Genomic DNA, 72089 nt, shown 5'->3' with positions numbered 1-72089 from the left:
TACGCATGACAGGATGTGATGCTTGCTTTACGTTGCAAGCAAGTTTTAGGCCAACACATGCAAATAGGCTCACCTCTGACATACACAGAGAGGAGGGTAGGTCCCTCCCCTCCTTGATAAGATGCATGATCTGTATCTACCCTGTAACGAGCATGAATGTAATGCGTGCACACACCCAGTCTGGGCGTTTCCCCCACCAGTCTTCAGTATAAAAACCTGTGCCTCACAAGGCAATTCAGCTCTGACTTGGGCGGTTGCTGGGGGAATTGCTACTGGTGGGGGGCTTGCACTTTGTAAATAACTACTGTATATATGTATAGCACTCTTTGAAAAAGCCGTAGGGTGAAACATGTTAGAGTTCCATATTGCAGCACTTTTGTAAATAGCACCTCACATCCACTCTGCAATCTCTCCAGTGTTTTCACTTTGCAGCATATACCATACTACTAAGGGGCTCCCTATGCAGGTTATCAAGCCTGCATCTGAGCTTACCTTTTGTATATTCTGTATAGTGTAGTAGGTTTACATGCGACCTCTATGTGGAATAGCTACACCACAATCATTTTTGTGGGGGATTAGCAAAGACCTCCACATTATATATTGGTCTCTGCACTTATGAGAAGTGTTCTAACCTACTGAGGAGTAACCTGATACGCTTGTTCCCTCCTCTTGAGCAAATAGCTCTTTTAGATATTAAGCGACTTATCTGTGCTTTCTAGTACCTATAGGGCCTGTCCCCCTTGACTTAGTGTTTGTTATATATTTCCTGGTACAAAATTTTCTCGGTCTGTGTTTGTGATTTCTAAAATTGCCAGTGCTAAAAAAAAAAAAAAAAAAAAAAACCTTCATAGGGCTTAATTCACTAAACCATGATAACTCAAATATCGCACCTTATCAAAGATATCACACCTTATCAAAGTTAACACACCTTATCAGAGTAGCATAGCGAGCACTACGAAACCGCAGGGGCTCAGGGCAGGACGTGTGCCATTGCCAATTAGCAGGCATAAGTTCATAGCGCTCGCTATGCTACTCTGATAAGGCATGTTAACTTTGATAAGGTGTGATATTTGAGTTATCACGGTTTAGTGAATCAAGCACATAGTGTGAACGAGCCCTCACTGGTCTGTGGTTGTACTGCACCTTACTTAGCAAGCTGCAGTGCATTATGGGTTAATGGATAGCATTAAGTTTTTCATCAATTTGAGCTACATTAGCTCTTCTATGGAACCAAGCGGACTAACCTTTACTTCTAACATGCATCAAAGACCCTCGGAGCCCATTGGTTCACTGCTTGTCTATCCTGGACCACTTTTAGACAATATTAACCGCTGCAAATAGGGAACAAACCTAAAAACCTGTTGTCTTGGAGCCTCTCTGATAGAGTCTTCCAGCCATTACAGTTCCACTCTTATCAAAGTCACTCAGATCCTTACACTTGGCCATTTTGCCTGCTTCCAGCACATTCCTTCAAAATCTGACTGTTTACCTGTCCCATTATATATACCCTTTCCTTATCAGGTGCTATAGTAATAAGGTTATCACTGCTATTCACTTCACCTGTCAGTAGTTTAAATGTTGTGGCTGAACAGTGTACAGTACAACTAAAGCTATGTACAACGTACAACTGCCTCAGCTGGTAGTCAGTCCATCCAAAGAAAGCAAGATTCGTGGGCACAACATCACATGTAGCAGTTTTATTTGCACCAGCCATGTAAAAAGAGCAGGCAGCAATATTGCCTGTGTTCCATCAAACTATGTAGCAATACATCACCATATCGATGACCCACACACATGAACCCCGGCGGCATCTAACAATTGTTTCACACCGACAGTGCTTGATCACTGATGCAAAGACTCCATGGCGGGGGAAAGTATCACACACGCCAAGGAGAGGGGGGCGTGTTGAAATAACACTTGGATCATTGAGAAAAAGAAACAAGTTCCATCAGGCATTTAACTCGTACGTCATTGCGTAACCCGCCCCTAACATGTGATACAGGAAATAAAACCCAGTGTTTGATGTGTAATGGTGTGGATCAGCCTCGGAAGAAGCACTGCCGTGCGAAATGGCTGTTAGGCTGTTTTTTGCCCTGCACCCACCACCACCACCACCCTCTGATATGGTAGGACATCTATCTTATGCAGAAATATTGACTTTGTCATCTTAGCACAAGTTGTTTGCTTATGACTTATGCACCTACCTACGAACATAAGTAATTCACATACTGTGATCCATATCACCTTTGAATCTCAAATAAATACAAATCAACTGCAGTGCCTGATGGAACTTGTTTCTTTTTCTCAATGCTCCATGTTTTGTACATCTGTCATTAGCATCATGAGCACTAAGTCTTCCTAAATAAGGTGGTGTCTGGATGTTTGATACCTCCCGCCTCCAGTGAAAGGACTGCATATCTTATAGTGCCGGTAGACTGCACACTCTCTGAATTTAAATAACACTTGGACAGAAACACCCTTTCCTACTTAAGTGTGCACACCGCCGCCTCCAACCAATGACTGCTCCTCCTGGTCATCTGGACGCAACTGACTTCACGTCTGGAGTAATGCCATGGAAACGGGTGAAAAGAGCCAGTGTGTCAGCGCATTCCCGTGCGGGAATACAGGAGACTGTGCAAGACATTGAGCACTGTCACTATCGGAACTAGTGCAAACAGGGGGCGGACAAACTAGGAAAATGGAGTGAGCTACCAAGTTCAGAAAGGAAACACTGCCAGAGCAGGTAGACAGGTCATGAATTTAACGAACTATTATAACAGATATATAGATGCAAGAAATAACAATACAGGCAACTAAGCCCCACCCTAAAAGAAGATCAACATGAAAGAACAATATTTACAATCAGAGCCCCCAGTACCTCGAGTCAAACCCATAATAGCCCAAATACTCCATATCATTTTTCAAAAAATACACTTACCGGTAGTTCATTTTTGCCATTAAACCCTTACGGGCCCACAGCATCTGTTTTTGAGATCCAATAGGATTCTCATTGGGACAATAGTTTATCTCTGTCACCTCCTCTTGTGGGAGTCCTGATAGCAATCAGTCCCACCATTCTTAGATGGCAAGGTTTGCCGCCATGGACATCCCTAAAGTGCTCAACAAGTCTAGGGACAACCCCTTCCCCCTTTCCAATAAATCTCAGATGTTCAACTAAACGTTCCCTCATCGGGCGTATAGTCTCCAATATAAAAATAGGAAAAGGGACACAGGAAAACATAGACCACAAACTCAGTTCTGCAAGTGATGCAATCTCTAATCTGAAAATGTACTGCTACCAATCTAACATTTTTGGTTCTTACAATATGGTTACAAGTTGGAAAATGTCCACATTAGACACATCCCTTTATTCTCTGACCTCCCAACCAAGTTCTAGGTTGGGGACTTATAAACTCACTATTATTCAAAATGGATCCTATAGTCGAGCCTCTACAAAAAGACAACAAACAGGACCTAAACTTTTTGTCTTGCTCAAGAATGTGCCAGTTTCTAGGAATGATTTCCTGTATTTTGTCAGTCATGGCCGAAAAATCAAAAACAAAGGTAAAATTGTCATTCAATTGTTTTTGTTTCCCTATTAGGAGATCTGATCTATCCATGCCCCTCACTTTATCCAAAGCCAGGTCTAGGTTACGACTGTCATAACCTCTATTTTGAAAACGGTTGTACATCTCTGTTGCCTGACATTCAAAATCCTCATCCCTTCAATTATTTCTCTGCAAACGTAAAAATTGACTATATGGAATGGCAGTCTTTACATGGGGTGGGTGATAACTGGAACTGTGCACAACTGAGTTCGTGGCAGTGCCTTTCCTTTGGCCTGGAGTAATCAGGGCTCCATTTCGAACTTCAATCTTTAGTTCTAGGAATGCAATCTGGGTACCTCCCCACTCGCCTGTGAACAAAATATTCATATTGTCCTGATCCAAATACTCTAAAAACGATTCAAAACAGTCCCTGGTGGACCTCCAGATCACTAGCACATTGTCCACATACCTGTACCATGCCCTCAAGTCACATTTATAGGGATTTCTTTCCCCATAGATGTATTCCGCCTCCCATTTTGCAAGAAAGATGGTGTGGCTGAACAGTGTACAGTACAACTAAAGCTACATACACAATAACAACTGCCTCAGCCGATAATCACTCATGTGTATGGTAGGCCCCAACTGCCACCCCACAAATGATAGGCCCAGTGGGTCAACTCCTTTGTGCATGCGGCTCCCCCACCCACCTGGTGAGGACATGCACATGCCGCTTCATCGTCCTGCCACCAGCTCGCATAGTAACAGAGTGCATTGTCAGCTGTACAGCTGCCTTTACGCCTGGGCAGCCCGGCCCAGCGATGTCCTCCAAGGGGATCGGGTTTCGGGTCCCAATCACTGACAGGATGACATCAGTTTTAAAGTGAACTAGAGCTGTTAAAAAATAAAGATTTGATACTCGCCCACAGCTTGGCTAAGTCCCACGCTGTCCTCCTGTGGTCTGCCGTTCAGCCGTGGTTAGCCCCGGTAACTGGCTATGTCGCATCAGTCCGGGTCTACTACGCATGTGTGGGAGGTCATGCGCAAAGGAACCAGACTGGACCCGACTGAGCCTATTACCGGGGCTGATCGCGGCTGAACGGCAGCCCACAGGAGGATGGCGTGGGATTCAGATGGGTGCTGCAGGAGGAAGCTGCGGGTGCGTATCAAATCTTTATTTTTTAAGGCTCTTTAACATTAGGGCAGATTTTCTGCGTTTCAACGCAAAGGGTAAAGTTTGCGTTACCCAAGGTGAAAGGAAAGTCCAGAGACTTTCATTTTAGCTTTCACATATAACACAGCCTTTTTGTGCGTTGCGTTACACTGCACCCAGGCGCAGTTTTTCGGCCAACGCTAGCTTTATGCGTTACAATGTTAGTCAATGTAAAACGCACACTATGCGCGTTTTTAATCCGTTAACGCAGGCAATCAATCCCAGAATGCAACAGAGGAACAATGTAGAAAGTTGAAAACTAAAAGAAAAAAAAATTACCTGCGTTTTTCTATGTGCTGTAACGCATTGAAAATGGATTAAAAACGCACACTCACTGCAGTGCAACGCATATCAAAACGCATTAAAACGCATACAACAAAACGTATGCTTTGAGCGTTCTCCAACGCAAGCTCTGATGTGAAAGAGCCCTTATTACAGCTCTGGTTTACTTTAAGCCATACCACATAAACATTCTTGCTTTTCATATTTATCACCACACAGAGACCTGTCAGAAATGAACATTTAAAAGAATCCAAATCGCCATTAGAAACTTCTATGAAAATTAAAGTGGAAGCCCTCCATAGATAAAAAATAACATTGATATATCAGAACTCATATAATGCAATATTATTAAAGTGTTTGTGTACTTCCATGTAAGTGTGCTGAAATTAAAATTAGAATTTGACCAATTTTGCAATAATTGATATTTCTTTCATTTAAAGCGGAATGTAACCCTGCATTTCAACTTTGTTCTAAAACATTATTTACAGCATATTATATGCAACCAGCATTTTTTTTACTAGACCAGCATTGGAAGGGTTAAACACAGAGGTTTAAAGTTCATTGGAGAGATATGCAAAAGTTCAGATAGATACATTTAACTACATAGAATGTAACAAGTGATAAATGTTACACACTCTTTGGCCGTCCTCCAGCTCCTTCTCAGTCAGAGAGAGTGAGTCACATGCCACACTTAGATACATTTATGTAAACAAAATGTATCTATGTCAGCTTCGGATGTGTCTGCAGTTCTGTCTAGGAACTTTAAAGCGCTGTGTAACCCTTCCAATGCTGGTCTAGTAAAAAAAAAAAAGCTGGTTGCATATAATATACTGTAAATAATGTTTTAGAGCAAAGTTGAAATGCAGGGTTATATTCCGCTTTAAAGTTAGGAAAAATCAGAACTTCTGTCTAGAGTTCTAGATGATAGTGTGGCTGTACATTTCTAAAAAGATACTCTAAAAGGGTACCTGTGAGTCAAGGATCCAAATTAGATACTTAGCTCAGCAGAGGGAATCCTCTGATCCAGAGACTTTCCTCTACTGAGGTAAGTATCTAACTTTACTCCCCCCCCCCCCCCCCCCCCGGTTCACTTTAAATTTGCCTGTCACAAGCTCTCTACTGACCGGACCGCTTAGTGTCTCCCAATCTTCTTCAGCCCACAGGCCATCCAAACTTGTGGATGCAATCGATGTGCTGGAGTAGCTGGAATTTGCCACACAGAGAGGCAAGGTGGAGTTGGGTGAACGCATAAACGAATTGCTACACACAACTGTACAGGTAAGCCGCCACCACCTTCAATTATAAGTTACCATTCTGTATTGTTTTACCTTGACAAAGGGGACCCCACGGGGCCCCGAAACGAGTCGTCGGTTTATGGAGTGGACTTGTGTCACGTTGGTTGAATAAACCTTGATTTTGGATCACGTGAGTGTGCGGACCTTCCCGATTTTTTTGCTTATAGTCTTCAATGGTCCAGCACCTCCACAGTGGTGTGCGATTCTCCCTTGGATTATTCAATTATAAGGGAAAGGGTCCCTTCTTACTATTCTAAGCTTGCGGAAAAAATGGTTATCACAATCCAATTTTAGTAAACAATACTGTTCTCTGGGTAGCGTCTTTCCAGAAAGCAAGGTTCGTTCTGCAGTACTCAATACAGGTAAATAGCCGTCAAATTACTTTTTTCGCTTTATTAAAAATATACAATAAAATTAATATCTACAGAAACAAAACTGTTATACGTAACAAATATGAAAATGGCAGCAAACAGTAGTAAAATAACAGGGAGAAAATGGGGAAACATTCTTCGGTTTTGGAAGAAGTCTGAGTCTAGTTTGTGAAAATACATTTGTGAAAAATATCGTTTGTGAAAGTCCTTAGCGAAAGATCTTGTATTTGGAAATCCCAGCTTAGTAAGCTATCTCCATGGGACTCCGTTAGAAGTTGTCCAAGTCCTGCCTCCTACTTCAGGCTGACCCACACAGCATGCTGGCAGTTTTGGAGGGAAAAAGTTGGTCATGATTGTAATATTCATTCATATTTCGGACATCGCTCATCACCCACATACAATAATAGCATATTCATGATCCATGAAAAGGCTACAACATTTTCATACCAAACATCATTTTCCTAGCATGCAATATTAACCTAATATTTTATAACCAGTGTTTGTCTGTATTTTACCCAGTCATGAAAGGATATCCACAGGAGCACAGATTCCTCTTTGTGCTGGCCATTTGCTCTCCACTTAGGTGCGGAGGCCAGTTTTGAACATTCTCAAAAAATTCAGAAAACATATGCTTTCAGAAGTCTTGAGACATACGAATGGGTTTCTAAGAGCATTTTCCCTGGTATGCAGAGTGCAGATGAGAAAAAAAAACACACACACAGTAATTGTAGAAAAAGGCTTTGTCCCTGGCCTGAAAACAAAGTGCCCCTACACAACCAATCTCAGATTGGATTACAGTTGACAAGCTGTGTACAATGGCTATTGTGATACTCACTATTCTGCCATGACAATGCCAACTATTGCAAATGATGCCTCCACCAGCAAAAAGGATGTAATTGATTAGATTTTTATGATCGAATTGTCCAGAAAACCTTTTCAGTATGTGGAGAAAATCATTATGAAACGATTCTATGGTCAATTGGAGTACATAATTTTGTTGATTAGATTGTAGGGTTCATGTATTGGGCACCTCTGCCGCGCCCTCCAATGGCTGCTGACTGGTCAGTGATCAAAGTGATTAGTGCTGAAAAACTATGCATGATCGCTATTGCAATTTTTTGCCACAGGAACCAGTATTCCACCTCAGCTTGTCTTTCCCCTGTCTCCTCTCTATAGGACACCACGTGCTGTCCAGAAGATAGCCATGAAGTGTGTTCACCTGTTATGGTCACAAAGGAAGATTTGGGGCAACCAGTACTGCAGGTGTGTACTACTGGTCCTCGCCTACACTGAGGGTGAAAGGGTCAGCACTGTTCATATTACCCGTTCTTCTCTGTAAAGATGACAGCGATAAACGTTATTGTTGGGCAGAATTCCTGAATTATTTTTATCTTGTACATGAATTGTTTCTTTTTCTATGCTAGCCTTATATGTCTTCTGTAGTGCTCATGCATTGAATGGCTGCATTCCACGATAAGAAAGAGGCATTTATGTGTTCAGGTAGCATTATTTACTTAACATTCACTGCTGACACTTGTTATGTGGGCAGAATTGCACTTGTTACACTCAGGAGATATGCAGTATTAACGGCTGTTCAAGGTTTGCAGTAAAAACTCTGCGGTAAGTAATGTAAATAGAGCTTGTGACATTTCAATGAACTGACTAAGTAAACTATTTACCACATCCAAGATGTCATTTACCAAAGATACCAAAAGTGGTGCTTCCATGGCAGCATCTCAAATGAAGGAACAGAGTCAGAAACAGTCAAACTTAGTGTTGAATCCCACAAAAATGGTAAATACTTCATGCAGTACAGTCTAATGGATGCTGACCAATCTCTTCAAAAGAGCATGGGATGTGCACCCAAAAGATATGTGTGGAATAGTCTTGTGAGGGAAACTCGCTGACTACTTTTGGTTGCAAAACTGTTTCTGAGTTCAGATACACCTTAATGTACACCTGAAATGGGACAAATGATTTTTACCTTCCTGGGGGTTCTTCCAGAAACTCATAGGGCTTGATTCACAAAAGAGTGCTAACTGTTAGCACGGCCGTTTTCGCACGAATTTTCGCATTGTGCGCGATCGCGATTTTCCACGCGAATCGATATAGTTTTGCGCGCAAACACGATTTTTTGCGCAAAAACGATATCGATTTGGCACGGAAATTTGCGTTTCCGCGCGAAAATTTGCGATCGCGCGCAATGCGAAAATTCGCATGAAAACGGCCGTGCTAACAGCACTCTTTTGTGAATCAAGCCCATAGTCTTTGAGGCCTCTCAGTGTCTTTGGGGTCTCCCCCATAGAGCCGCTGTCTCCCATCAGAAAAACGTTGGACCTGGCTTGACTACTGCGCATGGCAGTCCTGTCCGCAAGCATCCATCTTGTCTGCGCAAGAATGGTTAATTCTTGAACCAGGCACGTGCTGAACATTTACAGCAATGGGAGTGCATTTGATGGAGTTGATGGAGGCACCCAAACGGAATTACACATTAGCAATGCACACAAATAACTACAATACCCACCTCCCCCACCTGAACTCCCCCCACCCCCCCAAGTTACTATTCTCCCCTCATCTGCTGGTGCCAAGGGTGATGTTATCAAAAGAGAAGCTTAGAAATTTAGAAGCTTGATTACTTGGTTATGTCCACTCTTCTGCTCTGTCCAGGTCATAACATCTACTATGGAGTAAAAGAGATTCATCTTTTTCCAGGGAGCCTTGGTCCTGCACACTAAAATTTGTAATCTGGTGGACACACAGATTTGTTATATATAATTATAGGTTCATCTTCTTTTTGGAAGGAGACATCTGCCTAAACATGTTATATGGAGCACATGAATCATGATAAATACATTTTATTTATGAGGGAACATGCTCACTAAACCCATTTGAGCATTATGCTGGCTAAACATATTTGGTGGACGTGCTGCCTAATTTTCTAATTTTGTAGATATGTTGCCTATTTCTGGGACTTGCCAGCCTTGTCATGGTATTTGATGGACATGCTGTATAAATGTGGTTAAAAACAGGCGGTTTAATTATGCTGTTTTTTTTATTGGGGGAGGGGGGGGGGGGTCTTATTTAGGAATACGGTGCCATAATCACAAAAGTTTGGTAAAGTTTCATACGCCAAGTACATAGCATGCATTGCACAATTAGCAAGACACAGAACATTTATATTAAACTTTTCTCTTTATTATGTCAAAAAGTTGGGAGGTATTTCTTAAAGTGTAACTGTCTGTCATAAAATAAAAAATCAATAATAAGGATGCTAACCAGGCAATCCAAAAGATAAAAATCACTATTAGCCAATATTTCTCATGCTGAGACAATGCACTTTCTATTGCAGAGCTGGGTGGGAGTGCCGGAAGACTGGGAGGAGGGCGGGCAATGCATACATAATCAGGCAGAGGAGAGTAAGGAAGGAAATGACATCAGGATTGGCTTCAAGAATCCTAAGAAGGATTTTCTCTTTTTTTTATTATAGAAAAATCACTAAAATCAAAACGTGGACAGTGCAATACATATGTTATGTAAGTAAAGCAAGTATTTATCTACTTATATATGTGTTGTTGTTTTTTTCTGAGATAGTATGGCTGATGGCTCCTCTTTAACTAGTACACTATCCAGCCACTGGATGGTGCTTACAGTGATCATTTATATGCTAAAGGACATTGCTGTTTTTAATAACATACTGTATATATCATGCACCTATTGACAACTATTCTGATGTCACAGATGACTTGTTATATTTGTAGTATATGTGCTTTTGCCTTACATTTTTGTGCGTAATAACCTTTTGAAGTCTGCTATACCTTTCTTATATATTCACAGTCATAAGATATCCTTTCAAGGGTCTCCCTCATCAGGTTTGAAGTTATGTTTTCATTTCCTGTCTTCCGACATAATATGCAAAAAAAAACCCATCAAAGAAGCACAAAGAAAACATCTTATGGAAACCTAAGAATATTTTTTTCCCTCTTCGTATTTATCTAACAAAGGATGGTATTTAGAACATTATGAGGTCTACATTTTATAAGCCAATAAGTAATGCTTAAAGCACAATAGCCTATAGCAGGCCATCATCAACTGTTACATTTGACCTTCTCAAAGAAGACCTCTACACTGTATTTGTAGAACACTATATTCAACAGAAATATTTCTGCCTCACTCAATCACTCCTCTGGCTAAAATGAATCTTTTCAAAGGGCTTGTTCACACTATGAGCATTTGCTTATTTTTTTAAGCACTGGCAATTTTTGAAATCGCACTAAAAGCGTTTGTGCAATGTTTTCCTATGAAACTATGCACATATGAACGTTTTGATTTGTTTCCAATCGCAAACGCTCTACCTGTACCATTTTCTTAGCATTTTAGCTTCAATGGATGGTATAGGAAAAGCGCAAAACACTTGAAAAAGCGCTTACAGCTGTGATTTTGTAAGCATTTTTTTGTCTGTGTCAATTTAAATGTGAAGTATTCCCGGGTCAGCCTGCACTTCCTGTTTGGTTAGAAGGAGAAGTAAAATTAAAACTGCATCATGAGTCGCCGGAGTTGTTTCACAACTAAGGATTTGATCACTAAAGTTCAGGGGCATCCCGAATTTTATGATAAAAAGCACCCTAGGTTTAAAGATACACCCAGGAATAATCTGGTGTGGGCTGATATTGCTGCTGAGTTTGCTGAGAACATTTGGGATGATTTGTCTGAAAGAGATAAAGCTGAAAAAAGTAAGTGCCTTCTTATGCTCACACTAATCTTTGCTTTTCCTACATCATTGTGTTATTTTAGTATTTCAACCAGTGGCGTAGCTAAGAAGCTGTGGGCCCCAGTGAAAGTTTTAAATACATAACAATTGATACGACACACCAAAACCAATGAAGGACAACCACAGTGTCAGAAAGGTGCAAGAAAGGGATGGACAACAGTGTATTAATGATCACTACTATTCAAAGCATGTATAGAAGTGATTATTACCAGCACAGGACCAATAAAGAGCTACGGTAATACTGTGGTTGAGGGTGGGCCCCCTCTAGCCTAAAGCTGGCCATACACTGGCCCGATTTGCCGCCGTTTCGACAGCAGATTTGATCACTGGGATCGAATCTGCTGCCAATCGTTCCCGCAGCACGCCGAATTTCGATCCATTTCGTCCGATCCCGTCGATCGCTCTGTGCGGAAAATTACCGTCAATCGCCCGCGGGTAGGGAGCACGTCGCTAGCGGCGTTCGAGTGCCCGACGACCGACGCAATAGAGCCCGCATACATTACCTGCTCCGCCGGTGCGAATCCAGTCCCCCGGTCACCGATGCTCTGTCTGCGCTCTGGTCTCCAGGTCCGGCATGCCTCACTTCTTCTAGCCCGGCAGGAAGTTTAAACAATAAAGTAAACAAGGATCCTTATCTTACCCCATTTAGATGGTCTGTTTGTATTAAGGCATCTTAATGATGTATTTATGCTTGAAAAAAATATCTGTTTTCCCTTTTGATGTTGCATGTATATAAGCTGTCTGTACCACCAGCTTGCAAACTAACAGGATGTAAACCTGACGAAGGCTGCAAGGCCGAAAGCTTGTTTATTCTTATTCATTTGTAGTTAGCCAATAAATGGTATCATCCTGATTTAAAACTTCTTGCTTTTACTGATGGCTAACACGGTACAATACCCTACTGCTACTACTATGCTTGAAGATACCACAATGTACCGCACTTTCCTGGAACTAAAGAAAGACCTGAAGAAACTTGCACAACTGGACAGCGACATCTTTTTCTTGACTACATGCAAAAAGGAAAAACTTATACCTCAAGGACTAAGGATACAGAATCCCACCCTGCATACATACAATAGCAGGTTTGCAGAAGAAATCTGCAGGAGGAGCTCGGAGAGAATACGGAATAACCTTTTAAGAGTCTGCTATAACCGTAAGAGGATTACAAAGGATGAGATACAGAGCCTGAAACTGTCTCTGAATGATGACCACACTGGATATACATGGGATCAACTACAGACCTTCTATGGGAAACTACAGAGATTCCTAATTAACAACAAAAAGAAAAAACTTCAGAGACTTAGAATTAAGAGTGGACGCCTGGATGCACAAGCAGCAGAAAAAGAGCAACCCACAGGTGTAATGAATCTTTCCTCTTATCAGGCTACTGAAGCTGAAATGTCAGTACTCTCCAAAGGCCTGTCATTCTGCCCTGCGAGACCCATAGACAGGATTGCACTCTGTGGAGATATGTAGGAATTTTTCAGAAAGCTGCGACTCAAGGAACACTACCATGATAAGGAAGCCTGTGATACAATGGATAATGGACCAAAACGCACCAGATCTAAAAAGAAAAAAAGATGGACCCCCAAAGTAGGAAAAAACCCGGCCCTGGATAAATACATAAACAAATTCAGACGCAGAATCTCTGACAGGATCCTGAGTAAAAGAAAGACACTGGCCCAGAACGTAACACCACAGGAGCGACAGGCCATCAGATCCCTTAAGGAGAATAAGGACATTATTATTAAACCAGCGGATAAAGGTGGTGCCATAGTCATAATGAACACCAGTGACTACATCCAGGAGGCACAAAGACAATTATCCAATACCGCTCACTATGCCAAATTACAGGGGGACCCCACAAAAGGCTACAGGATAGCACTTAATAGGATGGTTAACAGATTGCCTGCAAACATCAGACTACATGTAAGGACCCTTATCCCTGAAGAGCCTAGAACAGCCTGCTTTTACATGCTTCCCAAGATCCACAAAGAGGGAAACCCAGGCAGGCCCATAATCTCAGGGAGCAGAACTCTTACACAGAACATCTCAGGGTGGCTGGAAAACATCTTGAAACCTCTTGTCTGTAAAAGACCCAGCTACTTACAGGATACCACCCACCTCCTGAACAAACTGTCAGCCATCGGCCCAGTACCTGAGGGAACCATACTGGCCACGATGGACGTGGAGTCCCTGTACACGAACATTCCCCATGATGATGGTATTGCGGCCTGCCGTAAATATCTTCAGGGTCAGGGCATACCTGTAAAACCTATTACTGGACTGATCAAATTCATTCTCACTCATAATTATTTCACTTTTGGACAGGACCTCTATTTACAGCAGATGGGCGTGGCAATGGGTTCGCGATTCGCTCCACAGTATGCAAATCTATTCATGGCCAAAATCGAAGAGGAATACCTCAATGCATGTGGCATAAAACCCTTGGCCTACTTCCGCTTCATTGATGATATTTTAATCATCTGGTCCGCAAGTGAGGATGATCTTCTCCAGTTCCACAGGAACTTCAATGCCTTCCATCCTACAATCAAATTGAAACGTACCTACTCTCACACAGAGATTAACTTTCTGGAAACCACCATATACATCAGGGGTAACAACATACAAACCTCTGTGTATCGCAAACCTACAGACCGTCCCACATACCTAAGATATGACAGTTTTCATCCCAAGCACATTAAGAACTCTATAATTTACAGCCAAGCTGTAAGGTACAACCGGATTTGTTCTGACAGGATGGACAGAGACAAGCACCTGGATCACCTTAAGAACACTTTCATTAAACAAGGTTACAGTCCTCCCATGGCTGAGGCCCAAATCAGGAAAGCCAGCAACATCCCCAGGACTGAACTCCTGAAATATAAGCAAAACCAGAAAGAGGAACGTGTCCCTTTGGTTGTCACCTACAACCCACACCTGGAAATCTTAAGGAGGATTGCTAAGGAACTTCATCCCATTTTACACAAGGATCACAGACTGAGAACGATATTCCCTAAACCTCCACTCTTGTCATATCGGCAACCACACAATCTAAAACAGATGATTGTCAGGAGCTCTTTGAATAGGCCTCAACAAAACGGAACATCACCCTGCCGACAAAAAATATGTGGGACCTGCAGACACATTTACTCCACTGACAGGGTAACGATACCAGGTTCACAACAGGAGTACAGAGTACAAGGTAAATTTTCTTGTGGGTCCACCAATCTGGTATATCTGATCATGTGTGCTAAATGCCCCAATGTTATGTACGTGGGAGAAACTGGACAAACTCTGCGCAAACGTATGAATGGACACAGGCACACTATTAATGATACCAAATCTGGACTCCCAGTTGCTACACACTTTCGGTCCAACGGACACAGCATGGATGATCTTCGTGTCACTGCTCTGAAGGGTGGCTTCAAAACGTCAAATGACCGATTAATAGCAGAAACAAAATTTATAAATTGTTTCAAAGCTGTGCAGAAGGGGTTGAATAAGGACAACAACTTTCTATATTGGTATGAGATTGATGATATATGAACTGTCTCTGCCACCCTAGCTGAACTTGTGAACTAAGAATTTACGATACCTCTGGGTCAATCCTAATACCAGGTCTGTGAGCAATAAAGTAAACAAGGATCCTTATCTTACCCCATTTAGATGGTCTGTTTGTATTAAGGCATCTTAATGATGTATTTATGCTTGAAAAAAATATCTGTTTTCCCTTTTGATGTTGCATGTATATAAGCTGTCTGTACCACCAGCTTGCAAACTAACAGGATGTAAACCTGACGAAGGCTGCAAGGCCGAAAGCTTGTTTATTCTTATTCATTTGTAGTTAGCCAATAAATGGTATCATCCTGATTTAAAACTTCTTGCTTAAACAATAGAGCGCCCTCTACTGTTTAAACTTCCTGCCGGGCTAGAAGAAGTGAGGCATGCCGGACCTGGAAACCGGAGCGCAGACAGAGCAGCGGTGACCGGGGGACTGGAGTCGCGCCGGCAGAGCAGGTAAAGTATGCGGGGGCGGGCGGGGGGAGCGGCGGCGGCAGCAGCACCACCACCACAACAGATTACAGATTGTGAACGGTTTCAGGCTGAAATCGGTTCACAATCTGTTTGCAGTAAAGGTAGCCATACGATCCCTCTCTGATCAGATTCGATCAGAGAGGGATCTATCTGTTAGTCGAATCTGATGGCAAATCGACCAGTGTATGGCTACCTTAAGGGCCCCAATGTGGTCGCAACCTCTGCAACCCCTATTGCTACACCACTGATTTCAACTCTGTAATGCTACTGTTATATTGAAGAAGGCAATACTAGTATTCATATAACATTCTTATCTTGCAAATTAGGCCTCATCCTAGTTATAAAAACACACACGTGTGCCCTGTAATCCTGTGTTTTTTGTACAACAACATGTAATATGAGCAAAATGTTTCTCTTTTTCAGGGTCTCTATGTATAGATTTTTTCATAGTGTTCAAATGTATGAAATATATTTGATTAAAATAAATAATATATAATTCTCCAATAATCGCACAGCAATATAATAGCAAGCAAAAACACACAAGATAAAGGCATTGATATTTACAATGGTTGCGCACCCTGTGGTGTTTGAAAATAGTGTTCCATCTGCTCTCACAGAGCTAGAGCAGTATTGGTTCCTCACAACATTGAGCCACCGACGTTTCTAAATGTGGGAGGGACCACATCCTCATCAACCATGTGCCCTTCCATTGTTCACACATAGTTATGTAATATGCAGGTTGCCTTTACCACAATCACTGCATTAGTGGGTAACATCTTCTTATTACCCATCTATACATCTTCTTTTTTTGGAGTGTTGAACATTATATGTCTTCACATATATATGAATGAGTGCGAGGCAATATGTATAGTAAAATTTACTAAACAAAAAAATAACACTGTAGTCATCTATCATATATATTTGCTATATATATTTTTTTTGCCCTTTTTTGACAGTACAGAGGATAATCTACCCCATGATGATGCTACAGAAAGCATTGAGACAGATTTGGACATTAGTGAGCCTTCGTCTGTGGAAACCAGTGCTACATCTGTGCAAGATTGTGATGAGAACACACCAATGCACTCACCAGACAGTCAAAGTACAAGTTTTACGCCACTTTGTACACGAAATGTCACATATAGATACAGAAAAAATGTAACTTTAAGAAGAGCAAGGCGAGGAATATCTTGTGCTGAGTATGACTTAAAACATATTGCTTCCATTGAAAAGGCAGCAACACACATGGAAAAAAGAGATAAGGAAATAGCTGAGTTGAAAGAGCCATGTACTCAGTTTTACATGAGTTTACTACCTTCTTTACAAAAAGTACCACCAGAAAGGCAATTGGCAGCAAAACATGCCTTAATAGACACATTAGAGAAATTTGTGTCACAAGAAGTAGCTACTCTATCACACGACCTATACTATTATGATCATGGACACATGCCTCAACCTCCTGCTCCATATAGACCTCCACTACATCAACCATACGATGGTCAACAGATGTATGATCAGCCTAACTACTCATATCCACCAATGCAGCATGCTACTCAGAGGCCTTGTAACACATACTATCCTCATATGCCACCACCTATGAACACAACGCCTTCCAGTCCACAAAACAGCTCTCCAGAAAGTCCAGTTTTTACTGACTTAAATGGCCAACAAAGTGACAAAAGCAGACCAGAGGAAAATTCAACTGTCAGTGAAGCTACAAGCATGTCACGGTTACTTTTTTACATGACATGTAATACTATTTTTAACCAGTTCTAACATATGTTTAACATAGTGTGTTTAATTTCTAAAAAATAATTACCTTAAGGTTACCAGAAGCAGTTGAGTAGGACATATTGCCAATCGGAAAGAAGTATCTCTTCTTAGAAGGTGTACATAACCTTTCCAGGAGATGGTAAAAACTATGGAAATAAAAATTTATGTTAAATTGTGAAAGATTTATGACCCACGTTTGCACTACCAGTAATTTGTTTTAAAATGAATAATTATTGTTGGAAATCTTAATTTTTATATTGTTATTAAGTTGAATTTTGGATTCATTTTGGGCCATACTAAAAAAGGCCACAAACTTTAAAAAATGTTATCCAAAAAGCCTCTACACATTTTTTATGATAACTTTTAACAATAACATGTGCTTATATTTGAAATTCAAAAAATACTTTGACTATGCTATTACACTTGGGTGCAGTGGGCACAAATGTCTTACCTATTGCTGTTGCTAATGTCATTGGGTTAAAGTATGTTTAAATTGAAGCCTACAAACACATCTCAGTATAGTTGTCTTTTAATTTGACAAATTATGACATCAGCAAGCTATGCTACACACTATTGATTACAGAAAGATAAACTTACCTGGATATAGACATCCTGGTGTAAGCAAAACATTTCTCAGGATGAGTCCGCAAATCTTGATTTATAGACTGGAATTGGCCCTTCCAATCCCAGCTGATTCAGGGGATGCACCCAGTACCGTAAAGGCCTGGACCTTCTCCTCATGAAAGCACACGCAGCAAACATCACCCAACTCAGGAACCATCGTTATCTCCTCTCAACAAACCCACAAAGCATTGCAGGGACTACTCCCCTTATATATCCTGGGTGGAACACTCATTAAACAATTAATTAAAATAATTTGTATTAATTAGGTAAAGGGCTCTTTAAATCAGGCCTAAAACACTCCAAAATTGCAAATCGCAAAACAAGTGCTTAAAAAACGCTGACACAAAATCGTAAAAATTTCTCAGAAAATGCCAGGAATCCCTTGACAAAATCGCTCACAAAAGTGTTCAGCGCTTGCGATTTATAATGTGAACCAGGCCTAATAGTTGTATTTCCCCTCATGTGAATATGGAGAGAACCATATCAAAATCCACAATTCTAGAATACTTTTAGATCTTGAAACCCAAAGATATGTTAAGGTGCCCATACACGGTACAATCAATTCTTTTGATTTTCCCGTTTATTCAACCAAAACAGAAGAATAGAGAAGAAATCAAAAAGATTAATTTTTCAATTGAGAAATTAATTCAGTTTTTTTTTCCTATAAAAAAATTGATCAGATACGTTAGAAAAATATGGTTGATATGGTTGATGTCAAATTATATAGTGTATGGTAGGTTGTATGGAAAAAATCTATTAGATCAAAATTGAAAGTAATGTTTCAAAGAATGGAAACTTTATATACAGGGCCGGAGCTACCATAGGAAAACATGGGCAAATGCCCCAGGGCCCCAGAGCCTGTAGGGGCCCCAAGTTGTCCCTCCCCATCTTAACTGTTGCTCCCCAGGGACTCTGCAGAGTCTGTTAAGTTGGGAGGTGATTGGGGGAGGGTCAGCAGCCAGCTCAGGGGCCCAGGAGGGAAATTTGGCTGCAACAAAGGGCCTCTAATGATGCTTTTTGATTGGGGAGATGGGGTCTGTTGGGGGGCCCCCAGGCTAATTTTGCCCTAGGGCCCAATTACTTGAACCGGCCCTGTTTATATATATATATATATTGAAAAAAAAACAGTAAAGGAAAGGAAAGTTTAGAGGAAAACATTAGATTAGATTATTTCAAGCAAACACAAGCCGACCTTTGGGGTTAGGATGCTGCAAATACAGCTCTGTGCTCTCCTCCAAGAGCACAGAGCGCTGATTGGCATAGAGGGGGCAGGGGAGATGCGGGTAGTAGTCAGTGGACAGTGAGAAGGCTCTGATAGGTGGGGAAGGAACATTATATAGGAGTTCCTTTCCTGCAAGTTACACCTCTTCCCCATTCATTAGCCGGCAGAGCTCTAGCAGGACACTGGGGGCAATGAGAGCCACGAGGAGGGCACACAGAGGCATGTCCTTTAAATGTAAACATGCCTCTGTGTCTCTTTTTTACATTTAAATCCGCATTGGGTGCACTTTTTAAAGGGACTCCGAGCAGTGCAGGGCGGCAGTTTATATATCATTGGAAAGAGGAGAAAGAGAGCTTTAAAATGATATGCATCTTTCCACAGTTTCTGCACTGCTCGGAGTCCCTTTAAGGTGAGAGGTTGTGGAGCTGTGTAATGTTTGAGTACTACAAAAATGTAAACACAGTGTTCTCCCCAGGCTCTTTTAGTCGAGTGCTCCACCGGGCTAATTTTGGTGAGCACCCGGCTGTCATCAGCTCGCCTCCTTGAAGTGACACTGAAGCGGGAAAAAAAAGTAAGATATAATGAATTGTATGTGTAGTACGGATAATTAATAGAACATTAGTAGCAAAGAAAAGAGTCTCATATTTTTATTTTCAGGTATATAGCTTTTTTTTCATAGCATTGCATCATTCTATCATATTTGCCATTTACAAACTACACTCTGTATTTTACACTATGAAACAAAGCAGGACTAATGATCCTTTAAACTTTCCTGCAGTAAAATCTTATCTGAAGCTGTCTGTCACTGTTTCTTTGAAGTATAAGTGCCTCAGAAAACAGCACTGTAGCTGACTAAACCGGTCCGAGAGCTCACAGAAGCTCTTTTGAATAGATAACAAGTGACTTTTTTTAACTCTTCCTGTACTGGAAACAATATGAGACAAATATCTGTGCTGCCAATGTTCTATTTATTAGCTTTACGACCATACAAATCATTATATCATATATAAGTTTAGTTTCACTTCAGATTCCCTTTCACCTGTAGCCAACTGCGTCCCGCCGATGGGTGTGGCTGCGGCGGCAGCCCCAGGACCGCCTAATGCTGATCGGCGTAGTCCTGGGGGTGTGTTATACTCCACCCCGCCTTCAGTCTCCGAGTGGCGATTGCCGCACGGGAGACTGTTAGATGGCGAAATCGCCGTCTAAATACACGTACAGCGTGACACGGCTGTCCCCTCCTGAGGCACAGAGGTGATCGGCTGTCATAGGCTGAAGCGTATGACAGCTGATCACTGGGATTGACTGGCGGGGGAGGGAGGGGGGTTTACAATAGTGGGGGGGAAAAAACACCTTTTTTATTTAAAGAACTGACAAACAAACAAAAATAAACAAACAAACATCTGGGGGGCGATCAGACCCCACCAACACAGAGCTCTGTTGGTGGGGAGAAAAGGGGAGGGGGGAAATCACTTGTGTGCTGTGTCGTGTGGCCCTGCAGCTTGGCCTTAAAGCTGCAGTGGCCAATTTAATGAAAAATGGCCTGGTCTTTAGGGGGTTTAACACTGCGGTCCTCAAGAGGGTAAACTCTTTCTATTCTGTAAGAAGAGTTGTGCTGACCCTGCATTCCCCCATTACACCCCACCTAGCTACATTTTCATGCCACCCAGGCTTTTATTTATCCATCAGACAAAAGATACATATTTATGACTCAGTCTAGAAGATTTAGGCCCGGTTCACACTTGCGTTAAGTGTCAAACGGATGCATGAAAACGGATCTGCTTACCGGTTGATCAGATCCGATTTCACTCCGTTGCTGTTCAGCTGCTTTTGTTCCGTTTTCCCCACATCCCAGACTCCTATCACCAAAGTGGATTTTTTCTGCTTAGAATGGTCTGTTTCCTCACTAGCGTGAAGAACCGTTCCATTTTCTCATTGCCCCCAATGCAGTGCTTCTGGATCCGTTTCCGTTTTGATCGGTTCTGCGGTCCAGAAAATTTGCTGCAGAAGGAAAACTGTGGTCCGTTCAGCGGATCGTGCAGAACGGATCCGCTTGAACAGACTGGTGTAAAGGGTGAGCGCTGTTATCACAGCGCAGGAGATTTGGGAGCACACTGAGCAACTTCGGCGAGGTCAGAAGTTACATTTTAAAACACTATAATTCGGCCTCCAGAAATAGCTGGAAGCTGAATTATATCATTCCCCAATATCCATATGGACCCAGAGGGGGAATAGTAATTAACATCGGCGACACTTGTGTAGAGATGGCCCGAACGGTTCCCGGCGAACTTCCGGGGTTCGAGATCGCAGAGAACCGCAAACTTTTCCGGAAGTTAGGTTCGCCCCCATAGTGCATCATGAGGGTCAACTTTGACCCTCTACATCACAGTCAGCAGGCACATTGTAGCCAATCAGGCTACACTCCCTCCTGGAGCCACTACCCCCTTATAAAAGGCAGGCAGTGTCAGGCTTTTCACTCACTCGTATGCCTGCATTAGTTAGAGAAGGGAGAGCTGTTGTGCAGAGACCTATAGGGAAAGCTTTGTTAGGCTCTTGTAGGCTTGTTAGCTTGCTCCTTGCTGATTCCTATTGCTAAAAAAGCACCCCTCAACAGCTCTTTTGAGAGCTAATCTTGTTCTTGTGATCTATTTTTTTTTTTGTGTGTGTGTGTGGCCCACTTGCATTATATACAGCCCTGTCAGTCAGTTGCAGCTGGCCTTTGGCCCCTTGGTGGTATAATTACTGCTGTGCCAGGTGCACATTATAATACCCATCACTGCATACACCTACCTGTTGTTCACTTCAGTGCACCCGCCTACCTACGTGAGCGCACGCAGTGTCACTGTGCCTGTCGGGTACCTGTGTGTGTGTGACAGGTGCACATTGTAATACCCATCACTGCATATACCTATCTGTTGTTCACAGTGCACCCACCTACCTACGTGAGCACAAGCAGTGTCACTGTGCCTTTCCGGTACCTGTCTGTGTGTGACAGGTGCACATTGTAATACCCATCACTGCATATACATACTACCTGTTGTTCACTTCACTGAACCCACCTACCTACGTGAGCGCACGCAGTGTCACTGTGCCTGTCCGGTACCTGTGTGTGTGTGACAGGTGCACATTGTAATACCCATCACTGCATATACCTACCTGTTGTTCACAGTTCACCCACCTACCTACGTGAGCACACGCAGTGTAACTGTGCCTGTCCGGTACCTGTCTATGTGTGACAGGTGCACATTGTAATACCCATCACTGCATATACCTACCTGGTGTGTTCAGTGCATCCACCTACCTACGTGAGCGCACGCTGTGTCACTGTGCCTTTCCGCTACCTGTCTGTGTGTGACAGGTGCACATTGTCATACCCATCACTGCATATACCTACTACCTGTTGTTCACTTCAGTGCACCCACCTACCTATGTGAGCGCACGCAGTGTCACTGTACCTGCTCTGTACCTGTCTGTGTGTGACAGGTACACATTGTAATACCCATCACTGCATATACCTACCTGTTGTTCGCAGTGCACCCACCTACCTACGTGAGTGCACTCAGTGTGATATACCACTCAGTGCATACCTGTTAACTGCACCTGTGTGACTATACATTGTATTAGTCGAGTCAGTGCATACCTTTCACTTCAACCCCCCGATATGGACAAAACGAACAAAACAGGCAGAGGCAGAAGTAGAAGCAGACCCAGAGGAAGGCCACCTTGCAGGTCTTTGCGAGGTCGTGCTGATTTGCTTTTGTGTGGCCCTGGACCAAAATACAGTGCTCAGAAGAAGGCATGTCTCATTAACTCCCAAGATTGTCAGGACGTGGTTGACTATTTAACACAGAACACCTCATCTTCCGTAGCCACCAGCGCTACTTCAAGTACCACATCCACTACATTTGACAGTTCGCAGGAGTTATTTGGTGGGGAAATCACTGATGCACAGCCATTATTGTTACAACCAGATGAAGGCGCTAAGCAAGTTACACCACCTCATATGTCTGAGTTAGACGACACTATGGACGTAATGTGTGAGGAGGAGGATGATGAAGTACCTGCTGTTGTTGCAGTTTTGGAGGTGTCTGAGGCAAGCAAAGCTGGGCAGGATGATTATGATGATGACGATGATACGGATGCCACGTATGTTCCCAACAGAGATGAACAGGGGGACAATTCAGAGGGGGAGTCAGAGAGGAGTAGGAGGAGACGAGTTCCAGCTCATTGCCAGAAACAGCTGGTGGCAGTGTCCGGCGCCAAGTATCACCACCTATGGACAGCCAGCCTACATGCCCTTCAACGTCAGCTGCTGACGCCACCATAGTGCCATCACCCCAGGGGGGCTCAGCAGTTTGGAAATTTTTTAATGTGTCTGCCATAGATCAGAGCAATGCCATCTGTTCTCTCTGCCTCCAAGAATTGAGCCGTGGAAAGGCCAACACCCACGTAGGGACAACTGCCTTACGAAGGCACATGGAGAAAAGGCACAAACTGCAATGGGAAGAGCACCAGAGGAAAAGCAACACACAAAAGAAAAGCCACCCTCCTTCTCCTCTTCCTCCTTCAGGTGCAGCATCTTCAGCCGCTTTCTCCCTTGCACCTTCACAGCCACCCTCCTCCACTCCGCCTCTGACCTTCAGTGGTTCCTGCTTCTCTGTCCACAGCAGCCAGGTGTCTGTGAAGGAACTTTTTGAGCGGAAGAAGCCAATTTCTGCCAGTCACCCCCTTGCCCGGCGTCTGACAGCTGGCTTGGCGGAACTGTTAGCTCGCCAGCTGTTACCATACCAGCTGGTGGACTCTGAGGCCCTACATAAATTTGTGGCCATTGGGACACTGCAGTGGAAGATGCCAGGCCGCAATTATTTCTCTAAAAAGGCTATACCCAAACTGTACCGTGAAGTTGAGAGGCAAGTGGTGTCATCTCTGGCACACAGCGTTGGGTCAAGGGTCCACCTGACCACGGTTGCCTGGTCTGCAAAGCATGGTCAGGGCAAGTACATTACTTACACAGCCTATTGGGTCAACCTGGTGACCGATGGCAAGCAGGGAGTACGTGGCTGTGCAACGGACCAACTTGTGACACCTCCATGGCTTGCAGGCAGGCCTCCTGCCACCTCCGCTCCTCCTGCTACATCCTCTTCGCTGTCGTCACCCTCCTCTTCCTTGGCTGAGTGGCAGTTCAACTCTACTGGTGCTGCGATCTCCTCTCCAGCTACACAGCCACAGCTCCCCAGGGCCTATGCTGCATGCCAGGTACGACGGTGTCACGCCATCTTAGACATGTCTTGCCTCAAAGCAGAGAGTCACACTGGAGCAGCTCTCCTGGCTGCTCTTAACAAACAGGTGGCTCAGTGGCTGACCCCGCACCAGCTGGAGATCGACAACGTGGTGTGTGACAGCGGCAGCAATCTCATTTCCGCTTTGAATTTGGGAAAGCTGACACATGTACCGTGCAAGGCAAATGTGCTGAATCTAGTCATTCAAAAATTTGTGTCAAAGTACCCAGGCTTAGAGGATGTCCTGAAGCAGGCCAGGAAGTTGTGTGGGCATTTCAGATGGTCTTACACGGCCATGGCACACTTTGCGGACGTTCAGCGAAGAAACAACTTGCCGGTGAGAAGCCTGATTTGCTATAGCCCGACTTGCTGGAATTCGACCCTCCTTATGTTCTCTCGCCTGCTAGAACAGGAGAAAACTGTCACCCAGTACCTCTACAACTACCGTAGATGGACACAGTCTGGGGAGATGGGGATGTTCTGGCCTAACAACTGCACACTCATGTGCGAAATGCATGCAGGCTCATGCGGCCGTTTGAGGAGGTGACCAACCTGGTGAGTCGCAGTGAAGGCACCATCAGCGACTTGATCCTGTACGCTTACTTCCTGAAGCGTGCCGTGCGTAGAGTGGTGGATCAAGCTGTGGAGGAGCGTGGACAGGAACAGTTATGGGAGGAAGCGTTGCGGGATAAATTCTCATCAGATCCAGATGTTTCTTCAACACCTGCGGCAGCACAAAGGGGGAGGAGGAAGAGTCGTGTGGGGAAGAGGAGTCAGACTCGGATGATGTGTTTCTTTGCAGGAGGAGGCGGTGGCGGCAGAAGAACAACCACAGCAGGAATCGCAGGGGTCTTGTGCTGCTCAACGTTTCCATGGTATTGTTCGTGGCTGGGGGGAGGAGGAGGACTTTCATGACGTCACTGAGAAAGAGCAAGAGGAGATTGATAGTACGTCTGGATCCAACTTTGTGTAGATGGCGTCTGTCCAGCCTGTTGAGGGACCCCCGTATAAAAAAACTCAAGCGGAATTGCCTCGGTATAGGCAAAAGTGGAGGACATGTTACCAACTCACCTGAAGGCAGAAAGGATGCAGCACTTGCAGATAAAGCTGGCAACTATGCTTTACAAGGCGTTTAAGGGTGATGTCACAGCACAATGCAATAAAGGTACCACTGCCAGTAATCCTTCTCCCATGTCCACGCAGGCAAGGACAGGACGCTCCAGCGATCGCATGGTGATGTCGGACATGTGGACATTTTTTAGTCAAATGCCTCGCCTTAGCCCTTCCGGATCCACCCTCCACCAACGCCTGGACCGGCAGGTAGCTGACTACCTGGCCTTAAGTGTGGATGTAGACACTGTGAGCAGCGATTAACCCTTGGACTACTGGGTGTGCAGGCATGACCTGTGGCCAGAGCTGTCCCAATTTGCCATCCAACTTCTGTCTTGCCCTGCGTCAAGCGTCCTGTCAGAAAGGACCTTCAGCGCAGCTGGAGGCATTGTCACTGAGAAGAGAAGTCGCCTAAGTAAAAAAAGTGTTCAGTACCTCACCTTTATCAAAATAAATGAGGCATGGATCCCGGAGGGCTACTGCCCGCCCCAAGACTAAGTCAGTCCCCACACACAGCATCTCTGCCTGCACGCCGTGTGACTGCCTGCCCCAAGACTAAGTCGCTCCTCACACACCATCTCTGCCCGCAGGCCGCTTGTTTGCTTTCTCTGCCACCACCAATAGGGTCCAGGACTCCAGGTGGATTCCTGAATTTTTAAGGCTAGCAGAGGCCGCTATAATAATTTCTCTGGTGCGTGTACATGCTAGTGTTGGGCGAACACCTAGATGTTCGGGTTCGCGAACGTTCGCCGAACATCGCCGCGATGTTCGGGTGTTCGCGCCGAACTCCGAACATAATGGAAGTCAATGGGGACCCGAACTTTCGTGCTTTGTAAAGCTTCCTTACATGCTACATACCCCAAATGTGCAGGGTATGTGCACCTTGGGAGTGGGTACAAGAGGAAAAAAAATATTTGAAAAAGAGCTTATAGTTTTTGAGAAAATTGATTGTAAAGTTTCAAAGGAAAAACTGTCTTTTAAATGTGGAAAATGTCATGTTTCTTTGCACAGGTAACATGCTTTTTGTCGCCATGCAGTCATAAATGTAATACAGAGAAGAGGTTCCAGGAAAAGGGACCGGTAACGCTAACCCAGCACCAGCAGCAGCACACGTGATGGAACAGGAGGAGGAGGTGCAGGAGGAGAAGGCCACGCTTTTTGAGACACAACAACCCAGGCTTGCATGAGGACAAGAAGCGTGCGGATAGCATGCTTTTTACCGCCATGCAGTCATAAATGTAATAAAGATGAGAGGTTCCATAAACAGGGACTGGCAACGCTAACCCAGCAGCAGCAGCAGCACACGTGATGGAACAGGAGGAGGCGCAGGAGGAGAAGGCCACGCTTTGAGACACAACAACCCAGGCCTTGCATGAGGACAAGAAGCGTGCGGATAGCATGCTTTGTACCGCCATGCAGTCATAAATGTAATAAAGATAAGAGGTTCAATAAACAGGGAACGGGCGGCAACGCTAACCCAGCAGCAGCAGACGTGATGGAACAAGAGGAGGCGCAGGAGGAGAAGGCCACGCTTTCAGGCGCAACTCAGGCCTTGCATGAGGACAAAAAAATGCGTGCGCAAAGCAATGCAATGAGTAGTTTTCAGGACACAATGGGCTATTCGGAGGAGCTATTTCCACCCCCACAATCTTCTACCTGTGAAAGGTCAATGGAACAGCCACAAATGTTGTGCCCGGATTCACAACCTTTTTCTGTGGAAAATGCACCTCGCACTGAAATGCAAGGCGAGGCCGAGGATGAACATGACGTCAACAACTCAACATGACGCAAAATGGGGGCGGAACAGAAAGCTGCTTTCAATGTTTTGAAGGCCTTAATTGCCTCCGGTGGCCAGTTAGATGCATCATTCATCACACCCAAATCCCAGAGCAATGTGTGCAGGAATTTGAATCGCAGGAGGTGTACCGAGATCATCTGGACAAGTGACCAAGTGACCAAGTGACAAGTGACCAAGTGACAAGTGACCAAGTGACAAGTGACCAGTGACAAAGTGACAAAGTGACAAAGTGACAAAGTGACAAAATGACAAAGTGACAAAGTGACAAGTGACAAAGTGACAAGTGACAAAGTGACAAGTGACCAGTGACAAAGTGACAAGTGAGAGGTTGTTCTTGGGAGCTCTACTCCACTGCACACAGTCACATATGAGGAGAGGTCTCGTCGTGACTGCTGATCCTCCTCAGCTTGCTCAAAGCCTTGAGGGTTCCTGAAGATCCTCTGCTTGGAGTTCGCCGGGGTTCAGCTTGGTGTCGGGGTCGGCGGCGTCCTCCTCACTCCAACGTGGCAGATCTTCTGTTGAAGGAAAAAAAAAAACATTTTTAAAAGTCCAGTACCGCTTCTGAAGGACTCACCAAGAGATGCAGGAGCGCTTCAATCTAGCGCACCATCGCTCGCTGGGTGATGTCCCTCCCTACGCGCTGGAATTCTACGCTGCACATGCTAGCACGCTTTTGCGCAGTGCCGAGGCGCATTCCAGCAGCTAGCTACCAAGCTTCTGTGGATCTGATTGGGCCACCATGTTGGATCTCTGCCAAGTCCTCCAAAATTTTGAGCAATCCACGTTGCTTGTGACTGAGCAGTGACAACTCTACAGTCAGCATTACAATACCACTGCTGTGTTTACTGAAGAAATCAATGTTGAAGATGGAAACCGCTGGCATGATGCAAGTGGGGGAATCTGAAGATTAAAACGATCCGCGTGATAATACCAACATCAGGCAACCTGCCTCAGGAAACGCTGGTCCCAGCTATGACAAAGAACAGGACGAGGAACAGCTGGAGTTGGAGCAGGAATTGGATGCCCCCACTGCCGAGGGACAGAGCGGTGCACGTTGGACTTCCACAATTTAGCGGGAATGGACAGCAGAAGAGGAAGAAAGTGATGCTGGTGACGAATATGGTGCATCACAACAATCACAACGCTCACAAGAACATGAAGACAGAGGGGTCTGGCAGGATTCTCTGGCACACATGGCTCAATTCATGCTAGACTGCATTGAACGCGGCCTGCGCATTATTCACTATTCATTATTATTCATTATTCTGGACAACACCAATTACTGGGTTTATACCCAGTTTATACAAATAGTGATGCTCGGATACCCCTTTTTATTATTCGAGTTTGGTCGAATTCGAATAGTAAATTATTCGAATTCAGTCGAATATTCGAGTCGAATATTTTTTACTATTCGATTCGACCTCGGACTTCGAGCTCACTATTCGAGTCAGTATTCAAGCTCATTATTCGAGCTGACTATTCGAATTGGCCTTAAATAGCTTCCAACACTTGTTTTGAGGGTGAATGAGGCAAGAAACATCTTTTTTTCCAAGTAACAACAGCAAGTGATTATGTGGGGATGTTCCTTTAAAAAAAAAAGGTGGAAAGAGAAGTTGTGTCCAGAATTTTGTTCAGTACTGTATATACTTCTTCTTCTTCTTTTTTATCTTCTATATCTTCTTCTTCTTCTTCTATATCTTCTTCTTCTATATCTTCTTCTTCTATATCTTCTTCTGTATCTTCTTCTTCTTCTTCTATATTGTCTTCTTCTTCTTCTTCTTCATCTTCTTTTTCTTCATCTTCTTCATCTTCTTCATCCTCATCTTCTTCTTCATCTTCTTCTTCATCTTCTTCTTCATCTTCTTCTTCATCTTCTTCTTCATCTTCTTCATCTTCTTCATCCTCATCTTCTTCATCCTCATCTTCTTCTTCTTCTTCTTCTTCTTCTTCTTCTTCTTCTTCTTCTTCTTCTTCTTCTTCTTCTTCTTCTTCTTCTTCTTCTTCATCTTCTTCATCTTCTTCATCTTCTTCTTCTACATCTTCTTCATCTTCTTTATCTTCTTCTTCTTCATCTTCTTCTTCATCTTCTTCTTCATCTTCTTCATCTTCTTTTTCTTCTTCTTCTTCTTCTTCTTCTTCTTCTTCTTCATCATCTTCTTCTTCATCTTCTTCATCTTCTTCATCTTCTTCTTCATCTTCTTCTTCTTCATCTTCTTCATCTTCTTCTTCTTCATCTTCTTCTTCTTCATCTTCTTCATCTTCTTCATCTTCTTCTTCTTCTTCTTCATCTTCTTCTTCTTCATCTTCTTCATCTTCTTCTTCTTCTTCTTCATCTTCTTCTTCTTCATCTTCTTCTTCATCTTCTTCTTCATCTTCTTCATCTTCTTTTTCTTCTTCTTCATCTTCTTCTTCTTCATCTTCTTCTTCTTCATCTTCTTCATCTTCTTCTTCTTCTTCTTCTTCTTCTTCTTCTTCTTCATCTTCTTCATCTTCTTCTTCTTCTTCTTCTTCTTCTTCTTCTTCTTCTTCTTCTTCTTCTTCTTCTTCTTCTCCTTCTTCTTCTCCTTCTTTTTCTATATCGTCTTCTTCTTCTTCACTTATTTCTCTTTTATATTTTTTTTTTAAGAAATGCAGCTATTTTTGAGCGTAATAAATAGCTGGTGGCGCACGAATGTTGGAAGCGCCATTGTATGTGCTACCTGGCAGTGGAAACACACAGACAGCAGGAGGTAAATTCAGCAGCAGCAGCAGGAGGAGGCGGATGATTGTGTGGCAGCAGGCAGTCAATGAGGCAGGCAGCGAGACATAATAGGCTGTGTGGTACCTAGCAGTGGTACCAGGCCGTAAATACACAGCATGAGGTTCCAGACAGCGGTCGTGAAGCCCACATCATGTCCAATACACAACTGGGACAACACAGTTTTCAACCCGGACACCTCTAAAAATAATATCACACAGTATTAATAAAAAGTATATATAATTTTTTTGTTTTTTTAAAGAAATGCAGCTATTTTTGAGCGTAACAAATAGCTGGTGGCGCACGCATGTTGGAAGCGCCATTGTATGTGCTCCCTGGCAGTGGAAACACACAGACAGAAGGAGGTAAATTCAGCAGCAGGAGGAGGCGAATGAGTGTGTGGCAGCAGGCAGTCAATGAGGCAGGCAGCGTGACATAATAGCCCTGGTACCTAGCGGTGATACCAGGGCGTAAATAAACACAACAGGAGGTCCCAGACAGCGGTCGTGCAGCCCACATTATGTCCAATACACAACTGGGACAACACAGTTTTCAACCCGGGCACCTCAGAAAAATTAAACCTTTTTTTTTTATGTTTTTTTGGTTTTGTTTGTAAAACAAATTACACAGATATATAGCTATTGTTTGACGTAATAGCTGGTGGCATAGTGGCAGCAGAAGGTAAATCTGTGTACCCTGGCGTTGGGAAACACAGACAGACAGCAGCAGCAGCAGGAGGAATGGAGAAGTAATTATGTGAGCAGCTATTGTTTGACGTAATAGCTGGTGGCAGAGTGGCAGCAGAAGGTAATTCTGTGCACCCTGGCAGTGGAAAACACAGACAGACAGCAGCAGCAGCAGGAGGAATGGAGGAGTATTGTGAGTGTGCAGCAGGCAGGCAGCGTGACATAATAGCCCTGGTACCTAGCGGTGATACCAGGGCGTAAATAAACACAACAGGAGGTCCCAGACAGCGGTCGTGCAGCCCACATTGTGTCCAATACACAACTGGGACAACACAGTTTTCAACCCGGGCACCTCAGAAAAATTAAACCTTTTTTTTTTATGGTTTTTTGGTTTTGTTTGTAAAACAAATTACACAGATATATAGCTATTGTTTGACGTAATAGCTGGTGGCAGAGTAGCAGCAGAAGATAAATCTGTGTACCCTGACAGTGGGAAACACAGACAGACAGCAGAAGGGCAGTACACAGCAGCCCACTGTAGGTGTAAAATGTGTGGCTGCAGGCGACGTAATAGTCAAAGTGAACCAGGCTGGCTTAGTGAGCAGGAGCCAGGAGGTGGTAAAGGGTGGTAAGGCACATTAACGATGGTTCTTCAGTTCATGTCCCCCTCTCGCCGACAACAGGGGCCAGGAACTCGCCTTCCACCCACACCTGGTTCATCTTGAGAAACGTCAGTCTGTCCACAGACTTGTGAGACAGACGTGAGCGTTTCTCGGTGACCACGCCACCAGCTGCACTGAAGCAGCGCTCGGACAGCACGCTGGAAGGGGGACAGGACAGCACTTCCAGGGCGTACTGCGCCAGCTCGCTCCAGATCTCCAGGCGCTTGACCCAATACTCCATGGGATCAACAGGGGCATCGCTGTCAAGCCCGCTGTAGGACCCCATGTAGTCAGCCACCATTCGGGTCAGGCGCTGGCTGTGACCGGAGGAGGATGCTGCTGCATGCACCTCCTCTCTAGTCACTGCTGCCGGAGCCTCTACAGTCCTGTAGAGCTCGTTGCTGAGAGACAGCAGGTCTGTGGGGCGCTTGCTGCTGGATGCAGGCACCTGCTGCTGCCTCTGTGCTGGCTGGACAGTGGGGGTGGAAGGCTGGGGGAAGGCTTCCTCCAAGCGCTCAACAAGGGCCTGCTGCAAGCTCCTTATTTGTTGCGCTGGGTCTCCTCCTGCAGGCGGCAGGAACTGGCTCAACTTCCCCTTGAGGCGTGGGTCCAACATCATGCTGATCCAGATCTCCTCCCTCTGCTTCATCTGGATCACTCTGGGGTCCCTGCGCAGGCACGCCAGCATGTGCGCTGCCATTGGGAAGAGGCGGGCCACGTGTGCTGGCACATCGATGGCAGTGCTGCTGTCCTCATCCTCCTCCTCTGCCGCCTCATCCTCTCTCCACCCCCGCACCAACTCAGCTGCGCTGTGCTGCTCCCCCTCATCAGCAGCAAGGTCAGGGACCTCCACCAAGTCCTCCTCCTCCTCCCCCTCAGAGGTGGACTGTGCAGCTGCTTGCCGCTCCTGCTGGTCCAAGGCTGCCGCTCCCTGTTCCAGCAAAGCATCAAGGGCCCTGTTCAGCAGACAAACCAGGGGCACCCACTCGCAGACCATAGCATGGTCCCTGCTCCCCATGTTAGTGGCCTGCAGAAAGGGAGCCAGCACTAAGCACACCTGCTGCATGTGCCTCCAGTCATCATCGGGGACGATGGACGGGATGTTGCTGGTCTTGTCCCTTCTCTGAGCGGCGGAAACAGTGGCCAGGGCAAGGTACTGGTTGACAGCGTGCTTCTGTTCAACCAGACGCTCCAACATCGCCAGGGTGGAGTTCCAGCGAGTCGGAACGTCAAGGATCAGCCGATGGCGTGGCAGCTCCAGCTCCTTTTGCACATCTTCCAGGCTCGCACAGGCTGCAGCCGAGCGCCGGAAGTGACTCACAACGTTCCTTGCCGTTTCCAGCAGTTCGCCCATCCCCTGGTAGGTGCGCAAGAACTTCTGCACCACCAGGTTCAGCACGTGGGCAAGACAGGGGATGTGGGTCAGGTTTCCCCTGTCTATTGCGGCAACCAGATTGGCCCCATTGTCGGCCACCACCTCTCCGACTCTGAGGCCTCTGGGGGTCAGCCAAATCCTCTCCTGCTCCTGGAGTTTGGCCAACACATGGGTTGCCGTCAGCTTGGTCTTCCCAAGGCTGACCAAGTGCAGCAGCGCTTGGCAGTGGCGGGCCTTCACGCTGCTGCTGAGGCGGGGGGTTTGGCCAGGTGTGCCGGAGGATGGCAGAGGATCGGAGGAACCTGCTGCAGTTCCCCTGACCCTGCGGGGTGGCACCACCCACTGCGTTGCTGCTGCTGCTGTGCCCGCTGCTGCTCTCCCATCCTCACCCCCTTCCACCAAGCTGACCCAGTGGACAGTGAAGGACAGGTAGCGGCCTGTCCCGAAGCGGCTGCTCCAGGAGTCCATGGTGTCGTGGACCCTTTCACCAACCGCGTGCTCCAGCCCTCGCTCCACATTGGCCATCACAAAGCGGTGCAGTGCAGGAATGGCCTTGCGGGCGAAGAAGTGTCTGCTGGGGAGCTGCCAGTCTGGGGCTGCACAAGCAAGCAGCGCACGCATGTCGCTCCCCTCCTGCACGAGCGTGTACGGCAGGAGTTGAGAGCACATGGCCCGTGCCAGCAAGCCGTTCAGCTGCCGCACGCGACGGCTGCTGGGAGGCAGAGCCCTAACCACCCCCTGGAAGGACTCGTTCAAAAGGCTCTGGCGTGGCCTTTTGCTGGCACGGGAATCAGCGGACACAGCAGAGGAGGCCACTGAGGACTGGCTGCCAGAACAGGCAGCAGGAGTTGCAGAGGGGGGAGGAGCAGTGCGTTTCCGCACTCCTGCTGGTGCTGCTGGAGGAGCAGGAGGGCGGGTGGCTGCTGTTGCTGCTGCTGCTGCTGCTGAAGGCTGTGCAGTGATGGGTGTGGTGCCACTGCCAGCACCAGATGCCTTCAGCCTCTGGAACTCCTCATGCTGGTGGAAATGTTTTGCAGCAAGGTGGTTGATGAGCGAGCTGGTGCTGAACTTTAAGGGGTCTGCACCTCTGCTCAACTTCCGCTGACAGTGGTTGCAAGTGGCGTACTTGCTGTACACTGTGGGCATGGTGAAAAATCACCAGATTGGTGACAAAAACAACCCCCTACGGCATGGAACCGCTGCTGCCTGTCTCCTTGTGGTGGTTGGGGGGGGGGGGGCTTGGGTGCGGCTGGTGGTGGTACTGGCAGATGCTGCTGCTGCTGCTGCTGAGCCTGAGACACCAGCAGGCTGTGGGACCTGCCTACTGCTGCCAATGCTTGCAATGATGCGCCTCCTTGCAAGGCCCACAAGCGCATCCTCCTCCTCCTCCTCAGAGCTGCTGATGACGACATCCCCTGGAGCTGGTGGCACCCAGTCTCTGTCTGTCACCGTGTCATCATCATCCTCCCCCTCCTGAAACATGTCCTGCTGGGATGATGACCCCCCAAACTCCTCTCCTGATGCATGGATGGGCTGCTTGACTGTCCCCACAGTCTTGCTGTCCAATCCCTCCTCCCCCAAAGTGCCCATCAGCATCTCCTCCTCAAAATCGCCAACAACAGCAGACAATACCCTGATGGTGCCTGGGGTAAAAAGACTGCTGAGTGACAGGTTGGCGACTGATGGTGAACTGGCCTCCTCCCCAGGCCCTGCTGGGCGGCTGCTGCGAACAGGGGTGGTGGTGGTGAGGGTGGAGGCCTCGGATGCAGAGCTGATGGCGGGCTGCTCATCCTCCGTCATCAGTTGCACCACAGTGTCTGCATCCTTTTCCTCAATGGGACGTTTCCGACCCGGCTGGAGGAAAATCGGAGCAGGTGCTACACGCTGCTGCTGCTGTGTCTCTGCAGCGTGAGTTGCAGATGCTCCTGCTGGGCGGCGCCCAAGGCATCCACGGCCAGTGGCTATAGGAGGAATGTTAGCCACTGACGCTGCTGCTGCGGAACTGTGCATGGTGGCGCGGCCGCGCCTGCGGCTTGCCACAATGCTGCTCCCTCTCCTCCTGATTCCCTTGCTGCCCTTCCCCTTGCCCAAACCGCGCTGGCTGCCACTTCCAGACATCTTCGATGTTTTGGGCGTAAACACAAAAGTTTTTTAAAAGGGCGGGTGAAAAGTGGGGTACTTTAATGGAGTGGGTTGGTGGGCGAGGTGACTGAGTGAGTGTCTAGTACAGTAAGTAAGTAGTAACAGTCAGGAAGTACAACTAGCAGTTACAATAATCAGTAGTAATCACAAGGAAATAGAGTGTGTGTACACTACAGACAGTGAGTGCACGCACGCGCAAACACGCGCAGGAGCTAGCCTATGAACAGTGACTGAGTGAGTGTCCCTAGTACAGTAAGTAAGTAGTAACAGTCAGGAAGTACAACTAGCAGTTACAATAATAAGTAGTAATCAGAAGGAAATAGAGTGTGTGTACACAGACAGTGAGTGCACGCACGCGCAAACACGCGCAGGAGCTAGCCTGTGAACAGTGACTGAGTGAGTGTCCCTAGTACAGTAAGTAAGTAGTAACAGTCAGGAAGTACAACTAGCAGTTACAATAATAAGTAGTAATCAGAAGGAAATAGAGTGTGTGTACACAGACAGTGAGTGCACGCACACGCAGGAGCTAGCCTATGAACAGTGACAGTGAGTGTCCTAGTACAGTTACAGTATATAACTACAATACAAAATACAATCAATCAGTAGTAAAGGACAGCAGAAATACTGGTATAGATGAGAAATAAACAGAGGACTGGAGAGAACAGCTGCCCACACAGGCAGGCCCTGAGGCCTAAAGCTGTAAGCCTGCAGCAGCTGTCTCTCTCTATGTAACACAAAAGCTACTAACTAAAATACAATGTCTATCTAACTAACAACAATATAGGTGTATATAGGAGGTGTATGTGAGCAAAAACGCTAGGTGATTGACCACAATAAAGCTCTTGCTAAGCCAAAGCACAAAGGAGCAGATCTCTCTCTGTACAAAGTCAGGCAAGGACGGAAAAACCGAACATGGCGGCCGCTATTTATAGGGTAGGGGCTGGCCAGGGTCCCCCTCAGTGATTGGCTGCCGTCAGAGGGCCTGGGAGCCCTCTGATTGGCTCTAAGGACATCAATCTGGGCTATGACGCTATTCGAGCTCGGTATTCGAGCTCGAATAGCGCTGTTTGCTCGAATAGCGCGAATAGTGAATGAGCTATTCGAGTTTACTCGAATAGCCCATTCGAATACCTGCAGCTATTCGGAGCTCGAATACCGAGCTCGAATAGCTGAAAAAGAGCTCGAATATTCGAGCTACTCGAATATTCAAGCTCTGCTGAGCACCACTGTATACAAACACAATGTTAAAAAACTGATTGAAGAAAGTGTCAGACAGGTCAAAAATGGAACAATTCCAGCAGGCCCTTGAGGATAGAGACTTTAGAGAGGAGATTGACATCCTCCTCCTTCTCTAGCCAGTTGTACGCCGACAGACTGACTTCAGCAAACCCAGGAGGACCAGGAGGGCAGCAAAGAACACAAGCTGCTGCTAGTGCCCAAAAGGGAATGGTATTGGCAGTGTCCTTGGAGTGGGAACATTTTGTGACACCCATGCAGCAGCCCACAGAACAGCAATCGGGCAGTTCCACGTCCTCCAACACCAATCGCCTGGAGAAGATGGTCAAGGACTACATGTCAGATGGCGTAGCTGTGTTGAACAATCCATCTGCAGACAGACGGTGCGTGTGACAGCACAGAAGGACCATGGCAACTCACTCATAGTACCACAGTTTGATAGTGCTGCCCAAAAAATTATATGGATCCGTGGACCCGGGCAGTACTGGGAAGTGGGAACGCAGATTTTAGTACCTAAACACACGATACAACTTTTTTTTCCGGGGTCGGACTCTGAGGCACATACAGATGGTCCCGATCATCATCCTCATCATACAACTCTTCTCCTGAGTCTGACCCACCCACCACCTCTGCCACCCCAACATCCCCAGACACAGACCCCTCATTGTCCTCAACATTAACTTGGGGTGCTGGCCTGAGCCCGACCTCCTCCTCCACATCAGGCCCCATCATCTCCTCAATGGCAGCCCTCAATAATCGCTCTGGCGCCGGACCGATGGACCCAACGTTCTCCTCCGGGGAGGGCTGCTGCTGACCACTGGCTGCTGGGGTGGATGTTATAGCTTGCGTGGGGCGTTGGCTGTTGCTGTTGTTGGGAGTGCTGCTCACAGCGGAGGTCTCTGAGGAACTCATGGTGAGCTCCTATAGTGGTTGACGTTGAGTGGAGTATTACTGATCCCAGCAATATACACACTGACTGGCAGAGTACACAATGCTATATAGTGGTTGACGGTGAGTGAAGTACTACAGATCCCAGCAATATACACAGTGACTGGCAGTACAATGGTATGGGTGGGTGAGCAGAGTACTACAGATCCCAGCAATGCTATATAGTAATGGGGTATAGTAATGGGGTGACTGAGTGAGCGGCAGTGTACTACTGTTCCCAGCAGACACAGAGTGGCAGTAAACACAATGCTATATAGTGTGGCTGAGTGAGCGGTGTACTACTGTTCCCAGCAGACACAGAGTGGCAGTAAACACAATGCTATATAGTGTGGCTGAGCGAGGTACACAGAGTGGCAGTAAACAGAATGCTATATAGTGTGGCTGAGCGAGCGGTGTACTACTATTCCCAGCAGACACAGAACAGTAAACAGAATGCTATATAGTGTGGCTGAGCGGTGTACCACTATTCCCAGCAGCGACACAGAGCACAATGCTATACAGTGGCGGGTGAGCGGTGTACCACTATTCCCAGCAGCGACACAGAGCACAATGCTATACAGTGGCAGGTGAGCGGTGTACTACTATTCCCAGCAGACACAGAGTGGCAGTAAACAGAATGCTATATAGTGTGGCTGAGCGAGGCACACAGAGTGGCAGTAAACAGAATGCTATATAGTGTGGCTGAGCGAGCGGTGTACTACTATTCCCAGCAGACACAGAACAGTAAACAGAATGCTATATAGTGTGGCTGAGCGAGGTACACAGAGTGGCAGTAAACAGAATGCTATATAGTGTGGCTGAGCGAGCGGTGTACTACTATTCCCAGCAGACACAGAACAGTAAACAGAATGCTATATAGTGTGGCTGAGCGAGGTACACAGAGTGGCAGTAAACAGAATGCTATATAGTGTGGCTGAGTGAGCGGTGTACTACTATTCCCAGCAGCGACACAATGACTGGGGGGACCCTGGCTAGCGTGGCTGGAGCGCGAACTACCCTGCCTGCCTACCCAAAGCTAAACCCACAGACAAATGGCGGAGATATGACGTGGTTCGGGTATTTATTTACCCGAACCACGTGACAGTTCGGCCAATCAGAGCGCGTTCGGGTCCGAACCACGTGACCCGTTCGGCCAATCACAGCGCTAGCCGAACGTTCGGGGAACGTTCGGCCATGCGCTCTTAGTTCGGCCATGTGGCCGAACGGTTTGGCCGAACACCATCAGGTGTTCGGCCAAACTCGAACATCACCCGAACAGGGTGATGTTCTGCAGAACCCGAACAGTGGTGAACACTGTTCGCCCAACACTAGTACATGCCTGCCTAATTTTTCTGTCTGCACTGCAGCTGCAACCACAAAACAAAAGGTATGTACATGCGCCAATTCCCCTTCGTGATCATTACCTTGCCACATTGAAGGGGCTTGCGTATCACAATTAAGCAATGACCGACAGCTATATGAGTGTCTTGGGGGGGGGGCACACCCAAGATAGTAAGGTCGTTGCTTCATTGTGGACAGACCAAATTTGATCAGCTGGACAGTCACTGTTGTTCTATCATTGAATTACCACAGCCCGGTGACCATATGGGCTTGAAAACAGCCACGGCCTGCACTCTCGCCATGGTGCGCACCAGTCCAGCACGGCTGTCACTGTCACTACACAAACAGCTGTTTGCGGTGCGTTACACAGTGAGTTTGGTGTGGCAGTGTGAAGCAGTACTCTAATTCAGCGCTGCGTAATATGTTGGCGCTTTATAAATACAGTAAATAAATAAAAATAAATAATTACACTCCCTGATTGATGTATACACATGCAAGATGTTTTAAAGTTCTTTAGGCCTGCAATTTAGCATTCAACGTGATTTCTGCCCTTAAAACGCTGCTTTGCGTCAAATCCAGATTTTTTCCCAAGACTTTTGGCATTTATTCCACTCCGCCATGCCCCCCTCCAGGTGTTAGACCCCTTGAAACATCTTTTCCATCACTTTTCTGGCCAGCATAAGTGTTTCTAGCTTTCAAAGTTTGCGTCCTCATTGAAGTCTATTGTGGTTTGCGAAAGTTTGCACGAACTGGACTTTTGCGGAAGTTCGTAACCCGGTTCGCGAACCGAAAATTGGAGGTTCGGGCCATCTCTAGACTTGTGCAGCAGCAGGATAACCCATATACTGGCGGCGATTACATATGTACACGCGAAGGGATCCATGGGTTAACATTGGATCCATTTGCATCCATTAGGATCCGTTCCCTTCCGATCTGGGAACGGACTATTTTTTAGCGCTAATGTGAACCAGGCATTAGGATAGGTATCTTTACTGCATGAAAACATATAAAAAGGTTCCTTTATTAACCTCTGCGATTGTGAAAAAAAAGATGGTTGGGGTTAATTTTTTATCCTGAATGTTTTTTAAAATCTCTGCTCCCTAATGTACAGTAGCATAAAAGAAATCCTGTAATAAGGCAGAAGCATTTTTTTTTTCCAACAAAAATAATTTTATTGAGACACTATAGAAAAACATAACAGACTTCTCCATACATGGTATCAAACAGGTCTCAAGTTAGATAGTTACATGGAGAGTAATAGTAAATCAGTACAAAAAAGTGCGTCAAAAACAAACAAGCGATCATAAATATTCAGGCAGAATAGTTAGAGGTTTCATCCACTACCAAGGTCAGTAAGCATCTCAGAGGAAGCAAATGTGGATTATCAGGTAGTACACCTGGTTAGATATTTCATTGTTGCACAGCGTTTCGTAACACCTTGCTAGTACCAATCGTCTGATATCAAGGTACATCTCATTGCCACAGAACCAAATTTACTGCTCCCACCATCTATCCTATATTTTATGGAACTTAGAGGATGCATTTCTGTGTGCATATATTCATTTTTATATAGGGTAGACTTGTATCTATTCTTCTAATCCATTTGGCTTTCGAAGGCACATTAACCAGTTTGCATTCCATGTTTTTTTACCCTAAGGTTCCTTCATTTTTTACACTTTAGCTGTGTGGCATTGATACAGCAACAGCAGTAACATCTTGATTGCTTATGCCATCTTAGTGATATACAGCACATATCGTTTTTTTTTCAGCACAATTTAGGCTCTCTTTGGGTAATATTTTTTCCCTAAACTAATTTATTTTATAGACATTTTATGGGGAAAAATTGGGCGTAAATGCAGAAAATACAATTTTTTTCATATTTCACCCTTTCTAATTTTAACATTACATGTGCCACAGTTATAAGACTCCTAAAAATAATTTTTTGGGCCCTTCCCAGTTAAAATGATAGCCCATATGATATGACATATGCCATATTGTATTAATAGCTGAGCATGTGGTGGACCGTTATTCCCAGCCTGCGTGTCTTTAGCGATTGGATACGTTCGCTAGGGCAACAGTTTGGGGGCCATAGTGCTGTACAGATGCCCCGCTAAGCAACACCAGAGCGATTGGGGCCCCTAACTTTTGCCCTAGCGATTGCATCCAATCGCTACAGGCAACAGTCATTAAAAGTATATAAACAGGTATAGGTAGTGCAGGGGTTAACAATGGGTTAATAGGCTAGGCTTGGGTTAAAACTTAACTGGGATAACAAAAAAAAACCAATTTTTATTTTATTGGGACCAGGTCACTTGTAAAACTTTTTTCTTTTTTGCCCAACTTTATGAATGACTGTTGCTATATCTAGCAGCAATTATTCACCTTTAACTCAGGATCGTGCACGAGCATGAGCATGCACGAATGTGCACGATCACAAGTAGGCATGGGAGCACGCACAGGAGCAGGTGCGGGAGCATGCACGTGCACTTCCGCCGGCGGGAGGCAGTCTTTAATGCAGGATTTAAATACTACATCCTGAAACATACAGCGGCACTAATTAGGACATAGAATCTACATCCTGGAATGTTAGTTAAGGCTAAGCCACTTACAACGCAATTTCCTGCCTTGCGTCATGCAAGGTTTTGGAGAGGAACTTTTTTGTATCTACCTGGATGCTCTCATTTGAGAACGCTACCAAAACATATTGTATCAGGTTCGCAGAGCTTGCCAATTGGTGGACATTCCCATAATAAGTAGATAAATGGAGGGGCCGGGGCCTGGCATTTAGGGCAAATGTCAGGGACTGCTCTGTTGATTTTGTATACCTTAGAAGGGGTTAAGTACATTTGATGCAATGTGTATAGTTGTGCGAGTCTTTGATACAGGTTAGGTGAGACACATTCTGCCACTTTCCAGTCCTCCTCATCATGAATGTCAACTATCAGCGCTGACTTGGACTAGGCACAAGCATTTAGATAATATAAGGACTGTTGATGTGTATTTAATAATAATAATTATAATAATAATATTCAACTTTTGAAAGTAAATATTCTGAGGCTAAAATAAGAAACAGAGGCAAGATGGAGAAAAGATGCTTTCAGTATGATCATGTAGGTTTTGTGCTGTCTGTTTTCTCTGATGTAAGTCATTTTTTGCACATACCTTCCTACTTTATAAAAAAAGAAAAGACACACCCCTTTTCAAACACCTGCTATGTCTGTGAAGAATTTATAGGTACAAGGGGGTGATAAGTTCCTGTCTTTACTAAGAAAGAAGAGAGCTGGAGTTATAAGAGAAATAACAGATTGTTTCAACATATTCCCCCCTGAGTCTTATGCACTTGGCCTTAGTACAGCATAGAAGATATCCAGGTTTTGACAGTGTTGCAAGGACACTTCTCCCTCAGTGTTTGTGAAATCTCAGCCTGAATGTCCTTTGCTCACTTTCTCTGAAGAAACAAAAACATCTGAAGGTCATAACTTCAAAGTTTCTCACTAAAAGAAAAAAACAGCTTTATGAATCGCAAACAACTGATTTTTACACAGTTAGATACTAAGATAGTAGTCCCCACACCCGTTTTTTCCATTTCCTCTGCAAGGGGCAAAGCCAGAAACCTATCAGCACCTCCTCGTAAAAGTCAGCTTTCCATACTTGCAAAAATGCTATTGGTCACAGGAAAACACAAACCATATAGCAGTTAAAACCTGTATATACAACATTATCTCTCCCCCCCCCCCCACCCCAAACAAACACAAAAGACAATGCAATGATTTGCACATCACCTGAACCCCATTTTTGAGTGAAAACAATCAGACAGTAGAGAGTGTGAAACTGAGAAATATAATTGTGCATGTGTTTGTGTTTTTGCACAGTACAAAACGTAGAGTAATATCAGAGGTGTGCTCAGACAGTAAGGCTACATACCTCAGTTTTGTAGACTATATTGGGATCACTTGAAGACCTCTACTCCCTTCTGTCACTCACTATACTGTCTTCATACTATTTTTATCTTTATGGTCAAACAATGGTGATTGATCCTATTTTTTCCAGATAGGAGCTGCAAGAGATTATTTTTGCTACCTGTACTCTTTTGATTGACCATTGCCCACTATGTATAATGCTGTTTCAACACCTGATTAAGGTACTGTATATTCTGGCATATAAGACTACTTTTTAATCCTTGAAAATCTCCTGATAAGTCAGGGGTCGTTTTATATGCCAGGTGTCATTGATGGCGGGTGATAAGCCTTATCTTGTTACTGCCTCTCAGATCTCACTGCTGAGGACTGTAGTGAAGCGGCGCAGGCACCCATGTGCGAGATCTGAAAGGCAGAGAAGGAAGTAAATAGTATACAGGAGCGGGCCAGACGGGTGTAAGAGGCGTGTTTTATGGACACAGCACAATCTATTCTTCCATACTGCTCTGATAAAACAGCTAGACAATCTGCTGACCAATCCACTTAGGGAGAGGGAGAGTTGATGAATCCAACCAGTAAATCGGCTATATACTGTTTTATACTGGGCACCACATACAGTACAGCACAAGTATCTGTTCATACATAGCACCAGTATATGATTTTTTTTTTTTTTGGTGTGCAACTCCTCCCTCTGTTCCTTCCTTTGGAGCACAGAGAGGAGGTGGGCAGGGTTTGCTCTATGTTCACAGGAAATGATTGTTTGGTTCCCTCCCAGCTCCTCCCTCCCGCTCCTCCCTGAGTACCTCATGTGGGAGATAAAGGGACAGAGGGAGGAGTTTGGACAGTTCATAGGCTGCTGTTCAGTCTGCCAAGCTACATTTAACATTAGTATAGAATTTTGGAATTGGTAGGCTAACCTGCTAAGAAATAGAAAATAAAGAATAACCTGAGATGGTTTGTGTACAAGAACCAAAACATTTTGCATTGTTAATCACGCCTAATCACGCAAGATGCATTGAAAAAACATGAGCTTGAAATAGTGCTTTAAATAACATCGATAGATAAAGGTTATTTAATATAAATAAGATTATGGACCATTGACCATTATGGACCATTGATATTTTGTAGTCAATTTGTTGAATATATATTTGTTAATAAATAAATAGATCCCTGCATTTCAGTCAATAATTAAAATTAGATTCTGGTGCAGTGATGAGCGAAAATGCTGCTGTTCTTGTTGCATTCATTTTCGCAAAAATAATGTAAAATTTGGGTTTTGAGTGAAAATGCCATAGAAAATCATATTATAATAACTTTGTCATTTTTCGCAAATTTTCAAATTGGGAAGAAACATTTGTTTTCTTTAACCACATTGAGAAAATGAAATGTATTTTCTCGAAATTGAAAATAGCGTTTTCAATGTGAAAATTACTTTGGTGAAAATTCGCACGCAACACTGTTCTGGTGCTCCAGATCATATACACATCATTAATTTATCATTACAGTGATTAGATTTTATTTATTTATTAAAGCCTTAGGCATTTAGTTTAATTTTCTCTCTGATGTTGACATGTGTGGGATAACCATGCCTAGACTGAAAGAGACCCCTGAGGCCCCCGAGAAAGAAGATAGCAGATACCTGTGAGTTTTGGAAAAGATTTAAAAATGATCACCATAAAATCAATTTCTACATTGCCTAGCAGGTCATTTACAAGTGGAGATATCAAACATCTGCCAACTCTCTCAGGCTAGACTATATAGCAGGTTCAGCCCAAAAGCAGAATGTAAAACCAGTGTTATGTAGTCATCTCGGTTAAAAAAAAGATATGTATCCTTCAAGTTCAACCTCTTAAACCTTACTGCACCTCCATCCAGAAAAAAGAAAAGGCAAAAACAGGAAGTATTCCCCTGACTACACTGAGGTATCGTGTTCCCACACCTAACAGCTAGATGCCCTTCAAAGTATGGAAAGCATTCATGTCCCTTTTAAATGCAAGTACAGTATTACATTTGCCATAATTATTTCCTGTGGAAGACCCCCTTCTTAAAATCTACTTTCCCCAATGCATAATACATTTCCTTTTGTCCTTTGTATAGCTTGAGAGAGATAAAAGATTCATTTTCCAAGCTTTTTACCCTGCAATTGGATGTTTTTATTAGGGGCGTATCCAGGATTGAAAAGATCTGAGGCAACTCTGGTCGCCAAGGAAGAGGTAATTGTGTAAGTTACAAAAAAAAAGAAAAACCTCACTGGTTCTTCAAAGTCCCTCTTAACAAAGAAAATAAACAGGCCATAAGCACCATACAGACAGACATAAAAAATTAGACTGTGTATGTATTATTTTCCACAACAACCATGTTAAGAATAATAGACCATGATTATTGGGCTTATCCAAAAAAGGAATAATGAGGCACCATGTTCTCCAAACAACATATTTAGGCAGCATGTACACACAGACAGCATAATTAGGAGGCATGTGCCCCCCAAAAACATAATTTGGCAGCATGCTACGTAAACAAAAACATTCCTCTGCAAACAATGTTCCCTCAAACAACACAATTAAAGTGTACGAGAGACCTCGAAAACTAAAGATTTTATACTTACCCGGGGCTTCCTCCCACCCCATAAACACATCTGAGTCTCACGCCATCCTCCCTCGGTCTGCCACTGAGCCCAGACTGGACCCGACTAAACCTGTTACCGTGGCTAATCAAGGCTGAACGGCAGACCGCGGGAGAACAGAGTGGGACACAGATGTGTTTATGGGGCGGGAGGCAGCCTCGGGTAAGTATCAAATCTTTAGTTTCCGAGGTCTCTGGTTAATCACCCCCCCCCCCCCTCAGATTAGTCACATGCTCAACCAATAGGTACATAACTTCATAGCCGTGCTCCTGAGTTGAGCTGAACTATCATCATTGGTCGGCTTTATAAGACTGCTTTATTATACTGTTGCTCGATAAAAATCCTTTTTAGAACGAATAAAGAGACAAACTTTACTTTTCCGTATACAATCGTTGCACAACCCACCTTCCTATTTTAAAAGCTTTATCTCAATCAACCCTCCATCATTCAGTCCACCCCATTCTTACCACCCTAAGCTCCTTCACCACTCACCCCCCCCGATAAACTTTCATACTACTACTCAATCAGTCATCCATCATTCAAGCCCCTCCATTCTTAACTTACCGCCCTGAACTCCATCCCCACTCTGGTTTACTTTAAGCATCAGTGCCAATGCGGGGTTTAGTTATATTATAGCCTAGCCCCAGACTCCCTTTTTCATTTTGTTCAATGGTTACCTCAAGCTACCTGGATAAGGCAGCACTAGCCGGTGCACTTCTCACTGCAGGTACACCACTCCTGCTGACCAACAATCTTCAATCATGTAGAAAAAGGCACTCCACAGGCTTCAAACTTCCGTTTGTTTAATGAGCATGGACACATACATGTTACGGGTCACCTGACCCTTCCTCAAGTGTACCATCCCACACAACTCCACCCAATATATAGGACTGCCCATCCAGGTAGTCCCACCCAAGTGTAAAACATCACATCCTTAGCATGCATAATTGACATCGCATCATCAGCATACATAGTAGACAATATATACAATTCTTATACAGGGAACTACTATACCGTCTACCCTGCAATGAACTGTGGAGGGGTCATCAGTATTTCCCGCAGCAAATATATTCCCACCAGTTATTCTTTCCTAAAAAGAAATCACAGAAAGCACTTATAGCTTACATATTCATTCAGGCCCCTAGGGCTCACACAATCCAATTTTCTAATCCACTCCACTTCTTTGCGGAGCAACACCTTTTCTCTATCACCCCCTCTTCTCAGAGGGGGGACAGAATCTAACACCATCCATCTCAGCTGAGATGCAGTATGTCCGGTCTGAACAAAATGTCGACCCACAGCGACATTCTGTTTCTCAACACCTTTTTCAAGGTTTTTGCGGACCTCTGCAATACTGCGTTTATGTTCTTGGATGCGGACCTTCACATTTCGAGTTGTCTCACCCACATAAACGAGTCCGCAAGGGCATTTAAGTGCATAAACCACATGGGTCGTATTACAATTAAAACTTCCCTTGACCGCAACTCTCTGACCCGTGTGGGGGTGAGACAAATATTCCCCACGTATAATAGCGGAACAACAATTGCACGAGCAACATGCGTGGGTTCCCCTTCGCCCCACCAATGCAGGTGTTTTATCAACCACACGTTTCCACACCTGATTAGCAACTGTTCTACCCCTCCTATATGCAAATAAGGGGTAATCTTTGAATAACCTTCCACAATCAGCATCCTTTTGCAAGATGGGCCAATATCTGCATACAATCGCTCTAATTCTCCCAGACAAATGTCCATAGTGGAGAACAAAAGGGATTCTGCTCCTGTCTTTAGACTTTCTATCCCTTGGTCTCAACAATGAATCTCGCTCAACTGTGGCCACTTCCTCACTTACTTTAACCAGACTAGCTCTTTCAAAACCTTTCTCCTCAAAGTTAGTAATCAGTCGGGCAGCAGCTTCCCGATACTCAGAATCAGTGGACGAGATGCGATGTGCCCTTAAAAATTGTCCTTTGGGTATACTTTTTTTTAAACGATCGTCATGGAAACTATCCATTCTCAAGAGATTGTTCCTCTCCGTCGGTTTCCTAAAAAGTTTAGTACGAAATTTCCCGTCGCTTTTCGAAATGGCCACGTCTAAATAATCAATGCTCAATCTAGAGCATTCAGCAGTAAACTTTATGGTTGGGTGCATACGATTTGCATCCTCCACCATGGTTCTGAAAGAACTCTCTGTCCTGCGCCATAAAATGAGAATATCGTCCACGAATCTGAAGTATCCGTATAGCTGCTGCTCATATCCTGAATTTCGAATGAACATACAATTCTCCAAGTCAGTTAAAAACAAATTTGCATAAGAAGGGGCCACCAGGGACCCCATACTCGTACCTTGTGTTTGTACATAATATTTGTCTCCAAACTGAAAGTAGTTCTGTCTTAACACCAATTCTAGACAGTCAATCAAAAAATAAATCTTGTTGTGATGCATACTGGTTTCCAGTAGCCTGTTCTCAATACACTCCATCCCCTCACCATGGGGTATGGAGGTGAACAGGCTCTGAACATCCAAGGTGCAGAGCAACAAATCATCAGGTACATCCTCAAATGCATTCAACCTATTTAATAGATCAGTTGTATCTTTAAGACATGTTGGAATCTTCTCAGCAAGAGGCTGTAAAAAGGAATCAATGTATTTGGACAACGGGTACGGCACAGAATTAATACTCGAGACAATTGGACTGTGATGATCCGCTCAGCTGGCTGCACAGGCAGACAGCTGTTTGTCCATTCCTCTAGTCTGTGGGCTGCAGGTCTCTGGAACAGAGACCTGTCTTTCCATTGCAAGTTTCTGGTCTGTTCTCTTGCTGGGGAATTTGCATACATTCGTTATGCAAATCCCCTACCTGCCTTCTTTGATGACTGGCACTAAAGGAGCTTTATGTTTCCCAGAAGGCTTTGCTGTTCATTTCCTTTCCATGGTCTGTTCCTGATGGACACTGCTGGAGTGTCAGCCATTGCTATCTAGTATAGTTAATTCCTGGGGGTTGCTTTAGGCTCCCCTTCTAGCCCAGTCAGGTTGTATTATCTGTATTGCCTGTTCTGTCTTGTCTTGCCTGTTGCCATTGTCCTGTCCCAAAGGTGGTCGACAGGAAATGGTTCTGATCTCTGTTCTTGGAGTATAGCTGGTGCAGTTATCTCTTCTGTTCTGTCTCCTGGGATCGCGCTAGCTACTTTTCGCTAGCGCTGGGGATCCTTTTGTTCTCTCTTCTGGGATCGCGCTAGCTACTTTTCGCTAGCGCTGGGGATCCTTCTGTTCTGTCTCCTGGGATCGCGCTAGCTACTTTTCGCTAGTGCTGTGGATCCTATCTCTCGTTTGTCCCTGTTTTCGTGTGTCTGTCTTGTCCGCTACGCTTGCTGGAGGCTCGGTGAGGTATCCGTTAAGCAAGCGCTCGCGTCCTCTGTTTCATGTTTGTCTGTTAATGGTTAGTTAGGCGTGCTTGTCTCTATTGTGCTTATCACGTGGAGATCGCGCATAACCGCGTGCACTGTTGCGAATGAGTGCGGTGTTCGCGGTTAGCTAGCGTTTTGTTATTTTCCGTATCTCCTTATTGTATTATTTGCTGTGCCTTTGCTACCCTCGTATTCTATTCTGATCTGCCTTGTGTCACGTCTGGTGATCGCACCTCCTATTTCGTATCTGCTGTTGTGTGTGCGCGGTTGCGGGGTGGCGACTGGATTGGCGCACACACATACAACCTGTCCCTTTGCTCAATCTCATTCGCAATCGCCTCTCTTGCGATTGCGTTCTGTGCTTCGTACAATTCCTGTCTGGCACTTGTGGAGGTACAGAGGATTGGTTCCTCTGCACTCCCCAGCGCCATCTGCCAACAGGAATTTCCCTCTACAGGTGCGTAGCACCTTTTGCTGGGTGCCTGCAAATATACGCTTGTGGAGGATTTCCGCCGTGTCAGCGCACGCGTTGTGCGCTGATCACAGAGAAAGTTCCACAATCGTTACATGGACGACCCGGGGGATCAACTAAACTCTTGTGGATTTTTGGCAATAGGTACAATTCTGGCACCTGTGGATGATCAGTTACCAGAAAGGTAGCTGTAGATTTGTCAATGGTCCCTAATAAAAGGGCTTCACCGACCATCGCATCCACCCTTCTTTTGATTTCCCAAGTGGGATTGTAATCACAAAGTTTGTAATGCCCCGGGACGGCCAGCTGCCTCTCTGCCTCTGCCACATAGGATGTCCTATCCAGGACCACTGTTGCCCCACTCTTGTCAGCTTTCGTAATATATATATCTTTATTCCCAGACAATGACTGTAGGGCGTGTCTCTCATTGGGGGACAGATTGTCTCTAAACCTCTTCTTTTTAGCACTTTCAAACACTTTGGCAACCTCACTTGCAACAACTGACTCAAACGTGTCAATGGCACTGCATTTAACATCCGGGGTCCAAGTGCTCTTCTTATATAAGCCACAGTCAGCATCCTGCTGTGCACTACCAACTTCATCTTTAAAATGTACTTTTAACTTGAGACAGCGCACGAATCTATAAAAATCTACTTCCCACTCAAAATGGTTGACAGGGGAAGCAGGCACATACCCCAAACCTTTCTGTAACACAGTTGATTCCATCTCATTCAAAGTATACTGGGAGAGGTTTACCACCAGGTTACTCACCTCCCCCCTTGTCAGCCCCTCTTGGGGTACTGATCTCTTGGGATGGGTTGTCGTGGGTTCTTGCGTTGCTGTGCCTGACCTTTCCCCCCCTGGGCACCTGCTACTCCCTTTTTCATTTTCCCCATGCCGATATTTGGAGTTTGGCTGAATTGCACTGTTTTGTAAATATGTTTCAGGATGGGGTGTATGCTCCCCTGATTGTCTCCTCACCCAGCGCTCTCCTGGGCACATGTGCAAAGCAGGTCTGTCCCCTTCTGTGCTTGGTGGGGACCTGGCAAAAAGCATTTAGCTCTGTTTTGTCTGACAGTCAGTTGTTAGTCTTTCTTGTCCAGCCTGTCAGTTGGTTAGCTTCTAGTACTCAGCCTGTCAGCCAGTCTGCTATACCAGTTATGTGTAGAGATGGCCCGAACATTTCACCGGCGAACGGTCCGCCGGCGAACAGTTCCTGGCGAACTTCTGGGGTTTGCGATCGCGGAGAACCGTGAACTTTTCCGGAAGTTCGGTTCGCCCCCATAGTGCACCAATAGGGTCAACTTTGACCCTCTACATCACAGTCAGCAGGCACATTGTTGCCAATCAGGCTACACTCCCTCCTGGAGCTACTCCCCCCCCCTTATAAAAGGCAGGCACCGCCGGCCATTTTACTCACTCGTGTGCCTGCAGTAAATAGAGAAGGGACAGCTGCTGCTGCAGACTCTCATAGGGAAAGATTAGTTAGGCTCTTGTAGGCTTGTTAGCTTGCTCCTTGCTGATTCTTATTGCTAAAATAGCACCCCACAACAGCTATTTTGAGAGCTAATCTTGTTCTTGTGATCTATTTTTTTTTCTGTGTGTCCCACTGACACTTGTGTTGCATAGACAGCCTTGATAATTCATACTGTGTGTGTGCCACTGCCAGGCCCAGCACATTCAGTGACTACCTGTGTGTGTGCCAGGTGCACATTGTAATACCCACTGCATATACCTACCTGTTCCAAGTGCACCCACCTACCTACGTGAGCTGAGCACATGCAGTGTCACTGTGCCTGTCCGCTACCTGTCTGTGTGTGACAGGTGCACATTGTAATACCCAGTACTGCATATACCTACCTACCTGTTGTTCACAGTGCACCCACCTACCTATGTGAGCACACGCAGTGTCACTGTGCCTGTCCGCTACCTGTCTGTGTGTGACAGGTGCACATTGTAATACCCATCACTGCATATACCTACCTGTTGTGTTCAGTGCACACACCTCATCACTGCATATACCTACCTGTTGTGTTCAGTGCACCCACCTACCTACGTGAGTGCACACAGTGTGATATACCACTCCGTGCATACCTGTTAACTGCACCTGTGTGACTGCACATTGTATTAGTCAAATCAGTGCATACCTTTCACTTGAATGGATGGCAGACTTGCCCTCCATAACAGATTCTCATTAAAGGATTTAAAGTTGATTCATCTCACATATACAGCAGGGCCTTGAAAGTCCTCCTGTATTGTTATTTTTGGTCACTACCTCGGGACGTGCATGCCATGGCTGCTACCTTCCTTGGATGTGTGTGGTAGCCATTCCTGCTCCTGCTCACATCCAAGGAAGGCATTGAAGTGCCTGCTGCCTTCCTTGGATGTGTGGTGGTGGTAGCCGTTTCTTAGGCTCCCACTCCAGACCGGAATCGAACCAGGATTCCCCGGCCATTACCCGTGGTCACTCGCAATGGCAGACTTGCCCTCCATAACAGATTCTCGTTAAAGGTAGTACAGTCTATCATCAGTGTCATATACAGCAGGGGCTTCGAAAGTCCTCCTTGGTCACTACCTCAGGACGTGCATGCCATGCCTGCTGCCTTCCTTGGATGTGTGGTAGACGTTCCTGCTCCTTTGCCCACAGCGTGCCGGCTGCCTTCCTTGGATGTGTGGTGGTGGTAGCCATTTCTTAGGCTGCCACTCCAGACCGGAATCGAACCACGATTCCCCGGCTATTACCTGTGGTCACTCACAATGGCAGACTTGCCCTCCATAAAAGATTCTCGATGCAGGTACTGAACAGCAAGCAAAACAAGTATTTAAAAAAATAGAGGAAGAGCCATGGTGCGCACCAGTCCAGCGCGGCTGTCACAACGCAAACAGCTGCTTGCGTTGTGTTACACAGTGAGTTTGGTGCATCAGTACTCTAATTACACTCCCTGATTGATGTATACACATGCAAGATGTTTTAAAGCACTTTAGGCCTGCAATTTAGCATTCAATGTGATTTTTGCCCTTTGCATCCAATCCCCCCGTGTGGTGCCCCCCTGATGAAAATAATCGTAACGCAGCAATGTTTCTTCATGAGATAAAAGTAATGCAGCAATCTTTCACCAGAAAATAATCATAACGCAGCAATGATTCACTTAAAATAATCGTAATGTGGCAATCTTTCACCAGAAAATAATCATAACGCAGCAGTGATTCGCCATAAAATAATTATAACGCAGCAATGATTCACCATAAAATAATCGTAATGTGGCCAGCATTCACCAGAAAATAATCGTAATGCGGCAGTGTTCACCAGAAAATAATCGTAATGTGGCCAGCGTTAACCAGGAAATAATAGTAATGTGGCCAGCATTCACCAGGAAATAATCGTAATGTGGCCAGCGTTCACTAGAAAATCATAATGTGGCCAGCGGACCAGTAGGCGGCGGCACTGCACATATAAACTAACATGCGTGCTGCTCGCTCTGAGGAGGAGAGGAAGGGGGCGGACCAGTAGGTGGCGCCGGGCACAGGCTGAGCTGCCTGTCACAGCCGGCGCTGACCTGGCTGAAAGGAAAAAATAAATAAACACGCACAGAGCGGCGAGAGAGTGCCCACTTCCACCAACGGCGCCATAGGCAAAAATGTATAGTTGCCTAATGACACAAACGCCCCTGCCAAGAGTACAGTACAAAGGACATATATGGAAGAAGGAATGATCAGCACTGCAACGTACATTTATTCTTCAAAAAGTGAGGCACAGTCCAAATGCATAAATGCAAGACAGTCGTGCAGCATACATAGACATACCGGTGCTCAGAGGTGTGGTGGTGGTGACGGTGGGTGCTGGGCACTGCTCGCCTGAGGAGTCAGATGATGAGGAAGGTGTTTTTTTTTTAGGAGGAGGCGGAAGAACAACCGCAGCAGGCGTCGCAGGGGGCTTGTGCTGCTCAACGTTCCCGTGGTATTCTTCGTGGCTGGGGGGAGGAGCAGAACTTACCTGACATCACTGAGGAAGAGCAAGAGGAGATGGATAGTACGTCTGCATCCAAATTTGTGTAGATGGCGTCTTTCATGTTGTCCAGCCTGTTGAGGGACCCCGTATAAAAAAACTCAAGGGGAATGAGCTGTACTGGGTGGTCACGCTACTAGACCCTCGGTATAAGCACAAAGTGACGGAGATTTTACCAACTCACTTGAAGGCAGAAAGGATGCACCACTTGCAGAACAAGCTGGCAACTATGCTTACTGTGCATTTAAGGGTGATGTCACAGCACAACGGAATAAAAGTACCACTGCCAGTAATCCTTCTCCCATGTGCACACAGGCAAGGACAGGACGCCCCAGCGATCTCATGGTGATGTCGGACATGCAGACATTCTTTAGTCCAACACCTCGCCTTAGCCCTTCCGGATCCACCCTCCACCAATGCCTTGACCGGCAGGTAGCCGACTACCTGGCCTTAAGTCTGGATGTACACACTATGAGCAGCGATGAACCCCTGGACTACTGGGTGCGCAGGCTTGACCTGTGGCCAGAGCTGTCACAATTTGCCATCCAACTTCTGTCTTGCCCTGCCTCAAGCATCCTGTCAGAAAGGACCTTCAGCGCAGCTGGAGGCATTGTCACTGAGAAGAGAAGTTGCCTGGGTCACAAAAGTGTTCAGTACTTCATCTTTATCAAAATGAATGAGGCATGGATCCCAGAGAGCTACTGCCTGCCCGAAGACTAAGTCAGTCCCCACACACAGCATCTCTACCTGCACGCCGTGTGACTGCCTGCCCCAAGACTAAGTCGCTCCCCACACAGCATCTCTGCCTGCCTAATTTTTCTGGCTGCACTGTAGCTGCAACAACAAAATAAAAGGCATGTACATGTGTCAATTCCCCTTCGTGATCGTTACATTGCCGTGGTGAAGGGGCTTGCGTATCACAATGAAGCAATGACCGCCGGCTATGTGAGTGTCTCGGGGGAGGGGGGGGGGCACACCCAAGATAATAAGGTCATTGCTTCATTGTGGACAGACCAAATTCGATCAGCTGGATAGTCACTGTTGTTCTGTCATTGAGCTACCTCGGCCCGGTGACCATATGGGCTTGAAAACCGCTATCGCCTGCACCCTGGCCATGGTGCGCGCCAGGCCAGCACAGCCGTCACTACACAAACAGCTGTTTGCGGTGCATTACACAGTGAGTTTGGTCTGTCGGTGAGGAAGCAGTACACTAATTACACTACCTGATTGATGTATACACATGCAAGATGTTTTAAAGCACTTTAGGCCTCCAATTTAGCATGCAATGTGATTTCTGGCCTTAAAACGCTGCTGTGCGTCAAATCCGGATTTTTCCAGGGACTTTTGGCGTGTATCCCACTCCTCCATACTCCCCTCCAGGTGTTAGACCCCTTGAAACATCTTTTCCATCACTGTTGTGGCCAGCATAAGTGTTTCTAGTTTTCAAAGTTTGCCTCCCCATTGAAGTCTATTGCGGTTCGCGAAAGTTCGCGCAAACTGAACTTTTGTGGAAGTTTGCGTTCGAGGTTCGTGAACCGAAAATCGGAGGTTCGAGCCATCTCTAGCAGTCATTACTTTTGAGACAGTACCTCTTGAAATGCCAAGCATTTGGGCAGTTTCTGTTACAGTAGCACCTGCCATACGAGCACCAACAATTTGGCCTCTTTGAAAGTCTGAGAGATCTGCCATTTTTATAAATTATAACCAACTTTGGTTTAAATATCTGTTTAAAAAAAACAATTATTTTAATTAAACATATCAAATAACAAAAATAATAAACAAAAAAAATTGAACATATGTCAAGTTTTGATTGCTTAAACCATGTTCAAAGATTATGATGCCAAAATGTTAGGTGTTTCCATTATTTTGTCCAACCCCTGTATATCTGACCTGTGTACTCAGCTTAAGGGCTCAAACCCACTAGAGCGATTTTATGAGCGTTTAGGGAGCAATTCAAGCAGCTAGCAATTTCCCTAAACGCTCAGCAGATGTTAATGGATGGGCTAAATTCCACTGGAGTGATTGCGATTACCAAATCGCAAAACGCAGGACATGCAGCATTGTTCGCATTTAGCGTTAGCGATTAGCGTTAGCGTTTCTGCAATGTAAAGTATATAAACGCTGGCATAATTGCTCATCGAAACCTGCACAGAGTGATTTTGCTAGCGTTTTGCAGTTACTGCACACTGTAACAAAATTAAAATTGAAAGGACCAATCAGATTTGAAAACGCTAATCTCTAATCGCTACACAACTGCTGGCAAATTGAATACACTTTTTAAAATCGCTATTGAAAACGCTCATGAAATCGCTTGCAAACCGCTCATACAACACGCTAGCGATTGTGATTAGCAATAGCGTTTTGTAGTGGGTACCGGGCCTCAGTCATGTTAACGCCTAATTTTCAGATATTAATTAACCTCCTCAGCAGTAACCACGAGTCAGACTCGCAGTAACCCTGAGCTAGCCACTGGGAGGTATATGCAGAGCATGCATGCAGCGGGGTTTGTACCTCACCTCCCTCGGGAGCCAGACGCTGGCAGCCATTTTTCTTTTGGTCCTCAGAGGCTTTTGATCCCTCTGGTGAGATCGCCGTTTTGTCACATGGTGTCAAATGGCGATCTCACTATAGGGTTGGAGCGCCACCCAGTGGACGGAGGGAGAATTGATGCACTGGATCCAGGGTAGGTGAGTTATATGCAGGAATGCCGAAGATCTATCTAGCAGTATGATTTTATCCTCTTTTAGAGTCTAAAAGCTTGTTTAAAAAAAATGCATTTAAACCCTAAAATCCAGAAGTAATCATACTGCTAGGGAGATTAAACACTGATCATGTAGAGACCAGATCTGAGAATGGTCTGTGTGTTCTGCATGGCTCTTCAGTGCCCCTTCCAGCAGCTAGTGCCTTAGGCAACTGCCTAGTTTTCATTTGACTAAAACCATCCTTCCTGGAGAATCCTTATTGTTTTGTTGCAAGGAGGGATCCTAGTCATTTACAGGACATGTTTTAGCAGCAGGTAGCTGACAGTCAGGGAAGCACACAACACACTTCTTCCTATTCGGAGTACACTGGAGATACTAATACACACGTTCAGCTTCCTCAAAGTTGGGAATATATCCAAACTCCAACGCATGGACTGGTTCCAGGACTATTGGTCTAAACGCTGGAGCTGAAATAAGCCGACCTTCTGTGCACATTGCTAGTGGAATCTCCAGACTTTTAACCCCTACGCTGCACAAGGGTGATATCAGCCGAGGGGACCTTGTGGCAGCCAAGAAGTTAAGAGCCTCAGGTTCCTATTGTCGGAAGCTTTTGAGATGTGACTAAGTCTCATCAGTTATTTTTTGCCATCTGCCAGCATTTGGCTGAGCGTCTGAATGATTCAGAACATTTAAAGCAGTTCCCGGCGCTGCTCTGTGTGGGTTTCCATGGAAAAAATCCATTAAAAACAAGGCAGAGAATGAGTCAGAGAGGACTGGCAGGAGAAAAACTGCACTTTATAGAAGCATTTTTGTATACAAGCAGAACATTATTTTATTTTTTTATCTCCGCCTTCTTGCAGTCATGTCGCATCAGGAAATTGTATGGGGTCTGTACATACAATCAGCAGACATTTATCAAGAGAAAAAATACAGCTCAAATTGACCAGAACACTGTATTTTTCCAAGCAATACCTCAGCATCAGCTCTGATGGAACATGAAAGATGTTTTAGACAGTACAAAACAGCATGCTGAACAACAACAGTAAAAAGGGTCATTGAGAACGCGTTCTCAGCCCCCGTTACCCACCCAGTATAGCATCCCCACAATGTTACAGCCAGTTTATGTGTCTGCAATAACAGGGCTAGCACAACAGAATGTTCAGCATAAATACAAGGTTATTGGCATGTGGACATTGGTAAAAATAATACTCGGAAACAGGAAGCCAATGTCTAGCATAAGTCTTTATAAAATAATCAAAAAACTCAGAAGCTTGGAAAAATATATTGCCAGCAAATGGTTTAAACATTTGAAAATAACAGAAGCTTGCAGTACATGCTTAAAGGACACTTGAGGTGAAAATAAGCTAACAAAATACATTTTTTTATCTATCCTCCTTCTCCTAAAATGACTTTTTAAGATATTCCACAGTTTTATTTTATATTTAAATACTACTTTTTCTGCTAAGAAAGTGTTTTTTAGTGTTAATTTCTTATCAGGGAGGGTCACACTGTATCAATGGTGTATGCGCCTGTCAGGCCTGCCGTCTATCCTCTCCTGTAACCCGCGCTTGGCTAGAGCGGCGGGATGCGATGGAACTGCCGTGGGAGTCGGAAGCGGTGGGCGGAGCCAGGACGCGGAGATGCCGTCTGACGTCACAACGTTTCGGTGGTCAGGTGACGTCACGGCGGGGATGGCAATCCTTTATATAGGAGAGGATAGACGGCAGGCCTGACAGGCGCATACACCATTGATACACTGTAAGTGTACTTTTAACAGCGTGTCTAATTGAAGTAAAAAAGTTATTGCACCAGCGGTGCGCTCTGGTTTTTTCTTTTTGTCTCTTGCTAGAATTGCTGGTAACATCCAGTTTACGGAGCAGCATCCATCCACACTCTTCCACCATCCAACAAAGGCAGCGCAGGGATTTTTCTTTTGTAGGGTCACACTGTAGCCTGACCCAGTTCTGACTCAGACAGGAACTGCCACTACATACCTGATGTTTAACTCTTTCAAGCAGAGAAAGAAAAAAAGGAACATGGCATAGTTATTTGTGTGCTAGGCACTGTACACACACATGTCTATCTCATCATGTCACATGTCACCTCGGGTATCCTTTAATGCTAAGCTTGGAAGGTTGAAAATAATTCTGTTCCAGACTCCTTAAGGCGTACCTGAAATATTACTAAATGTTGAAAAATAAATATAATCCAATGCAGCTTTACTAATAGGGTTTGAATCCTGGCCTAAACCAATGCTTATTCAGTAAGGAGGCCTTGGACAAGACTCCCTTATGCTCCAGCATGGCCTAATGATGTTACCCTTAGTGGCTGTAGCTTCAGAGCGCTTTGAGTCCAACAGGTGAAAAGCACTATAAAAGTGTTAAAATGTCCCTTCATTTTTAGTAATAGGATTTCAAAGAGCATTACATTTATTTTAGTAAGTGTTATTTTCCATAGTGCAGTGGTAAACATTGCCCTACCTCCCATCTCAAAAACCGGAAGTTTGGCTATGCTCTGTAGAGTTTAGATGTGCTCCTTAGCTAAACTTTGCTCTGCCCATCCCTGCCCATCTAATGATGCAAATCCCCACCTACCTTCCTCCTCTCTCTGGCCAAACACTCAGGGTTGAAAGGTGTAGCCAAGCATATCACTGGTTGTTAGAGCACATCCTAGCGAGAGAATACTGGATAGAAAATGAAGGCTATATATCGCAAAAAAAAAAAAAATATGTGGATGGACAAGCAATCACCATATCCACAAATCCTTGCTGACCATTTAATTTCTAATTCAAAGGCATAAATTAAAAGTTGGTCCTTCCTTTGTTAGCATTACAGCATCCATCCTCATCTTAGGTTTTCTGCTAGATTTTGGAACATGACTCCATAGGTCCTAACTGTCCCTTTATTTAGAGGGACAGGCCTTCTTTGGGAACTAAATCCCTCTGTCAGAACTCATGGTCATGTACAGATCTATGTGATATATGTATTTTTCTACTGAAAAATGTGTGTAATGGACTTTAAATGTTATTTCTAACATTTAAATTAATATAATTATTTTTTTTCAAGTGATAAAGTGAAGAATAACTAATAATGATAGAAATGACCTGTATGGTCTGAATTCTTCCTGGTATCAGTGACTAGGGGTGTGGCGAGGGGCGTGATTACGGGGTCTTCAGGTGGGTGGTGTCTTGAAGGACATCCTAGGTAAAAATAAATTGGTGAGACAAACAATTGTATCTATCCTCAATCTCCTAAAAATGACTTTTTTAGATATCCCACAGTTTTTAAGTTTTTACTGTTTTATTGCCTCTGCTCAATGACACCTTAATTGAAGTATGCTAGAGTTCAAATCTATGACTTATTGACTCTTTTTAACTCTTTCCTGCTCTCAGAAACCATTTACTGACAGGAAAGTGTTGTATGGCTTATAGGTGTGGGAAACTGTCACTTGCATACCTGATGTTTAACTTTTTTAGGCAGAGAAAGAAAAAAAGGAACACAGCCTAGTTATTTGTGTGCTTGGTACTGTACATACATGTCTATCTCATCATGTCACATGGCACCTCAGTTTAGCCTGATGAAACAGAGAACGTTTTCTCTGAGAAACGCGTTGTTTTTACTAATAAATAAGCCCCCTTTTATACCTTATTACCTCACCACTCTCTATTTTATTTGCGGCAAGTCACAGCGGTAATATCTGCTAGCCGCGCGATACTACCCAGTTCCACACCATCTTATGCAACTGACATCGCATAGACGCCGCTCACTCCCGTTTGGTCTTGCGAGGTGAGCGTGCGCCTGGATCTAACGTTTGGCCTGCCTACAGCCTCCCTGGAAGTGTCCAAACTGAGAACGTGACTCCCTGGTGGCCCTCCGGATTCCCAGTCTGGAGCTGGATCGTGAGCCTGGTCCCTGGCCCCTAAAGGGACAAACGCTATCAGAGGCTGTGTCGTACGAGCAGCCACTTCTGAACAGGCGAGACCTGTCTTTGGCAGGGTGGATGCTCCTATTTATTTGTCACTCAGAGCGCTCCCTCTTTTGCATGTTTTTAATGTCACCTCAGTTGTCCTTTAAAGAGTCCCTATTTCTTATCTTAAAATGTTGGGAGGTGCTCCAGTGAAGTCATGCACTCATGATGACAGGCGTGTGAGAGTGATATTTCACTCTCTTAATTATTTCAAAGGTGAACTATGGTGTTTACGGCATCTGACATACCTACATTCACATAATACCAGATGTGAAGCATCATTTATCACTCCAAAGGATGTGCTTCCACTACTCCCAAGTCCACTAGTTGTGAGCTCTATACCGCCTTCCCATGTTTGCCACTATGCATGGCATGATGATCCAAGGCTTGTGTGTTGGCCACAGTAACCTATTTCATACTTCTAACAGATATTTGACACTGTGGCAACTTGACAAAGGCCATAAGGGCGAAACAGCGGGCTGTTGTTGCTGTCATTTTAATATGACTTTTAAATAAAATATAAGTCCTATCAATACATGGTTTGGTGCTGAACCTTTGGAGAATTTGCATATTTCTAACAGGGGCAGTTTGAAACTTGGTGGAGATACTACATCCAAGGACAGGGAGTAAAGTATTTACCCTCTGAGCATTCCCTGAGTCACACACACAGCTTACTTTATCATGCTTGAGCTGATGTTGAACTACATTGCCACTCGTGGACACCCCAAAGAAATCTAAAACAGCTTGTTGGATTGAGGATCTGCCCCACGCTCATCTACATGCACAAGTGGTTTGTGCGCAAGCTGCTCTGTGCTCTGTGCACATTTGGTCGTGCTCACATGGGTACAACATGGCTGCACTTGTGCATGAAGAGCGTCCCAAGGCAATGAGGACATAGGAAACATCTACAGGATCCAGAGGCTTCCTTCTTTTTAGGTGTTAGCTTTTTGACCCGAGGTTCACCACCTTGAGTTCACAGTACAACACCATGGATAGGAAGTCATGTAAGAGGCATTGCTGTGCTCTTGATGGAAAGGATAAGTTTCCATGGAAAAGCATAGTAGAAGCAGTAGAGTGTTGTACCGTGTTAGTCATCAGGAAGAGCAAAAAGTATGATATCATCCGGATTCTAAACTCCTTGGAAAAGCACAGACACAGAAATCAACAACGGATATAAGAAAATTTGAGAACAGGCTACATTTCTTCAAAAAAGGAAAAGGAGCGATCTGTAGTGTGATACCGCTTTAAATGTAAAATGTGCAAATTACAATACACTTACATAGCGTTAGATGGTTGATCGCCTGTAGTAGGGCATGAGCCCTGAACTTGTCACTGGGGGGCAGCCTCCCTACCACTGTGGCCTGCAGCAGTGGACATTTGTCAGGTGGAGGTGAATTGTGAGCCTGGGACCCCCCGCTGGACTTCCGTGTGCCAATGACCTGACGCAGGCCCATGCCTTCGTCAGGTCATTGGCACACGGAAGTCCATCATTGGTACATGGCAGTCCAGCAAAATACCAGTAGTATTTTATCTTTCATCCTAGCAAAATACAGGTAGTCCCCAGTTAAAAAATGAGATAGAGACTGTAGGTCTGTTCTTATCCTGAATCTGTTTTCATTTCCCCCTCCTTTCTCCCTGTGCCTCTTTAGTCCCCCTCTGTATCACCTCAGATTGTGCCTCTTTTGTGCCCCTCTGTGTCACCTCATGTCCCCCCTGTCTCATCTCTGTTCCCCTTGTTCCTCTTTTGTCCCCCTCTGTTCCCCCGTGTCTCTTTTGTCCTCCTGTGTCACCTCTTGTCCACCTCTGTGTCAGCTTGTCAGCCATACAGACCCCCCTGATGATCTATTTGAGAAAAGGAAAATATTTATCATGGGAAAAGGGGTATCAGCTACTGATTGGGATGAAGTTCAATCCTTGGTTACAGGATTAAGCATAAAACCACATAAAGTGCCAGACTGCGCACTGCTTTCATCCAAACAAGTTTCATGCACATGATATACATGCAGCAGAAAAGTTTTAATAAAAGTAAGGTTAGGTGAGGAAAGGTTTCAGATTATCTTTAGCATTTAATGAATGTGGAATGATTGTGTGTAATCTATAAATCCACATGGCTTCCTCTTCAAGCAGTTCCGCAATCAAATCACTTCACCTTGTTGAAAGGTTGAGTGTATAAATTTCTATATCAGAAATACCCTGCACTAGACCACCATGAACCCTATATACTGTTTTGCTAGTGGATATTTTAAATTCTTGTTTTCACTACCTGTCACAAGTTCCTTAATTCACACTCATCAGTGCATGAACAGCATCACCAATGTATCATATATACCACATTTTATACAGGCAATTAACAAACTAATTAACTACAAATCTATTGGTATTCTCACTATCCCAGAAACATTTTGCTTTGTTTGCTAGTGTGTATATCTTGCAGTTTCCACATGTAAACATATATCCTATTAGGATCGTAATAAAAGCTCCTGCAACCCCTGCTATTGAGGGGACTTGAGGGATCCACTCTTCTCTGCTGCATGCTAGCATCCTTCTCCTGAGCTGCCCTGTGGCACTTGCGGAGCAGCATCACAGAGTATAATAGTTTATCTGCTCCAGCAGCAGGCCAGGCCCATACATATTTTCCTCTTTTCATCACTCTACAGGGCACTATGCTCATCTACGTATGGCTTCCGGTGCGTGTCCCATTACATGCAGGTTATTGTAACTGGTTCGGGGGTCCTAAATATATTTAGAGGCCTTTACACAGTTTGTAATTGAGTTATATAGTTCTTACCTCTCCTAATAGAAAAAAAAAAACAATGAACAAGACTGAATGGATAACAATTTCTTTTAGCACTCAAAACGACATCGCGTTTCACAGGTCCCCGCCTGCTTCATCAGGTGTGTATGAAAATAGTAACTTAAAATCAGGGCCAGCAAATACACCAATACATTGGGCGCCTCCAAACCAGTTTGCCCATTCATTATTACATGTCAGTTTTGCGGTTGTTGTTTTTTTAGTATCCCCTAAGAATCTACACAGAAGTGCGACCACCTAGTTTGTTCCCCAGTGAAGCCTTGGAAACCCTGGAAAACATCCCTCTCTAGAATGTTACATGCATGGGACTCATATGAAGGTATAAGTGTAATGAGAAGAGCATGCACTTGACCAGCCACTGGAGCAGGTGTAATACTGTGTTGCACTGTGCTACTCTGCATAGATATCGAGAGGAGGTGTCTCGAGGAGGGATGTGGAGGAGTGCTGTGATACTGGCCACACTTAGTTTTGGGAGATGAAAAGGAAACGATATTAACTTGAACACAGAACCCTTCCCTTGTGGTGCCTAAACCTAAAACTCCCCTTGTGGTGCCTAACCCTAACCTCCCCCCCATGGTGCCTAACCCTAACCACCCCCGGTGGTGCCTAACCCTAACCACCCCGTGGTGGTACCTTACCCTAACCCCCCCTCCCCCCCGGGTGGTGCCTAACCCTAACCCCCTGGTGGTGCCTAATCCCCCTGGTGGTGCCTAATCCTCCCCTGGTGTTGCCTAACCCTAACCACCCCCCCCTGGTGGTGCCTAACCCTAATCATCCCCCTGGCACAAACACCCTTACACACAAAGAAACGATAATATATTTGATAACGGAAAATCTGCACATACAAATGAAATAATGTGACAAAAACTATAACGTTGCAAGTTTCCAAAATTATAACATATTTCAAAAACTTTAGTGTTGTAATGTGGAAAACGATATTTAACGGGTGCCTTTTTTTCCGCATTGGGTGCCGTATTAGCGATAAATACATTACAGTTTATGGTGGCGCCTTTTTTGTCCACTAGTCGCCGGCGCCCTTTTTCCTGCTACCACTACACCTAAATCTTAAATAGTCAAGACACATTACACTTGATCACAAGGCCTTGATTGAGGGAACTCAGCAGTTGTACAATGAAGGCCTACATCTTTTGTCTGTACAGTTGCAATTGTATTGCGACTGAATGTCGTGCTAGGACTCTCTGAACATATTCCACAAGAGCTTGTTGGATATGTTCTCGTGGCCGTGCTCCCCTTCATGAACGAGTGAAGCTGTACTTGGGGCCGGATTTCTGGAAAGGCCGGGCCTTGAATGGCTGCAGCCCAAAGGGGCACCTGAACATGAAATAGGAGGCTAGAAATGGGGTGCAACACATGAAAATGGGAAACTGATGCCCAAGGGAGCTGTTCATAAAAGAGGGGATACAGTACAAGGATGATACACATGGAAGAGGGGGCTGTACATGGAATGGGAGAGGTGCTGCAGCACATAAAAGGGATGCCTCAACAAACTTGGCCTAGGAGCACAAAAAGTATCAATCCGTCCTTGGCTGAGCTGCCCCTGCACAAGTACAGTAAGCTAAAGCTGTTTGTACTGTGAATGAGTGGCCCCACTTGCACAGGTGCAGTACGCTGCACTTATTCATGAATGGGAGCATGACCGTGATCCGTTCCACTTCCAACCAGTGGCGGCAGTGTAGAGGAGGACACAGGAAGGCCCTGGACTAAACTTCCCTCTACCCTGGAGACTACAGATTTACTTTAAGGAATGGACCACACCATTCGCAGAAATCGCAGATGCCTCCTGAAACCGCAGCAGCCCCAAAAGGAAAGCATTACTCATGTTTTCATTTGCAATTTCACATTGCGGAAAAACACCTGCAACTTCAACAAGTGTGACCCCGCCTGAATGCTATACCTGTAAGGACTGGAGATCTGGTAACTGGTAGGACTGGAGCTGGTAACAACACAGGCTAATTATACTCCGAGCAGGCGTAAAAACTATCTAATCCACTGTGATTATTAGCTCACGTGTGGACACTTTCTTAAATGTACTGCAAATACTGCCCTACTACCAGTTACACTCCCATACATCTACACCATATGCATATGTGCAATGCTATGAATATTATCATTTTATGGAAGATTTACCTCAAGTGCCACAGAGCAAAAGGTTAATAAGCCAGAGCTGTTACGCAACTGCTGTAAGACTTAATAGCTAGCTCAATCCCATATCTCCTGCATTCAGTGTGGAAATTTCCAGGTTACATGAAATTCCTACATCCGAGAAGCTCTTAAATTACCCAGGCTGCCCCAGGCTAAGAATGATAATGTGACTTGCTGCAGGGTATGTCCGGTAATGACAGTTGGACATGAGTCAGATACGCCCACTCTAGAATGGATCTTAGAACCCACAGAACTGATGATTTTTTCAGCAGTGAGGGAGTTATGTTTTCATCAGCAATCTGATTTCTTATAAAGCATTGGTGCTGAAATATTATTATTATCAGAGTAGTGTTTTCACAAAATGTTCAAATTCTGTCGCTCTCACTTCAGTGTCTCCAAGCACATTAGAAATAGGAAGATTCTTGCATGTGCTGGACAGTCTGTACCCAGTAAATGTTTGTGTGAGTCTGAGCCACTAGCTACATTCTTACACAGTTACATCCTTTCCTGTTTACACTGTTAGGCAGAGGATTTTTCCCAGGAACAGAATAGGCAAAGGCTGCACCCTTCCCTCGGAGGTTTTTCTCAGTACTCAGTGCTTTCTCTACTTGTTTGTTTCACAGTTGTGTTGTGTAACAAGGTAAATGAAATGTATAGCTTTATTGTAAAGTGTATTAGGTCTTTTATTCTTAGCTTGATTTGCCAACAGACAAGACAGCAATAATGACCATGTCAGTCGGTGTGACACTCACTGACAGATCACTGAAATAATAGCATGCACTATTAGCAGGTTTGGATTTATATACTGTATTGTATCCTCTTAGGGCCTGTCCACACTTATGCATTGCAGATATCTCAATTAAATCAGAAAGTCACAGCTGTAGACTTTCAAGGACCACTATTGTAAAAAAGCAACATTTTAAAGGATACCCAAGGTGACATGTGACATGATGAGATAGACATGTGTACGTACAGTGCCTAGCACACAAATAACTATACTGTGTTCCTTTTTTTTCTTTTACTGCCTGGAAGAGTTAAACATCAGGTATGTAAGTGGCAGTTCCTGTCAGGACTGCGTCAGACTACAGTGTGACCCTCACTGATAAGAAATTGCAACTATAAAACACTTTCCTAGCAGAAAATGGCTTCTGAGAGCAGGAAAGAGATAAAAGGGCCAATAGTTTATTGATTTTAGCTCTGGCATACTTCAATGAATGTGTCATTGAGCAAAAACAATAAAACAGTAGAAACGTAAAAAGTAGATTTAAATGTAAATGAAAACTGTGGAATATCTTAAAAAGTCATTTTTAGGAAGAGGAGGATAGATACAATTTATTTTCACCTCGGGTGTCCTTTAACACGTATTTGCATATGTATAAAATGTACATTTGTCCCAGAGTAAAATTAACTATAAATTACCTTTCTCCGATGTTCCTTTCACTTGCAGTAGGTAGCAAAGATCTGACAGGTTTTGAACAAGGAGGATAATGGAGGATGCTCAGGGTTTTATTTATATTGAAAAGACCATTCCAGGGATAAACGTAAGCAGTTACAATCTGACAGAACCCAAAGGTTTTGGACTAGTCCATATCTGCATGAGGGATTCTCAGGGTTTTCTTTGTTTTCAAATGCATTTCCTGAAATGTAGTTTAACTGCCAAAATGGTAAGATACCAGTCAGCCTCCTTACTCACTTGCACATTATTTTGTCAGTTAGATTTAGTAATTCCCATTCAGGAAATGCTTTTAAAAACAAAAGAAACCCTGAGAATCCCCCATGAGGAGATGGACTGGTTCAAAATATGTCAGCTCTGTCAGTGAACCTGAGATTGCGTGTGTGGGCCTATTCATACTTACCTGGGTCTTCCTCCAGCCCCATGAGGTGCTTGGGGTCCCTCGCCATCCTCTCCGACTACTCCATTCTCTCTGAAATCATCCGGGTAATCAGGCCAGCCGTGCTCTTTTGTGCATGTGCGGCTCAATCACACGTGCAGAATTCTCCTGATCACGTGCGCAGAATTCTCCTGATCACATGCGCAGAATGCTTCCGGGCACACAGGCGCAAAATGCTCTCAGGCGTGATAGCGTGATGGGGTCGGAGAGGCCGGAGAGGACAGCAAGGGACTCCAAGCACCTCATGGGGTTGGAGAAAGCCCCAGGTAAGTATAAACAGGCCCACACATGACATCTCAGGTACCCTTTAACTGCCTATTTTTTTCACTGGAGTGGTCCTTTAAAAGCAATTATTGAATAGCAGTGCTCATTCCAACTGTCAAAATAGTGGACAAGCAAGTAAAAAGTTTGACTGGAATACTTACATTGATCCTTTCCACAGACTGTCTTAGTAAAGGGAATACGGAGAATCGCCCATGAGGAGATGGGCTGTCAGATTGGTCAGATTTTAAATACCCACAGTAAGTGAATGACATAAGGAAAAAAGCAATATTACAGGTAATCCCCAACTTATAAATAACCGACTTATGAACGACCTTCCAACACAAACAACCTGAAAGAAAAAAAAAAGAAAGAATCATGCTGTGCTGTGTGGAAACACAGCCTTACTGCATAGTTCCATTCTCAGAGTTCAGGGAGAACCTGCAAATTCTGGCCTAGAATCCAAATATTGGAATTCTATACATTATCCTATTCCGTAATCATTTGTTCAATATAAAGATCCTGAGCAGCAGTGTAGCTAAGGAGCTTTGGGCCCCAGTGTAAGTCTTACATTGGGGCCCCCAAGCATTCTATACATACTGTAACAATTCATATAGCGCAAAAAAATGATTACCACCATTCAAACAACCATAAAAGTGATCATTACCAGCATAGCACCATTGATGAGCTAATACTAGCGGTCGAGGGTGGGCCCCACTGTTCCAAGGGCCCTGGTGCAGTCACAACCTCTGCCTCCCTTATTGTTATGCCACTGCTTCTGAGATTTCTGAGGCCCTTGAGAGGTTCATCTAAGTACATTATCAGTGGGCAGTTTATAAACTGACAAATTAGACAGTTCACAACTTTAATTGCGTGCGGTAACGTAGTTCTGGACCTGCAACAGGGATGCGGTGAAAACGTCACATCCGTCATGCGGCGCAATAAAGTGGAAGTATGAAAGTCTTCGAAGACTTTCATTGCACAGCGGTGGGGTGCGTTAAAAAATACCGCACAGCAACACCATGGTGTGAAAGGGCCCGAAAGAGTAGGGAGGTAACTAAACATAAGCAGGTGGTTAAACAGACTACTGATCCAGCAAGTGCTACAAAAAAGTAAAGTGTGGTAGTAACTAATAACATCAAATGTATGCTAACCAATGCTAGAAGCATTTCAAATAAAATGATTAACTTGAGTTGTTGATGAGAGATAAAGACTAATAATATTGTATAAATAACAGAGACATGGATGGGTTGCTATCCATGATTGGATGGTAAAATTGGAGGGTTGAAGTGTCTTTAGTAAGGATAGACCAAATAAAAAAGGAGGAGGGGTCTGTATATTTGTCAAATCCTCCATGTCTCTGGTTATGAAGAAATACATGACGGTGTGGAATCTGTGTCGGTAAGTATTCATACCGGAAGTAAGGATTCTCAGTTGCTTACTGGTGTATGTTATAACATCTGCACATAAACGACAGCCGATTTAACAAGCTGCAAGCAAACATGGGGTCATAGTTGTGGGTGATTTCAATTATCCAGACATCAACTGGGATATTGAAACAACTTGCTCCAGTAATGCAGAATCATCAACTCTCAGGAAGATAGTGACATCAGTGTTGCTCGGATACATCATTATCCTATTCGAGTTTGGTCGAATTCGGATAGTAAACTATCCGAATTCACTCGAAGTTCAATATCCGATGTAATCGAATATCCGATTCGATCTCGGATATCCGACGTCACTATCCGAGTCTGTATTCGAGTAAAATATTCGAGCTGGCCTTAAATAGCTTGTAAAACTTGTATTGGAGGTCAATGATGCATGAAACCACCTTTTTTATGAAGAAAAACATCAAGTGATTAGGTGGTGATGTAGTAGTTATAAAAAAGGTATCAAAAATAGTAAATTAACTTCATTAAAAGTGTTTGCATGAGAAGGTGTGTCCAAAATGGTTGTAAGTTGGAAGTCTTCATTTACGTCGTCTTCATCTTCTTCTTCTTCTTCTATATCTTCTTCTTCTTCTTCTATTATATCTTCTTCTTCTTCTATATCTTCTTCTTCTTCTTCTATTATATCTTCTTCTTCTTCTTCTATATCTTCTTCTTCTTCTTCTATATCTTCTTCTTCTATATCTTCTTCTTCTTCTTTTATATCTTCTTCTTCATCTTCTTCTATATCTTCTTCTATATCTTCTTCTATATCTTCTTCTTTTATATCTTCTTCTTCTATATCTTCTTCTTCTATATCTTCTTCTTCTATATCTTCTTCATCTTCTATAAATTCTTCTTCTATATCTTCTTCTTCTTTTTCTTCTACTTCTTCTATATCTTCTTCTTCTTCTACTTCTTCTTCTTCTTCTTCTATATCTTCTTCTTCTTCTTCTATATCTTCTTCTTCTTCTTCTTCTATATCTTCTTCTTCTTCTTCTTCTTCTATATCTTCTTCTTCTTCTTCTTCTTCTTCTATATCTTCTTCTTCTTCTTCTTCTTCTTCTATATCTTCTTCTTCTTCTTCTTCTTCTTCTATATCTTCTTCTTCTTCTTCTTCTTCTTCTTCTATATCTTCTTCTTCTTCTTCTTCTTCTTCTTCTTCTTCTTCTTCTTCTTCTTCTTCTTCTTCTTCTTCTTCTTCTTCTTCTTCTTCTTCTTCTTCTTCTTCTTCTTCTTCTTCTTCTTCTTCTTCTATATCTTCTTCTTCTTCTTCTTCATCTTCTTCTTCTTCATCTTCTTCTTCTTCATCTTCTTCTTCTATATCTTCTTCATCTTCTTCTATATCTTCTTCATCTACTTCTATATCTTCTTCATCTTCTTCTATATCTTCTTCATCTTCTTCTATATCTTCTTCATCTTCTTCTATATCTTCTTCTTCTTCTTCCTCTTCTTCTCTATCATTATATTATGTGTCTTTGTTTTCCTTTCTTTTGTAATATTTTTTTTTTACTTCATTTGTGGAAATATTTTATTTTAATAACACCATAGTTATATTTGTGTTGATGGCATAATAGGTAGGTAGTGGCACATTGCAAGCCACAGCGCCTTTTTCTGTGTACCCTGGCGGTGGTAAAACACAGACATCAGCAGGAGGAGGAAGTAGTTGCAGGCTTGCAGCTATTTGTAGTGTGTGGTAATAGTCGGTCGTTACTCGGTAGGAGAGTGGGTGGGCAGGTGGCAACAGAAAATAGTTCTTCTTCTGTTCTCCCTGGCAGTGGTAGCAGCACACAGACAGCAGAAGCTCAATGCAGCTACAGGAGGAGGAGTAATGTATGTCAGGCAGTGTGATGTGACTGACATAATAGGCCCTGGTTCCTAGCGGTGGTACCAGGGCCGTAAATGAACACCATGAGGTTCCAGACAGCGGTCGTGAAGCCCACATTGTGTCCAATACACAATTGGGACAGCACAGTTTTCAACCCGGACACCTCTAAAATAATTAAAAAAAAAAATTGTTTTTAAATTATTGCAGCTATTGTTGAGCGTAATAGCTGGTGGCGCATGGGCAGCAGCACCTTGAAATGTGTTCCCTGGCAGTGGAGAGGAGACACAGACAGCAGGAGGAAATATAACAGCAGGCAGCGTGAGGAGGATAAGTGTGTGGCAGACTGGCATTTGGCAGCAGGCAGGAGGGCAGGCAGCGAGACATAGTAGGCCCTGGGTCCTAGCGGTGGTTCCAGGGCCGTAAATACACAGCATGAGGTTCCAGACAGTAGTCGTGAAGCCCACATTGTGTCCAATACACAATTGGGACAGCACAGTTTTCAACCCGGACACCTCTAAAATAATTACAATTTTTTTTTTGTTTTTAAATTATTGCAGCTATTGTTGAGCATAATAGCTGGTGGCGCACGGGCAGCAGCACCTTGTAATGTGTTCCCTGGCAGTGGAGAGGAGACACAGACAGCACGAGGAAATATAACAGCAGGCAGCGTGAGGAGGATAAGTGTGTGGCAGACTGGCATTTGGCAGCAGGCAGGAGGGCAGGCAGCGAGACATAGTAGGCCCTGGTTCCTAGCGGTGGTTCCAGGGACGCAAATGAACATCATGAGGTTCCAGACAGCGGTCGTGAAGCCCACATTGTGTCCAATACACAATTGGGACAGCACAGTTTTCAACCCGGACACCTCTAAATTAATAACAATTTTTTTTTTCAAAATTAATGCAGCTATTGTTGAGCATAATAGCTGGTGGCGCATGGGCAGCAGCACCTTGTTATGTGTTCCCTGGCAGTGGAAACACACAGACAGCAGGAGGCAATACATCAGCAGGCAGCGTGAGGAGGATAAGTGTGTGGCAGACTGGCATTTGGCAGCAGGCAGGAGGGCAGGCAGCGAGACATAGTAGGCCCTGGGTCCTAGCGGTGGTTCCAGGGACGCAAATGAACATCATGAGGTTCCAGACAGCGATCGTGAAGCCCACATTGTGTCCAATACACAATTGGGACAGCACAGTTTTCAACCCGGACACCTCTAAAATAATTTAAAAAAAATTTTTGTTTTTAAATTATTGCAGCTATTGTTGAGCGTAATAGCTGGTGGCGCATGGGCAGCAGCACCTTGCAATGTGTTCCCTGGCAGTGGAAACACACAGACAGCAGGAGGCAATACAGCAGCAGGCAGCGTGAGAAGGATAAGTGTGTGTGGCAGACTGGCATTTGGCAGCAGGCAGGAGGGCAGGCAGCGAGACATAGTAGGCCCTGGGTCCTAGCGGTGGTTCCAGGGCCATAAATACACAGTATGAGGTTCCAGACAGCGGTCGTGAAGCCCACATTGTGTCCAATACACAATTGGGACAGCACAGTTTTCAACCCGGACGCCTCTAAATTAATTACAATTTTTTTTTTCAAATTAATGCAGCTATTGTTGAGCGTAATAGCTGGTGGCGCATGGGCAGCAGCACCTTGTAATGTGTTCCCTGGCAGTGGAGACACAGACAGCAGGATGAAATACAACAGCAGCAGCAGCAGGTGTATGTGTGTGTGCCAGTCGTCACTTCATGTCCCCCTCTCGCCGACAACAGGGGCCATGAATTCGCCTTCCACCCAAGCCTGGTTCATTTTGAGAAACGTCAGTTTGGCCAGGACGTAGTTTGCCGTCAGTTTGGTCTTCCCCAGGCTGACCAATTCCAGCAGCGCTTGGCAGTGGCAGGGCTTCACGCTGCTGTTGAGGCGGGGGGTTTGGGCTGGTGTGGCGGAGGATGGAAGCGGATCAGAGGAACCTGCTGCTGTTCCGCTGACCCTGCATGGTGGCACCACCCACTGCGTTGTTGGTGTTGCTGCTGCTCTGACAGTGCCCGATGCTGCTCCCCCTCCTCACCCCCTTCCACCAAGCTGACCCAATGCGCGGTGATGGACAGATAGCGGCCTGTCCCAAACCGGCTGCTCCACGAGTCCATGGTGACGTGGACCCGTTGACCCACCGCGTGCTCCAGCCCTCTCCCGACATTGGCCATCAC

Source organism: Hyperolius riggenbachi, chromosome 2 (assembly GCF_040937935.1).
Source record: "Hyperolius riggenbachi isolate aHypRig1 chromosome 2, aHypRig1.pri, whole genome shotgun sequence".
Classification (NCBI taxonomy): domain Eukaryota; kingdom Metazoa; phylum Chordata; class Amphibia; order Anura; family Hyperoliidae; genus Hyperolius; species Hyperolius riggenbachi.
Note: the sequence above shows the minus strand (reverse complement) of the source record.